The sequence below is a fragment of the Triticum urartu genome, chromosome 6A (assembly GCF_056163025.1).
Source record: "Triticum urartu cultivar PI428250 chromosome 6A, HENAU_Tu73, whole genome shotgun sequence".
In the NCBI taxonomy this organism is placed as follows: Eukaryota; Viridiplantae; Streptophyta; class Magnoliopsida; order Poales; family Poaceae; genus Triticum; species Triticum urartu.
The window spans coordinates 172,657,816-172,729,406 of NC_141878.1; the positions used below are offsets into that span (position 1 = coordinate 172,657,816).

Here is a 71,591-nt window from a genome sequence, read left to right on the forward strand (position 1 = left end):
GGTGCCAGCGTTGAGCATGAACATTATATCTGGATCTTGTTTAATGCGAGACGGTTATTCATTTAAATCAGAGAATAATGGTTTTTCTATTTATATGAGTAATATCTTTTATGGTCATGCACCCTTGAAGAGTGGTCTATTTTTATTGAATCTCGATAGTAGTATTACACATATTCATAATGTTGAAACCAAAAGATGCAGAGTTGATAATGAAAGTGCAACTTATTTGTGGCACTGTCGTTTAGGTCATATCGGTGTAAAGCGCATGAAGAAACTCCATACTGATGGACTTTTGGAACCACTTGATTATGAATCACTTGGTACTTGCGAAACGTGCCTCATGGGCAAGATGACTAAAACACCGTTCTCCGGTACTATGGAGAGAGCAACAGATTTGTTGGAAATCATACATACCGATGTATGTGGTCCGATGAATATTGAGGCTCGTGGCGGATATCGTTATTTTCTCACCTTCACAGATGATTTGAGAAGATATGGATATATCTACTTAATGAAACATAAGTCTGAAACATTTGAAAAGTTCAAAGAATTTCAGAGTGAAGTTGAAAATCATCGTAACAAGAAAATAAAGTTTATACGATCTGATCGTGGAGGAGAATATTTGAGTTACGAGTTTGGTGTACATTTGAAAAACTGTGGAATAGTTTCGCAACTCACGCCACCCGGAACACCACAGCGTAATGGTGTGTCCGAACGTCGTAATCGTACTTTACTAGATATGGTGCGATCTATGATGTCTCTTACTGATTTACCGCTATCGTTTTGGGGTTATGCTCTAGAGACGGCTGCATTAACGTTAAATAGGGCACCATCAAAATCCGTTGAGACGACGCCTTATGAACTATGGTTTGGCAAGAAACCAAAGTTGTCGTTTCTGAAAGTTTGGGGCTGCGATGCTTATGTGAAAAAACTTCAACCTGATAAGCTCGAACCCAAATCGGAGAAATGTGTCTTCATAGGATATCCAAAGGAAACTATTGGATACACCTTCTATCACAGATCCGAAGGCAAGACCTTTGTTGCTAAATTCGGAAACTTTCTTGAGAAGGAGTTTCTCTCGAAAGAAGTGAGTGGGAGAAAAGTAGAAATTGACGAGGTAACTGTACCTGCTCCCTTACTGGAAAGTAGTTCATCACAGAAAACTGTTTCAGTGACACCTACACTAGCTAGTGAGGAAGCCAATGATAATGATCATGAAACTTCAGATCAAGATACTACTGAACCTCGTAGATCAACCAGAGTAAGATCCGCGCCAGAGTGGTACGGTAATCCTGTTCTGGAAGTCATGCTACTAGATCATGATGAACCTACGAACTATGAAGAAGCGATGGTGAGCCCAGATTCCGCAAAGTGGCTTGAAGCCATGAAATCTGAGATGGGATCCATGTATGAGAACAAAGTATGGACTTTGGTTGACTTGCCCGTTGATCGGCAAGCAATTGAGAATAAATGGATCTTTAAGAAGAAGACTGACGATGATGGTAATGTTACTATCTACAAAGCTCGACTTGTCGCAAAAGGTTTTCGGCAAGTTCAAGGGATTGACTACGATGAGACCTTCTCACCCGTAGCGATGCTTAAGTCCGTCCGAATCATGTTAGCGATTGCCGCATTTTATGATTATGAAATTTGGCAAATGGATGTCAAAACTGCATTCCTGAATGGATTTCTGGAAGAAGAGTTGTATATGATGCAACCGGAAGGTTTTGTCGATCCAAAGGGAGCTAACAAAGTGTGCAAGCTCCAGCGATCCATTTATGGACTGGTGCAAGCCTCTCGGAGTTGGAATAAACGCTTTGATAGTGTGATCAAAGCATTTGGTTTTATACAGACTTTCGGAGAAGCCTGTATTTACAAGAAAGTGAGTGGGAGCTCTGTAGCATTTCTGATATTATATGTGGATGACATATTGCTGATTGGAAATGATATAGAATTTCTGGATAGCATAAAGGGATACTTGAATAAAAGTTTTTCAATGAAAGACCTCGGTGAAGCTGTTTACATATTAGGCATTAAGATCTATAGAGATAGATCAAGACGCTTAATTGGACTTTCACAAAGCACATACCTTGACAAACTTTTGAAGAAGTTCAAAATGGATCAAGCAAAGAAAGGGTTCTTGCCTGTGTTACAAGGTGTGAAGTTGAGTAAGACTCAGTTGGTGCAGTTCTAAACAAAGCGTCGTAGAGGGATCTACGTGTGAAGCGGAGTACATAGCTGCTTCGGAAGCGGCGAACGAAGGAGTCTGGATGAAGGAGTTCATATCCGATCTAGGTGTCATACCTAGTGCATCGGGTCCAATGAAAATCTTTTGTGATAATACTGGTGCAATTGCCTTGGCAAAGGAATCCAGATTTCACAAAAGGACCAAACACATCAAGAGACGCTTCAATTCCATCCGGGATCTAGTCCAGGTGGGAGACATAGAGATTTGCAAGATACATACGGATCTGAATGTTGCAGACCCATTGACTAAGCCTCTTCCACGAGCAAAACATGATCAGCACCAAGGCTCCATGGGTGTTAGTATCATTACAGTGTAATCTAGATTATTGACTCTAGTGCAAGTGGGAGACTGAAGGAAATATGCCCTAGAGGCAATAATAAAGTTATTATTTATTTCCTTATAATCATGATAAATGTTTATTATTCATGCTAGAATTGTATTAACCGGAAACATAATACATGTGTGAATACATAGACAAACAAATTGTCACTAGTATGCCTCTACTTGACTAGCTCGTCAATTAAAGATGGTTATGTTTCCTAACCATGAACAATGAGTTGTTATTTTATTAACGAGGTCACATCATTAGTTGAATGATCTGATTGACATGACCCATTCCATTAGCTTAGCACCAGATCGTTTAGTATGTTGCTACTGCTTTCTTCATGACTTATACATGTTCCTATGACTATGAGATTATGCAACTCCCATTTGCCGGAGGAACACTTTGGGTGCTACCAAACGTCACAACGTAACTGAGTGATTATAAAGGAGCATTACAGGTGTCTCCAAAGGTAGATGTTGGGTTGGCGTATTTCGAGATTAGGATTTGTCACTCTGATTGTCGGAGAGGTATCTCTGGGCCCTCTCGGTAATACACATCACATAAGCCTTGCAAGCATTTCAACTAATATGGTAGTTGTGAGATGATGTATTGCGGAACGAGTAAAGAGACTTGCCGGTAACGAGATTGAACTAGGTATTGGATACCGACGATCAAATCTCGGGCAAGTAACATACCGATGACAAAGGGAACAACGTATGTTGTTATGCGGTCTGACCGATAAAGATCTTCGTAGAATATGTAGGAGCCAATATGGGCATCTAGCTATTGGTTATTGACCGGAGACGTGTCTCGGTCATGTCTACATTGTTCTCGAACCCGTAGGGTCCGCACGCTTAAGGTTACGATGATAGTTACATTATGAGTTTATGCATTTTGATGTACCGAAGGTTGTTCGGAGTCCCGGATGTGATCACGGACATGACGAGGAGTCTCGAAATGGTCGAGATGTAAAGATTGATATATTGGAAGCCTATATTTGGATATCGAAAGTGTTCCGGGTGAAATCAGGATTTTACCGGAATACCGGGAGGGTTACCGGAACCCCCCGGGAGCTAAATGGGCCATAGTTGGCCTTAGTGGAAAAGAGAAGGGGCTGCCCTAGATGGGCTGCGCGCCTCCCCCCCTCCCCTAGTCCTATTAGGACTAGGAGAGGTGGCCGGCCCCCTCCTCCTCTTTTCCCCTCCGAGGAATCCTAGTTGGACTAGGATTGGAGGGGGAATCCTACTCCCAGAGGGAGTAGGACTCTCCTGCGCCTCCCTCTATGGCCGGCCAGCCTTCCCCCCTCTACTCCTTTATATACGGAGGCAGGGGACACCTCTAGACACAAGTTGATCCACGTGATCTATTCCTTAGCCGTGTGCGGTGCCCCCTGCCACCATATACCTCGATAATACTGTAGCGGAGTTTAGGCGAAGCCCTGCTGCTGTAGTTCATCAAGATCGTCACCACGCCGTCGTGCTGACGGAACTCTTCCCCGACACTTTGCTGGATCGGAGTCCGGGATCGTCATCGAGCTGAACGTGTGCTCGAACTCGGAGGTGCCGTAGTTTCGGTGCTTGATCGGTTGGATCGTGAAGACGTACGACTACTTCCTCTACGTCGTGTCATCGCTTCCGCAGTCGGTCTGCATTGGGTACATAGACAGCACTCTCCCTCTCGTTGCTATGCATCACATGATCTTGCGTGTGCGTAGGAAATTTTTTGAAATTACTACAAAACCCAACAATTGTGGCACCACGCCCAATGGAGCAGATGGTCACACCAATGAGGAAGCTCGGATTGAACCGCAGGGCCGACTGCCTATAGAAGGTTGCGCTGGCAGTGGGGACTCGCAGGCTACTGATGTGCTTCGTGGGGCCGCGGGCAGTGATGGAGACGGGATCACTTGTGCTGTTTCGGCTGAGGATCCACCGCTGTTGCTGCGTGGGGGGCCTAGCCACAGGGTCCCCACACCGGTCTCTACTGCATCGGATCCTGCGGGTGGTGGCATTTCGGTGGGAGTGGTGGGTTCTGCCGTGGGGCCCCTGGATGGGTCAGTAAGGCAGACCGTGCCGGAACTAGGGCCACCAATGATTGCTGAGATTGTGCGCCCAGCTGGAGATCCCTGGGATTGCGGACAAGTGGCGAGCATGGAGGAGGGCACTGGAGTTCGGGATGTTTCGCACGTTCAGTTGGCCATGCAAAGGGAGTTTCAGGCATGCACGAGCGGTATGAAACCCCAGGAGGCAGCAGCGTTCGGGAAGCTTCGGTGGTTTTGCAACGCGCTTGTGCGTAAGCTAGCACCCCCACTCCTCTTGGAGGTTCAATTCACGTTGAGGCCAGAGGCTGAGCCTTTCACCCCGCGGCGTACGACGAGGGGCTCCAAGCGCGCTCCGGCGAGCAAACCGTCCAACGCAACCCAGGCGGAGAATGTGCTTATGAGAGCACTTGGTATTGTGCCGGAGGATTTGGTGGGAAATGAGGATAACATCACGGAGCTGGCTGAGATCTTCGACTCGCCGTTAAAGGAGCAGCACATTAAGGTCATTGCTGCCCTTTTTGGAAAGGGTCATTAAGAGTGAGCTCATCAAACTCACCGAGTCTCATGCTCAACTTAAAGCTTCATATTCAAAAGAGCTTGCCAAGTTGTCTTCTCCTCTTGTTGCTTGTGCTACTAACTCTATCTCTTGTGAAGCATCCATATTAAAGGAGAATGTTGAGCTAAGGGCTCAACTTGAGTTGCTATCTAGCAACTATGGGATGTTGGAAGAAAATTATGTAAAGCTCACAAGCTCTCATGATGATCTTCTAGTATCCCATAATGTGCTAAAGATAGCTCATGAGGCCATGCTTGCTAAGGTAACATCTAGTGAGCCTCATGTGGATACTAGCACTACTTTCGGTCAAAATGCTATATTGTCTTGTGCTAGTCCTCACAATTCATTCGCATAACATTGGTACATCTTGTGATGAATTGCTTTCCTTGCCTTGTTGCTCTAATGATGAAGCTTATACTTCCTTTAGTACTTGTGTTGAGACTAACCATGTAGAGGAAATCAAAGAGCTCAAGGACCAAGTCACTTATTTGAAGAAAGACTTGGAAAAGAGTCATGAAGGGAAATTTACTCTCAACAACATCTTGAGCGTGCAAAAATCTCCCAATGACAAAGGTGGACTTGGATTCAACTCCAACAAGAAGAAGAAGTCCAAGGTGAACAAAAAGAAGGGCCAAGAACAAGTCAAGAATTCGGCCAAGATTGCTTGCTTCAAGTGCAAAGTAGAAGGGCATCATGTTAGATCTTGCCCATTGAAGAAGAAGCCCATTAGTGACAAGCAACAAGGGAAGCGGCCACAAGTTCACTGTCATTCTCAACCTCAAGTTGAAGAAAGGCCTCTTCCCAAGAAAACTCAAGCAAATGCTTCTCAAGTTGAGAAATCAAGTGAGAAGAAAGTAAAGAGTAGACGTTGCTACCTATGTCGTGAAAAAGGTCACGTCGCTTCTTCATGCACAAATGGTACCTTATCCAACCCTATTCTAATTGATGATATCTATTCTCTTGGGAAGGATAAAGTTGGCAATGTGTTTGCCAAATTTGTTGGTGCTCAAAGTGGTGTCAAGAAAAGAACCATTTGGATAGCCAAGCCTATTGTGACTAACCTCTTAGGACCCAACTTGGTTGGGGACCAACAAGCTCAAAATTGATCAATAGGTGATATTGGAGGTCATTGGAGACTTGGCTACATTATGAAGAATTAAGGGGACTTCATCATTCTTATTGTCTCAAGACAAGTCAATTGAATTATCAAGTTTATATCTTATATCCAATGTGCCTCCTTGCGGTAACTTGTACTTAAATTGCTTACATTGAAAGTTACTTGCCCCCTTGCATGTTGTGGTTTTGTACCTTGCATGTGCTTGTATATGTTGTGCTTCCAATTTGCTTATCTTGAGAAATCAAGTATGTGTATGTTGGTTTGCACATCATGTACGTGTGTGTTGTGTGTTGAGCCTTTTGCATCTTGTTTATTTCTTAGTAGGCTATTGTGAGAGATTAATGGAATATCCCATTATGGGGGAGTGATGTGCTTTGTGCACCTCACAATCCTATAAATGTGTGTACATGAGTAATACCATCTAGTATTGATATTTCAAGATTATCTAGTCACTATGTGGTATGTCTTCTCATGAGAAATTCAAATTCTAAATAGTCCATTAATGATCTCTTGTTGGATCCTTTAATTGCCTCTTGTCTATCTTTAATTGGTATCACATTATGGGGGAGTAATATGCTATGTGTATATTACTAGCCTAGAAAATGTGTACATTTGAGATATTGTCACCTAGAGTTGATATTGTTAATTATCTTGTTCCTAGGTGGCATGTTAGCTCTACAAGTTGCAATTTGCTTTTTGTTTGGTGTGAAGATGATGTCGGATATCCTTGCTATCTACCACCGGGAATTATTTCCAAATACTTCTTGTCTTTTGACAATTGGTACTCACTTGTGTGGTAGATATTATTGATCATCTTTACATTGGCCTTTGCTTTATCTCTTGCCTAGGATTGTGTCAACTCCCATTGTATTCCATACCATTTGTGGATCTTGTTATTTCCTTGAGCTTGTCTAGTGTTTGTATAGATATAGTGAAAGTGGTGATCCCATCTTGTGCTTTTTGTTTTCAAATGCAAATTCTCCATATTGCACAATGCTTGGGGGAGCTATCCTATTTTTCTTAGAACACTCACCTTGTGATCCTTTTCAAGTGTGTGTTGGTGGAATGCAAATCGTTTCTTTTGGTACTTGTGCCATCATGAAACTTTTTAGAGCACTTGGTTTGTTTGGAACCATTCTCTCTTTTGGGAGTTTGACATCTTTCTTTTTGTGTATCAATGGATATCTCATTCCTTGATGTATCGTTTAATGATATCCTCCAAGTGATGATTTATTCATTTGGTATCCTTTTCTTCGCTTGGTATTTCTTTGTCTTTTGGTCTCGGTTCTTGAAAGTCTTGAGCATGCATATTAACTTCGTGTAGTATCTTTGGCATGCTTTCTTTCTTTGACCCAATATATAGGGGGAACTCCACCAAGTCTCAAATTGGACGAGATGTGCATGAAATTCATTTTCATATCTATTTGCACATATTTATGTGGAGTTTGTCTTATGTGTTGTTGGTTCTCCAACTCTTTGGTCCCAATGAGTTTGGGTACCATTTTGTTTGTGTTGTTGTTCTAGGAACAAGTGGAGATGCATTGGATGCTCGGCTCACTCACAAGGAAGGAGTTGTCACCATGTGCTTATTGGAGTCAAGCTAGGATGATCAATGAAGTACTTTCTACCTTCAATTGGTATCTAGTACATCCTTCCAATGTTATCTCGGTAACAAGTATCTTCATATACTTCATGCACACATTTCTTGCATCAACCTTGTGTAGGTTGCATCTTAGCATGATTTTCATTCCATCTTGTGATACTTGTTTCCTTTCTCAAAGCATCTCAACGATGATCTCATGTTGCTAGTTGCGATGTCTTTGATGGTTGTGTAGTAGGAATTCATTTATATACAATAAGACCTTTTCTAGCCATGAGCTATGCTTCCAAGCAAATATCTTATTGGTATATGTATGACCTCCCTTTGAATATCTTGTTCCTCGTGTTGTAACTATTTCGGGTGTACATCCTTCTTTGTAGATATATATCATCATGATTTCGTCTACCTAGAATCTTATACACTTGAGAGAAGTTGCATATCTAGTTGATATCCTTTCTTTCACGGCCACCTTGTCTTTATTATGTTATTTCTTTGGTGGCTCCGTGAAAGCTTTTGCCTTGAGTGCGTGTCTTCTATCGTTGCATCTTGATGCACTCTTGTGTGTGGTGAAGATTATTTTCCTCATGCTTATCTTTACGAGGCTTTGGTATCCCTCGTCTTGATGAGGCTTTCATCTTCTATCTTAACCATGGGTTGTCACAAGCATAGGTTCTTAATATGCTTATTAGTAAGCTTGTGAACCCATTTGCTAGTTGTGTGTGGGAATGATAGGCCTTGCACCGTGTGCCTCGTTCTTTCAAGACTTTATTGATGCCTAATGCTCATCCATACATTAGTCTTCTCAAGTGCATTGCCTTGACTCACACACATCATTTTGGTTGAGCCCTTTCTTAAGTTGCCTCTTTTACTTGTTGCTCAACCATGTGTTTGTTGCAAGTACTAGGCTTAGATTCCTATATGCTCACTTGCACTTGTTGTAAGTTTCTATTGATTTTGGGGGAGCTATGATCCTATTTTGTGCACTTTGTATCCAAATACAAATATTCTTATGTGTGCACAAATCATGGGGAGCTTCTCTAGTTTCTTTAGAACACTCCTTTGCTCATTTCATAATATCCTTTATTCATGTGGCTCGTAGGATCTTTGGTCTAGTTGGTTCAATTGATATCCGTTGATTGCTTGCTTCAATTGGTACCTTTTGATTGCTTGATTGCTTGTGTCTCTCTTTGTTATGTCCTCGTGGCATATCATTCCTTTAGCAATCTTGGTGCCTCAATATAATCGGTCTTCCTCCAAGTATTTATCGTTGGATATGTGTATTGCATTCCTCTCTCTTGTTGAGAAATACAAAACTTCTGGAGGAACTCAATCTATATTGGCCTTCTAAGCTTTTCACCCATTTTAGCAATCGATGCCAATGGGGGAGAAGTTTCAGAGAGTTTTGTGGAGGTTTCGGAGAGTTTTGTGGAGAAGTCTTTAGAGTTTTCTCCTTGCTTTGGTTTTGTTCCTAAGCATTTGCATCTCATACGCATGCATTATTGGTTGTTGCATTGCATGGTGATGCATAATTCCTTGTATTAAACTCTCTTGAAAGTGATTGTCATCAATTACCAAAATGGGGGAGATTGAAAGAACATGCGGTGCCCCCATGTTTGGTTTTGGTAATTGATGACAATCTCTATGGACTAATGGTTTCCTTGAGTTATATTTGAAGGTTTTGTCCATAGGCTTTTCTTGGAGTGCATGTGTTGATTTCAAGGAGAGTTTGTGTCGACCAAGGTGTTATTCAAGGAATTATCCAAAGATTGGTCATGTGAGAGTTGAGCTTATTGCAAGCATGTCTTGAAGAATAAGATTGTGTGATCATTCATGTCTACCTTCAAGACATCATTCAAATGAAGAGAATTGGAAAGGTTCAAGGTTGATCAAGACTAAGTCAAGAGTGAATCAAGTTGATCAACTCACAAAGCACAGAAGATGTACCGAGAGGGATCAAGTGATCCCATGGTATGGTAAGAATTGTCAATTATGCTTTGTGTACTAACCCATGGTCTTCGTGAGAGTTCTTTGTGGGGTTAGGTTGCGGTGCGCAAGTTCAAGTGGAGCATCACGAAGAGATCAAATGCTTGAAGCTTGCCGTCCTTTGTGGTGATAATGGACTTGTGAAGATGTGCGGAAGAGTGGCTCACCCATAGTGGAGTATGGGGGAGCAATCAACTAGTCTTCATCGAGTCAACACAATCAAGAAAGGTGGTCCAACTTGAGGGAGTCAAGATTGTCATCATCTAGCTCAAGTGGACCATGTGCAAGGCAAAGGTTTGTCCTTGATAGGTTTTCTATTTTACCGGTCTCATGATGGTAGTTGGGAGACCGGGTTATAGGATCGATTGCCGTACTATCAAGGGGGGCTCTCGATGAGTAGCTTGATCGTATCGTTCGTAGAGAGCTCAAACCATTGCATCCTTGCATCATCTTTCTTGGTTCTTGTTTGGTTCTCTTTGAGAGTCTTAGAGCTTATGGTCATCTTGATGACAAGCTCGAGTTCATCGAAAACGGAGTTCACATGCATCTTCTATGATGTTTTCGATGTTGGAGATTTTGCCGGTTCTTCTCGGTTGGAGGTTTCACTTCTCTATTTGTTGGAATACCTCCCCTGACTCTTCTTACTATATCCAGTCGCAGTTTTGATGCTACTCGTCGTCTTATTTCCAACAAGCTTGAGTTTGCTCAATTCGGAGCTCATATGCAGAAGTTATGGCAGTTCTGGTTTTCTTGAGAGTGGTTTTTGTCTGGTCCCAGCGGTAGTACCGCGTGCCCCAGCGGTAGTATCGCTTGGAGCTCTCAGCCATTGTACTGCTGCTTCCGGGCGGTGGTACCGCCAACTTGCTCAGCAAAGTCTTGGGCGGTTGTTCCGGCCAGGCACCGCCCAAGTACCGGTCAGGCCTCTGTTTTGATGCGGTACTCGGGCGGTGGTGGCCCGGTTGGTCCGGTCGTACCGGTACCACCGGTGTCCGGAGCGGTTCTACCTCTCAGGACTTAGCCGCCCGAGCGCTCAAGGCCATGCGGTTGCACCGGCCCGGTACCGCTCGACTACCGCACTCAGGGGTGACTCCCTTCTGTTCCTATGCGGTGGTTGAGCGGTGGCTGGGCGGTTGGTCCGGTTGTTCTTCTCAACCGGTGCTACCGCCTGGTCGCCCGGTTGTACCGCCTGGTAGGGTTCTGCACGTATACTGTGAGTCCCGGTTGTACCGGGACCAGGAGCGGTAGTACCGCTCGTGTGCGGGCTGAGCACATAACGGTTGGATTTTCCCCCTCCTATAAAAGGGGGTCTTCTTCCCCATTGACCCTAACCCTTTGAGCTCGTGTTCTTCCCCCTTTGTTGACCTTCTTTGAGCTTGCTAACTATCAATCCCTCGATGGATTCTTGCTAGTTTTTGAGGGAAGAGAGAGAGGAGATCTAGATCCACATTTCCACCAATCACTTTCTCCTCTATGTGAGGGGAACCCCTTGGATCTAGATCTTGGAGTTCTTGGTGTTCTCCTTCTTGTTCTTCCTCTCATTTTCCTCCCTAGCATTAGTTGCTCCGGTGGGATTTGAGAGAGAAGGACTTGGGCACTCCGTGTGCCCTTGCCATTGCATTTGGTGCATCGGTTTGAGTTCTCCACGGTGATACGTGGAAGTGAAGTTTGAGAAGCTTATTACTCTTGGGTGTTTGGGCACCCTAGAGCTTGTTCCTCTTGGGTGCCTTGGCGCCCTAGATGGTTGGTGTTGTTCGGAGCTCAATCATTGTGGTGTAAAGCTCCGGGCAAGCGTCGGGGTCTCCAATTAGGTTGTGGAGATCGCCCCGAGCAATTTGACGGGTACCGGTGACCGCCCCCAAGGGTTGCCAAAGTGTACGGGTTCGGTGACCGCCCCCAAGGGTTGCCATTTGTACGGGTTCGGTGACCGCCCTCAAGGGTCCCTTAGTGGAATCACGGCATCTTGCATTGTGCGAGGGCGTGAGGAGATTACGGTGGCCCTAGTGGCTTCTTGGGGAGCATTGTGCCTCCACACCGCTCCAAACGGAGATTAGCATCCGCAAGGGTGTGAACTTCGGGATACATCGTCGTCTCCGCATGCCTCGGTTATCTCTTACCCGAGCTCTTTACTTATGCACTTTACTTTGTGATAGCCGTATTGTTTCTTGTCATATATCTTGCTATCGCATAGTTGCTTATCTTGCTTAGCATAAGTTGTTGGTGCACATAGGTGAGCCTAGTTGTTTTAGGTTTTGTGCTTGACAAATTAACCGCTAGGTTTATTCCGCATTTGTTCAAGCCTAAATCGTAATTATTTTAAAGCGCCTATTCATCCCCCCCTCTAGGCGACATCCACGATCTTTCAACGAGCGGCAAAGACAATTACATCCTCAGACGAATGAGTCAATTGAATCTGCCTGGCTGCACAATCAAGCTGAGCCTTGTGCTTAGAAAGCCAATCCATTCTGAGAATAAGATCAATATCCGAGTTTCCAAGAACCATTGGGGAAGAAAGAAACTTGTAGTCGCCCAAGGTGATAGTAACATCTGGCACCTCCAGACTTGCACTCAAACGTTTGCCAGGAGAAACGATATCCATTTGTTTACCCAAATGAGACGAAACGAACTCATGCTTGGTAAAAAAATGGCTTTGACATGAAACAATGCGATGCACCAATGTCAAAAGAACTCTTGCGGGAATATCGTTAACAGGAAGGTTACCCATGATGACATCTGACGAATCCTCTACCTGAGCTGCGTTCATCAAGTTGACCTTGGCGTGCTTGGGGTTATGCTTGACCACAGCTGTACTTGCCGATCTGACAGGAGGAGGAGGAAGACGCCTCTGGTTGAGACACTTCTGTTGGCACTTGTTGCACGTGACCTCTGAAAGCGGACGGTGGTACGGAGCACTCGATCTTGGAGCTTGAGACGAAGTCTTGTTCTGAAAGCCAGGGTTGGGTGGGTGGGAAGATCCACTGCCACCTTTGCTCTTCTGCTGATACGGCTGACGGAACGGAGGAGGAGGAAGCCAATACTTCTGTTGCTTGGCCACTTGAGTAGAGGAAGAAGGAGTAGCATCCCTGACTCGCTTCTTGAAAGCATCACACCTCAGTTGAGCGGCCTCTTGCTTCAGTGCCATGTTGTAGAACTCATCGTACCTCAAGGGCTCAAAGAGAACAAGAGCTAGCTGGATTTCTTCTCTGAGACCACCCCTGAACTGGTATATCATGCTCTTCTCATCAGGGACGTCCTGCTTAGCAAAGCGGACGAGCTTCTGAAACAACTTGTTGTAGTCATAGACAGACAAAGAGCCTTGCTTCAGGTTGCGGAATTCCTCACGCTTGCTTTCAACCACGCTTTGAGGGATATGGTGAGCTCTAAAATCTTGACGGAATTCATCCCAGGTAATTACACGTCCACCTCTGGAATCCTTGTACTGCTGGAACCATTCTGCAGCTTGATCTTTGAGTTGGAAGGAAGCGAACTTGACGAAGTCCTCAGACCTGACGTTACTGCACTCGAAATGCTTGCACAGATCCACAAGCCAATCGTCAGCATCGGTTGCCTCAACACAATTGCTGAAAGTCTTTGGCCCGTTAGCAAGGAACTGGTTGAGTGTAGCAAAGTGATTCTGATTGTTGCCTTGGTTCCCTTGGTTGCCTTGATTGCGCTCTTGGAGAATTTGCATGATCAACTGTGTGTTTGCATTGGTTGCGGCCATCACAGCTTGCCATGCCTCCGGAGGAGGTGGAGGTGGTGGCGGATCAGGATTCGGAGTCGTGCACGTTGGAGGAGCCATCCTGAAGAGGTTGACATCCATTAGCACATTGATAGACAAATATTGAAGCTGAATCCAACGGAATGAAAATTGCAACATATAGTTTTCACATTCGAACAAAATGAACGAATGCATTCCTCTTGAAATGGTCACATATCCATAAATTGAGAAGTCACTTAGAATTAAGGTAGAGAAATAAATCAACAAGGTACGGATCAAGAACGAATACTCGGTAAGAAATCCCAATCTCAAACCAACTATCCGTGGAAGAAGAACTAGAGCTACTAGAATTCCCACCTATGAAACTCCCGAACCTTTCTGGTTATGCAATCAGGTGTTGGGGATACAGGGGAAGCATAATATCTCACCCAAATCTAGCAAATCCTACATCCAGCTGTATCCATCCTTCAACACATAACCAAGAAAAACTTCGGAAACCATCTACCTCAACCTTCGAAAAGCATCCGTTATACAAGTTATGGCGATACTCCCGAACTCCCGCCCCAGTACTGGGTGGCGTCGAGGTTATCTCACCAACGAACTGCATAAAAGAGATTTTCGATGTCGGCGTACTAAACTCAGGTATTCCAGAACTGCAACAATAAAATTATGACGACAACACCTCAGAGCTCAACTCCCCGGGACACTTCCACAAAACCCCTGACAGGAGGCACCAAGACAATGTTCTCGTCATAAAACCATCGGAACGATTCCAAGATACCCGCGTGATCCTAAAAAAAATTAGTGAAATTTGAGAAGAGAAAAGTCAAAACTCTACATCAGGATGCCTTACCAGAGCGATGAGGAGACTGGGAAGTAAAAAGAATTCCTAAACTCTCCGATATATAATTCCTAAATGACTTAAAACATTTTTTCTAGACACAACTCGGCTGCTAAAAACGAACAAGCAATGGGGCTCCTAAGGTCGGGGAAGGCTCTGATACCAACTTGTAACACCCTCGATGCGACTATATCTCCCACGTGTCGAGGCACGACTTAGAGGCATAATCGCATTGAAGGCATATGTCGCAAGTTAGGCAATCTTCACAACATCCCATGTAATATAGATCATAAAAGGGGAGATAACATAGTTGGCTTACACTCGCCACGTCAATCAAGTACATAAACAACATTACATCATTCAAACACTCATGGCCCGACTACGGCGCCAAAATAAAAGATAACCCAACATGCGACACGGTACCTCGGTTAACCGTTGGAGCATCAAACAAAGTCCAAATGGTACGAAACTTGACAGGCGGTCTACCGGTAGTGAACCAAGGCCGCTTGGCAAGTCTCGGTATAATCCGGAAATGTTTAATCCCCACACACGAAAGAAAGGTAGAAATGACCACCGGAGGAGAACGAAGCGCCGGAATGCAAAACGGACAACGGGGAAAATGCTCGAATGCATGAGATGAACACGTATGCAAATGCAATGCACATGATGACATGATATGAGATGCATGACAACGACAACAACACACGGAGACAAAAACCCGAACCCGAGAAAATAAAATAACTTAACGCCGGAAACGGCAAGAGTTGGAGTACAAATTGGGTAAGTTACATCCGGGGTGTTACACCCTCTCCTCCAATATTTCTGATCATGCCCCCCTACATCTCACCACATCGGCTCCGTTCTGTTCCAAGAAAAGATTCCGCTTCGAGATGTACTGGACGAGACTAGAAGGCTTCGAGGAAGCAGTTAGGGAGGCTTGGGTGTGCGAAGATAGTATCGTTGACCCCTATAAGAGGCTGGACTCCCTCCTTCGTAACACCGCGGCAGCTTTACAAGCTTGGGGGCAAAGTAAGACAAGGCACATCAAGACCCAGATGGCGGTGGCCAATTATATTATTTTGAGGATGGATCGTGCTATGGAAGAGAGGGTGCTCACGACCGAGGAACGATGGCTTAGGAGAACTCTCAAGCATGTGTTGTTAGGACTGTCCTCCTTGCAACGCACCATTGATCGGCAGCGATCGAGGCTACGCTGGATCCGAGAAGGAGACGCCAACACCAAGCTCTTTCAAGCGGTGGCCAATGGTCGAAGATCTAAGAACTTTATCCCTCACATTAGGCATAACAACGAGCTGATTACAGACCAACAAAGGAAGGAGGAGGTGTTTACGGAAGCTTTCCAACAACTACTGGGCTGCGCTTCCACTAGAGAGGCCGACCTAAATCTGGATTTCCTAGAGCTTGACAGACATGACCTGTCCGAACTGGACGAAATCTTTACGGAGGAGGAAGTGTGGGAGACTATAAAGGAGCTGCCACCTGACCGTGCGCCCGGGCCTGATGGGTTTATTGCGGCCTTTTATTAGAGGGCGTGGCCCATTATCAAGAATGACCTGATGGCAGTGTTCATGAAGCTTTATGTGGAGGATGGAAGGGGTTTTGGCAAGTTGAATCGTGCTCATATTGTCCTCATCCCGAAAAACCTGATGCAGAGGTCGTGGGAGACTTTCGCCCTATCAGCTTGACCCACAGTGTGGGAAAATTATTTGCGAAGATGCTGGCAAACCGAGTTAGGCGCAGGATGTCTAAGACCGTGGCTGTTAACTAATCTGCCTTCATAAGGGGCCGACACCTGCATGACAATTTCCTCCTGGTCCGGCAAGTTGCGAGGAAACTACATGCGCGCAAGGAAGCTATAGTTTTTCTGAAACTTGACATTTCTAAAGCTTTCGACTCGATCGCTTGGCCTTTCCTCTTTGAGGTGATGAGGATGAAAGGATTTGGATCGAAATGGCTGGCCTGGATCTCCATCTTGCTAAGGACGGCATCTACTAAAGTGATTGTCAATGGGATCCCGGGTAAAAGCTTTCAGCATTTGAAAGGGCTACGGTAAGGAGACCCGGTCTCCCCCTACTCTTTGTCATTGCCATGGACGTCCTTTCTAAGATCATGACAAAAGCTGCTGAGCTGGGTGTGTCTAGCAGGTTAGCTAGGGTCTCTGCTACCCAGTTGATCTCGATTTATGCGGATGATGTGGCGATGTTTGTCAAGCCCTCTAAGGTGGATCTGAGATTTGTTAAAGATGCTCTCAAGATGTTCGGTGACGCGTCGGGCCTTCGAGTGAACTATCTTAAGTCTTCTGCGGTAATGATCCATGGGGATGCTGCTGACAGGGATAGGGTGGCGGCTTTGCTCCAATGCAATCTGGGAACTTTTCCTTGCAAGTATCTAGGGTTGCAGCTTGCAATTCACCAGCTCAGCCGTGCGGACTGGCAACCTATGGTCGATCAAGCGAAGCGATGCGCCCCGGCCTGGCAACGTGGGCTGCTCCAGAGATCGGGCTGTCTTGTACTCGTGAAGTCAGTAGTGGCAGCTAAACCCATTCACCATTTCATGATTGCTGATGCACCAGCCTGGGTGTTGGAGGATATCGACAAATGGATGCGGGCGTTTTCTTGGGCTGGGAAAGACAAGGTGAACGGTGGGCACTGCTTGGTGGCCCGGAACACGATCTGTAGACCCACGTTCCTTGGGGGTTTGGGAGTCAGAAACCTGGAGCTGCAGGGGATCGCTCTTAGAGTCAGATGGAAGTGGCTGAAACGGACGGATCCGCAAAGACCATGGCAAGGTTTAGCCATGACTGAGGACAGAGAAGCCCGTGATGTGTTTGACAACCTAGTCAAGATCGAGGTTGGAGAGGGCACCAAGGTGTTGTTTTGGAGAGACAGATGGATTCACGGTTTTGCGGCCGCGGACATTGCTCCTCTTATCCATGCCATGGTGGCCACTCGCACAAGGAACAGGCGCACTGTCAGCGAGGGCTTGGACAGTGGCAAATGGTTGCAGGATGTCACTGGTGATCTCACATTCGTGGGACATATGCAGCTTCTCCATCTCAACTTGGCTATTAGCACGATCGAGCGTGATCCGAACAGTCCGGACCGTTTCTCTTGGCCGGCAGACCCCTCGGGAAGTTACTCGGCAAGATCCACATATCATCGCCTTTGCCTCGGAATCCAGAGGGTGCCTTTCGCTTCTTACATCTGGAAGAGCTGGGCACTTCTTAAGTGCAAGATCTTTGCTTGGCTGGCCGTTCAGCACCACATTTGGACCTCGGACCGTCGTGCTAAGCATGGGCTTCAGGATAGTCCCTCAGCTTGCTACACGTGCCTGCAGGATAAGGACAACGCTGAGCACATTTTGATCCAGTGTGTGTACGCTAGGGAGGTTTGGCATGAGGGTCTCCAAGCCCTTAACCTGCCGATCACAAGGCCGACTGAGAACGACAATCTGCTGGATTGGTGGTTGGTAGCAAAAAAAGGGAGTGTAAAGGGTAACAGACGGGCTTTTGACACAGTTGTGATTGTGGTGGCTTGGACCCTATGGAAGTAAAGGAATGCTCGGGTCTTCAATAGAAGAAGCCAACAGAGATCCCCGATTGAATTGGTAGACACGATTCTCCGCGAGCTGCATGAGTGGATTGAGGCCGGAGTTGGAGGTGATAGGTTGTCTCGCTTAGAGTAGGCTTAGGATTTTAGGTGTGGGTTGTTTCGGGTGTTGCCTGAGTATGGATGGGTGCATCCATTCGTAAGGCATCTCTTGTAAATCATATTCCCTCTTCTATAAAATTATGATACGTTTTTGACGTACTCTCAAAAAATAAAAAAAATCAATCCTATGTTTTTCTTATTCCCATATTTTTACAATTCTGCGAATCAAAGAGGCCCTCAACACTGGCAACGGAACAAACAACTTTTATATCAGTGACATGTGCGACCAAAAACTCTGCTGTTGCGTAATAGCGAGGCAACTTTTATATCAGTGACATGTGCGACCAAAAACTCTGCTGTTGCGCAATAGCGAGGGAACGGCATGCGCGGTACAGGTCCTACGCGAGAGTAGCACGTACGTACGTGATTTTTCGGGCACCTGGCAGGACACAGGTTAGGGATCACGCATGGCCAGTAGCGATCATCAGTTCACCACCAGCACCAGGCGAGAGAAGTCAGCAGAAGCAGACGGGCATTGCTCTAGGCTCTAGGCTCTAGCATAGGTATCTACCGACCAGCTGTGCTGTGCCTGGATAGAAGTCCCTAAATAGCATGTCATGTTTCCCACAAAAATTGGCATGCCCCGTACGTGTGGCTGTCGTCATGTGTGCTCTCTTTAAAATAGTTTATTTACTATATTTTTGAGCGGAAAATAGTTTATTTACTAAAAAAAGGCTCATATAAACACCTGCATATAAGTTCTGTAATGGGCCGAGCCTAGGCTTTTTTTTAGTGGCCGGCCGGGCCTAGGCTGGTGGCCGGTGTAATCTGCCCGTTCCCCCGGTTGACGATGGGCCAGGCTGGTGGCAGAGTGAGAGCCAGGTGACGTTGGGCCCATTTCTGAAAGAAAAAAAAGTGACGTTGAGCCGGCGTCCCATGGTCGTCAAGTCACTGTCACGTGCATTGGCACATCCCATCAACAAAAATGTGCGACTGCGTTCACTGCCTCAAAGAAGGGGAATCGGTGTGCGATTGCGTGCGCGCTGGACCTGGGGTACCTATCTGAGATGCGTGGCGCACATAAAAGAAGAAAGAATAACGGCGAAGCATGAGACCTAAGAAAGGCCGCGAGGCATGAGGGGATGTGTGTTTGTGCAAACTTCTTGCCCGGATCGACCACGTACACGTCCGGGAGGGGGAACATGCCAAATGTGCAGTCACATGCACCGGGAAGTGACAAGCCCTGGGTCACCTTCTCCCTCTTGGTCTCCTACCCTAGTGATGTATACCTCGCGCGTGACCCCACTACCCTACATCCTACTGATGTATACATCGTGTCGCTGCCGGGTGTGGTGGAACGTGCTTCAAGCTTTCAATGATGCCCTCCTGCCCGTTCAACAAATTTTATGTGGTTTTCTCGAGCCCTTGTCGGTCGACTAGCCAACTTTCTACCACGTAAGAAAAACTTTCCAGCGACGCTTATTTTGAGATGGAGGGAGTATATATTCTTTAGGCTGCTGGAGCTGCCTACACAAAGATCAAATGTGGCGTACCCTCAAACTTTTCGTAGGAGAAAATATCTGATGCACCAGTCTCAATCATCATATTCAGGAATTCAATAAATTCTAAAAAGAAACAAAGAGCATGCAAACAATGAGTAACGACAATGGAAAGTATTCAAAATCTAACTGAAAGCACAATTGTGAAACAAAAATGATATCGATGGAATTTACAACCAAATCTAGATTAGCTTACTATTCAACACGCGATTCGTCTCTTCTTTTTTCACAAGCTATATTTGAAGTTCTGAACTTTTACAGTGGTTCAATTCTTTCCAGCACTTTTTTGTAAACTTCTAGACAAGTGCACCAAGGTCCGGTGCACGCCATATACCATAGGGCGTTATGTACACACCCTCTTCAAAGTTCAAATGGACTTTTTATTTCCAAGAAAAATAATTTGGTTAGATAGCCGGGTATGCAGCCAATCATCATGTTGCACGGCCCATCACGACTGACACACATACGCACGAGAAACACATCGCCGTGGAGCACCGCATCCAACAATATAAACTGGCACACATACTACCACGGACGCAGAGCACTTGCGAGAGCCGAGAGAGGGGCCTGCCCTCCTAGCTAGCTGACTGGCTAATCAGCAAAAGAACAGAAGGTAGAGGTCGAACCAGCTCGATCCATCGGCAGCAGCTAGCTAGCCCTGCCCGCGCCAGCCATGATCCATCTGAAGCAGCCGCTGGTGCTCTCCGCGCAGAGCAGCAATGTTGCCTCGCCGCCGCTCTTCGCCACGGCGGCGGCCGCGAGCGGCCAGCAGAGGCGGGCGTCCGGCGCCGGGAGGAGCGGCTCCGCGCGCCGGCTCACGGCGCGCAGGATAAGCTGCGCGTCGACCGAGGAGGCCGTCGGCGTCTCGACGTCCGTGACGACCAAGGAGAGGTCGCTGACGGTGACGGCCGTCGTGACCGCGCAGGCGCCGACCTCCGTGTACGTCGCCCGGGGCCTCGACGACATCCAGGACCTCTTCGGCAAGACGCTGCTGCTCGAGCTCGTCAGCTCCGAGCTTGACCCCAGTGAGCCTCTCTATCTTTTCTCGCTACAACGATGGCATGCACCATGCAGGACAGGAGAGAGCATGCATGCTACAGCGTTTGATTTGAATTTTTCACATGGCTGAGAAAAGTTGTTCTGCTGCGTAGAGACGGGAAGGGAGAGGGAGGGAGTGAAGGGGTTCGCGCACATGACGCTCAAGGAGGGGACGTACGAGGCCAAGATGTCGGTGCCGGCGTCGTTCGGGCCGGTGGGCGCGGTGCTGGTGGAGAACGAGCACCATAGGGAGATGTTCATCAAGGACATCAAGCTCATCACCGGCGGCGACGAGAGCACCGCCATCACCTTCGACGTCGCCTCCTGGGTGCACTCCAAGTTCGACGACCCCGAGCCGCGCGCCTTCTTCACCGTCAAGGTAGGCAATTAGCCAACAGCAGCTAGCCATGAGCCCACGCTCTCTCCGTGCTCGCATGGAACTGTGGGACTAACTAACCATGGCGTGCGTGCGTATGTTGTTGCAGTCATACCTGCCGTCGCAGACGCCGCCGGGAATCGAGGCGCTGAGGAAGAAGGAGCTGGAGAAGCTGCGCGGCGACGGGCACAGCGAGCGCAAGTTCCACGAGCGCGTCTACGACTACGACACGTACAACGACCTCGGCGACCCGGACAAGAACATCGACCACCAACGCCCCGTGCTGGGCACCAAGGAGCACCCCTACCCTCGCCGGTGCCGCACCGGCCGGCCCAAGACCCTCTACGGTACGTACGCACACCGACCTTGCTACCTGGCGGTTAGCAAAATAATCTTGTTCAAAATTCTAACGGTTGCCGGTGGTTGTGCTATAGACCCGGAGACGGAGAAGAGGAGCTCGCCGGTGTACGTGCCGCGCGACGAGCAGTTCTCGGACGTCAAGGGGCGGACGTTCAGCGCGACGACGCTGCGGTCGGGGCTGCACGCCATCCTGCCGGCGCTGGCGCCGCTGCTCAACAACTCGCAGTGTTTCTCGCACTTCCCGGCCATCGACGCCCTCTACAGCGACGGCATTCCGCTCCCCGTCGACGGGCACGGCGGCGCCTCCTTCAACGTCATCAACGACGTCATTCCCCGTGTCGTCCAGATGATCGAGGACACCACCGAGCACGTCCTCCGCTTCGAGGTCCCCGAGATGCTTGAGAGTGAGCGCCGCCGTCCATGCCTGATCCGCCAGAGCACGATCGAGCAACTAATTACTGAGACCACATACGTGACGTGACTTTGCGCTTCTGCAGGGGACCGATTTTCGTGGTTCAGAGACGAGGAGTTCGCGAGGCAGACGCTCGCCGGGCTCAACCCTATCTGCATCCGCCGCCTCACGGTAATTAATCAACCATTTTTTATTTTTCACAGCCTTTGATCAAGTTGCTTTTAATAAGTTCACTTAGTTAATTAACGAGAGTGCATGCATGCATGCATCCATGGTGCAGGAATTCCCCATCGTGAGCAAGCTGGACCCGGCGGTGTACGGGCCGGCGGAGTCGGCGCTGACCAAGGAGGTCCTGGAGAAGATGATGAACGGCCGCATGACGGTGGAGGAGGCGGTGGAGAAGAAGCGGCTGTTCCTGCTGGACTACCACGACGTGTTCCTGCCGTACGTGCACAGGGTGCGCGAGCTGCCGGACACGACGCTGTACGGCTCCCGCACCGTCTTCTTCCTGAGCGAGGAGGGCACGCTGATGCCGCTGGCCATCGAGCTGACGCGGCCGCAGTCGCCGACCAGGCCGCAGTGGAAGCGCGCCTTCACGCACGGCCCCGACGCCACCGAGTCGTGGCTGTGGAAGCTGGCCAAGGCGCACGTGCTGACCCACGACACCGGCTACCACCAGCTGGTCAGCCACTGGCTGCGCACGCACGCCTGCGTCGAGCCCTACATCATCGCCACCAACCGGCAGCTCAGCCGGATGCACCCGGTGCACCGCCTGCTGCACCCGCACTTCCGCTACACCATGGAGATCAACGCGCTGGCCCGGGAGGCGCTCATCAACGCCGACGGCATCATCGAGGAGGCCTTCTGGCCGGGGAGGTACTCCATCGAGCTCAGCTCCGTCGCCTACGGCGCGGCCTGGCAGTTCGACACGGAGGCGCTGCCGGAGGACCTCGTCAGCCGGGGGCTCGCCGAGCGCAGGGACGACGGCGAGCTCGAGCTCGCCATCAAGGACTACCCGTACGCCGACGACGGGCTGCTCATCTGGGGCTCCATCAAGGAGTGGGCGTCCGACTACGTGGACTTCTACTACAAGTCGGACGAGGACGTGGCCGGCGACGAGGAGCTGCGGGCGTGGTGGGAGGAGGTGCGCACCAAGGGGCACGCGGACAAGAAGGACGAGCCGTGGTGGCCCGTGTGCGACTCCAAGGAGAACCTCGTCCAGATCCTCACCATCATCATGTGGGTCACGTCCGGCCACCACGCCGCCGTCAACTTCGGGCAGTACCATTACGCCGGGTACTTCCCCAACCGTCCGACGGTGGTGCGGAGGAACATCCCGGTGGAGGAGAGCCGGGACGACGAGATGAAGAAGTTCATGGCAAGGCCAGAGGAGGTGCTGCTGCAGAGCCTCCCCTCGCAGATGCAAGCCATCAAGGTGATGGCGACGCTGGACATCCTCTCCTCACACTCCCCCGACGAGGAATACATGGGAGAGTACGCCGAGCCGGCGTGGCTGGCAGAGCCCATGGTGAAGGCGGCGTTCGAGAAGTTCAGCGGCAGGCTCAAGGAGGCGGAGGGCACCATCGACCAGCGAAACAACAACCCGGAGAACAAGAACAGGTGCGGCGCCGGCATCGTGCCGTACGAGCTGCTCAAGCCGTTCTCAGAACCAGGGGTCACTGGGAGGGGCATCCCCATCAGCATCTCCATCTGATAGGGTCCCCAGGATAAGAGATCATTGCATGTAGGATTATTTAGGAATAAGATGTACACCATGTACGCACCCAGCAGCGATTGCTCCCGTCCCGTGCATGACGGGGGGCGGGAGAGGCATCTACTAGCAGTACTAATAAGGTTATTTGAATTGTGACCTCGTCGAATCCTAATTAGGTAATTCGCAACCAAAAAAATCCTAATTAAGGTAAGAAAGAGTGGGCATCTAATTGCATTCCTGGACAGATCATACTGTACCGTATCATTTGGAGCATGCCATACAAAACAAAACAATCACATCAAGACATGTGAACCCAGCAGCATTGTAAGATCAGGACCAGCCCACATCAGATCCTGTGTTTGGGGCCAGTGTCGACTGGCTAACGAGATTCTTGTCCACACATTTACAAGACTTAAGGGTTATATGGACAGAACTACATAAGTGGAGAATGGGTATACGTGGATCTGCCCCTTGGAATCACTACTTACGAGAGCACTCCTAGCAGCATCCCATGTGAGCCAAACTGAGTCCAACCAAGCAATACATGAGACAAAACGCTAATAATACTGATTGCCATGCTTGCATGACTTTTCAACCAGAGTGAAGCAGGGGAGCAGAGTTTACTTTGCTTACTTCCCCCCGTAGTCGAGCATCACATAGTGTCTTCTGCAGTCAGCACGTCTCAGTGCAGCAGTTTTGGCTGTCGTCAATTGGCATCGACAGAAAATTGTAAAGAGATGTGACGCTTCATATACTCGGAGCTACCTCGACAACACAAAGTATAACAACATCTGGCAAAATTTGAGAAGAGCATGTCTTCGTCACTGGGAGATGCAGCTCTCAGTTGCACCCTGGCTGACTGATCACAGCAATCAAATTAAGACTACGATGTGAAGAGTATAAAAAAGAAGCTGCACTATCAAGTGAGTTACCGGTGGAGGATGGCTCAAAATATGGTCGGGTTGTTATGAAAGAGGGGTCCTGAGCATCAGCCTCCAACTTATTTACCGTGTTGCTCTGGACAAGCTTTACTAATTTGTCTGTTATGACTTTCATCAGCGGGCGGGAATCCGGTGACTGCTGCATTGAAGGAAGAAATAACATAAGTACTGATCGAAACATGGATGTGCGGGTGCGGTCAATTAATAGATCATGTAATACTCGAGCTGTCAGTTGTCCAGTCTACTATGTAATATCTTTTGTTTCTATTTCTTTTTTTCTTTTGGGGTGCCATTTGGCACATGCTTAGTGACTTTGTAAATATTTAAGGCTCTGTGCATCAATTTTTTATGAAGAGTCCAGGAGACAATAAAGCTCTTCCTTTAACTAAAGGAGGGAGTACTGCTCGTAGAAAATTGTCCTGAAATACAGTTGGTGAATGCAGTGAGCATTAGACATTGTAGTGGCTCTAGACATTTCAGCTATAATGCCTTTCTTTTCTATTAACATGTTCTAAGAATTTGCCATAGCAGCATGGGCAGTATTTGAGTTTTCACCTTGATAGCTGCCAGCAAGGATAAGAAACTACAGAACAGAGTGTACCAGAAAAGAGAATGGAAAACTACCTTGATGCAAAGCAAGATGATGTTGCCTAATGCAGAAATAGCTTTAGGTGGCATAGAGCCACGTATTCTTGGATCCGTTATTCTTCCCAGAGAATTAAGGTCATGGAGATGAGGAGATGCCCAATCAACTAGAAACTGATCATTCGGCCCTCTTGAACTGAAGAAGACAATAAACTTTCAGCAAACCAGACTGCTAGTAGCACAAGTGCAAGTGATAACATACCTATCAAAAGCCTTTTGCCCAGTCAAAAGCACAAGCAATATCACGCCAAAACTGTAAATATCAGCTTTGATTATATCTGTTCCTGAACCATTAGCCTCAGGAGCAGCATAGCCTTTAGCACCACTGAGGGCTTCTGAATCCTGCTTCCGGAATGAGGACATGTTAAATGGCCAACAAATCAATTTTATTTTATATAGTGCAGACTGTGCAGTATATCATTCAAACTGGATAAATCAGATGCTGCGGCCTATTGTGTATATTTGGATGGGAAGGACATGGGTAGATTAACGGGTTTCAATTGGTTAGAGGGGAATCTCTCCTATGCAAATATCACCCCAAAACTTCAGGATTACCACATGTTACATGTACGAGTGTTCGGTAGTCTAGCTTGACACTGAATGAGAAAATTCTAATCTGAGAGAAAGAGAGATAGAGCAGTTCTATGTTTTAGGTTCTAAAATGCATCCAGATCATTTAAGTGTCGTCAAAATGATCAGGCAAATTAACGGCATCAACATGCTTTCTTGAAAAGATCATAAAGTAGCAATACTATCTTTGGTTACTGAGCACTGACCATTCTTGTGGCGCTGACAAAATGGCTGAACTTCGCTAACCCACAGTGACTGAGGTAGGGCATGAGCTGAGCGTCAAGTAAAATATTTGTAGCTTTAATATTTCCATGGGCAAATGGAGGGGAGCACATCAAATGTATGTATCTGCAGAGAGCTAACATAGATATAAAAATCCAGAAATTCCAGTTCCAGTATAAAAGTCTAATAATTTTGCATGTGTGCAACTAAAGTACGAAAAATAATACTCCCTCCGTTCGAAAAAACTTGTCCCTCAAATGGATGTATCTAGCATCAAGTTAGTGCTAGATACATCCATTTGAGGGACAAGCTTGGGACAAGCTTTTTCGGACAGAGGGAGTACGAGGTAGGTGTAATTAATTACTCTGCAGCATAAAATAAAACTGATTAGACGATTTGGTGGGAACCCAATGAGACAGAATGTACTTACTCTAGAGCATAGGTAACCCCAAGAGCAATCTTCATCCGAGCTTTCCATGACAAAGCCCTCGACCTTGTGGCTGCTGAAAACAGAAGATCTTCAAGAGAACCATTTTCTGCATACTCATATAAAAGCACACAATGCCCAAACTCCACACAGTAGCCCACAAGCGAAGATATATTAGGGTGCTTTAATCTGGACATATTCCCGAGAATGTCCATGAGCTCATCTTGTTCTGACAATGATAAATCTATCATGTTGATCTTCTTGATAGCCAGCAGCTGTGCGTACAATGACAAATGCATGACGTAAAATATACATAACAAATGACTCGTACAAATTTGATACCTTCGCTACTTAGGAAATGACTATCTAATAAACCGCTGAAAGAAAATCACAGTTTTAAAAGTGACATGTGAGACTAAGAATGGTGTGCTCCTTGTACATTGACCTTATCAAGACAACAAGCATAAGCATAGCTACGGTCCTCAATACTGCATGATGAGATGTCTTGTCGATGAGGAAAGGAAACGGTTCAATTTAGTTTAGTCAATAAAACCAGATAAAGAAGTCAACTATTAGGAATCTAAAATACAAGCTACAGAAATTAGACTTGAGAGCTTATTCTAGAATAACACATTAATAATATGCTCCCTCTGTCCCAAAATAAGTGTCTCAACTTTGTACTAACTTCAGTACAAAGTTGTACTAAGGCTGAAATACTTATTTTGGGACAGAGGGAGTAGAAAGTTGATAATGATACGTTTCTTATGATAAGAGACGATACCTGGCCATCAGGAAAATCACCTCTGTAAACTCGGCCAGTGAAACCTTCACCGATAAGGCATTCTTCATTGAAGTTCCGGGTAGCCGCCATAATGTCAACTGCCAGAAACTGTTTTGCAGGTGCAAGATTTTTAGATGTCTTAGCACAACTTTTCCTTTTGGGAACTCTTCCAGGTATAATGCTATCATTATTGCTAGAGGAAGTATCATGGCCATTCATAAGAGAACTCCAAGAGTTCAGGACCTCATTTGCTTTAGGGACTGCAATTGACAAATGAATTCTAATTAAATGGAAGAATGCAAGTCTGGCTTAATAAAACATTACAATGCAGTATGCGAAGTTGAAAACGATATGTATGTGGATGAATTTGATATGCCATTTCATGAATAAGCATTCAAAAGTACAAGGGTTTAGGATCAATGATTACTGTCATATTTTACAGTAGATTAATGATAAGAATAACCAAAACAAACAAAAATATTTGTATGATCAATTGACAATCAACTACCACTGCATAAATTGGTTTGAAGAAACTAATAAAGTGCCAGTGTTACCTCCTTCCAAATTGGCTGGTAAAGACTTGATATTGTCAGCAGTGCTCTTTGGGCCACATGTACCACCTTTCCGGCTTTTCAGAACCAATCCAACAATGAAGAGTGCAAACATTGTGCAAACAACGCTAGCTATTGCAGCAGCTGTCACTCGAGAGTGTGACTTCCTATGGTGGCTAGGACTGTGCAGAGAAGCATAGCTCACAAAAGGTTGCAGAGGTTTTGGCCCGCGTTTTGAGTTCTGCTTGACTGCTGGTGAAGGTGGAGGTGGAGGTGGAGATGGAGGTCGAGGATGATGTGGGGGTGGAGGTGAATGAATGGTCCTAGAAAATGAGGACGATGAAGGTTTGAAACCTGGTTGAAAATGGTTCCCATCAATCCTGGAATATTAACCAGAAGGTTAATCACATATTGTACTAGATATGAAGTCAGACATACAGATACGCACAAGATCCTCAAGGGTGACAAGGTGGGCAATATATAACAGAGTTCAGTACCTCAACTCAGAAATGAACTCAAAAGTTCCAGGCACATAACCGCTGAAGTGATTATTCTCAATGTTGCTGCAAGAAGTTGATGATCATCAGCATTAATTGATAAGATGGCAAATAAAGTATAAGTGCAGCCCAATCAAATTTCTTACAGTGCTACCAATGGAAGGTCTGCTAACAAAATCACAGATCCGGTAAACTCATTATGCTGTAAATAACTGCAAAACCATGCAAGGAAACTTTTGATTAGACAATTCCTACAGCTGTGTGTGCATGAAATAGCACAGAAGGGACATCATTATTACAGATAGTGAAGGTTGTTCAATGAACTAAATGATCGTGGCAGGTCACCATCGAAAGAGTTGAATGACAAGTCCCTGAAAGAGTTGAGGGAACAAATATGAGTCTAAGTGACAGAAAGGTCAAAATACTAAAAGATCTGTGACTAAAATAATTTTGAGAAATAGTGGATCAGAGCAAGAAAGATGCAAAAAAAGTACTTTAGCTTCAAAATGTGTGTGTGCATGTGTTTGTTCCATTGCGATTAAAAATATGTGGTTTTATTAGCATAAAAAATGAGCTGAAAGATTGTTCTAGAACAGATATTTGGACAAAAAGAACTGCAAGAAGTTTATAACAACTTGATGCGCACGAAGCATTTCACCTGACAGTTGCATACTACTCCCTCCGTCCGAAAACACTTGTCATCAAAATGGACAAAAAGAGATGTATCTAGAACTAAAATACATCTAGATACATCCCCTTTTATTCATTTTGATGACAAGTATTTTCGGACGGAGGGAGTATATCTGATGATTCATTTAGTGGTATACTGAATGGAGATGTTCCAGGTTACAAATCTATGCACAATAGGCTGCAACCAGCATGTTGCAGGTCAAAGTGCAACGGAATAGCTCATTTATTTCACAAGAGATGTATGTTTCAGAAGTGATGAAGTAATCATTTATTAAGATATGGGAACCATACATTGTAACTAAGCTTTCCATGTTAACAAAAACATCACCAACTATTCCAGAGAGCTTATTATAGCTGAGATTCCTGCAATCGAAATTACAGATCAATCAGTTGATTCTGCAACCAAATTTTGAGAAGGAAGTGCTCCAATTGCCAAACAATCAACTCACAGATATTTCAGGGAGTGCAAATATGGTAGTGATGGTGGTATATTTCCCTCAAACTTGTTAGCTGCCAAATTTCTGCAATAGAACACCATACCATAGTCAGATCATATACATTCCATATTTAAATGTATTCGACCCAGCTTAAAGAGGGTAGGCAAAAAGGACAAGAAGAATATACAAGTATTCCACATTTGGAGGCAAAGTGGGTGGGATTTCACCAGCGATGTTGTTGAAGCTCACATCCCTACCAACATGAGGCATCAAAGCACCAGGAACCAAAAAAATTGTGTCAGAAATTGCAGAATCATGATCGGTTAACAGATAGCACAAATTTTGTATAAGGAAGCTTACAGCTCTTTTAAAGAGTGGAGTTTGAGCAGCTCTGGGCCAAGCCAGCCACCAACCCCAAGCCCACTAATATTTCTGCATGGAAGTAACATAAAAAAAAGCAAAAATAAAACAAACAGTCCTATAAATTTACAGGCAAAACTGATTGATAAATTAAGAATTGAACGGGGATTACATAGCCACGACACACGAGTCCTTGCAAAAGACCCCATGCCACGATCCACGTTCCCCGTCCCCACCGCAGGGGTCACCACCCATGGATGTCCACCCAGAAAGCTGCCATGGTGACTCCAGTGCGCGATATAGTGCCCAGATCCCGATTGCTGCACGGTAACCAAAGAACGGTAACAAAGCAGTAAACCTGTTAGAAAGCAGCAACATACAGACAGACAGCAGGATAGCATCACACACAGCCATTGCACAAAGGGAGGTGCTTACAAGCACAAAAACATGCCCACTCGTTTTTTGTACTGCATAAGTACATCATCGATGCGGTAAGACAAGCTATTTCCAAGCACTAACACACACATGTGCCCATCACGCAACCATATCCAATGACCCCAGATCTGAATGTTTGTGCGAGCGCGTACAGGCACGAGCAGAAGCGCGCGCAAGCCAGAGTTTGCACGCACACACGCGCATCAATCCACCAGCGCGCAAGGCTCCCGCGCTGCTATACAAACCAGACCACAGGTGTGCGCACGGCACAGAGAACCAGCGACCGCAATCACACGCGCGCGCAGAGTAGAGGCGTCGCGGGGTAAGAGGTCGATCGCCACGGGTGATGGGTGAGAAATCGTACCGTCGGAGGGATCAGTGAACGACGCGGCGGAGGAAAACACGGCCCACAGCACCACCGCGGCGAGGAGATGACGCGCCGCGGCCACTCCGACGCCACGCGCGCCCCGCATCCGCGCAGGTTCCAGCGAAGCCGGAGCTAGAGGATCCTACCGCACCGTAGCCACACGGCATAGGATGTTCTAGAAGCTTCAGGGGATCCGGGCGCGACGCCGCTCAATCGAACTCCTCGCCCAAATCCGCGACGATTCCCGCGGGATCGCGGCCGGACCGAGCAATGCGGGCGCGAATCGGAGAATCCGGGCGACCGGAGCGGGTAAGAATCGCCCGCAGAGGCCCGCGAAACTGCGGGGATTCGCTCGCTTCGGTGGCGAGGGTTTAGGGTTTTGAAATGGACCGGAGGCTTCTGTGCTTCGGGAGGGAAGAGGAAGGAAGAGAGAGAGAGAGAGAGAGAGAGAGGAGGAAGAGAACAGAGGCGGTCAGGTCACGTGACGGGCGCGTGAGTGGTAGGCCGTTACGGGGTGGGATGCGTGGAGGGGTTTGAGGCGGTGGAATTGGGCGGGAAGGAGAAGGGTGGAGAAATGAAAACAGCATGATGGGTGCCAGATATACCTGGCCAAACCTCGGGCCGGGCCTAGCCAGGCCCGAGGCAAAAAACCAAGGCCCGGGTCCGACCCGGCCATCGGACCTGTTTTTTGGGACCAAGTCCGGCCCAAACACGTAAAAGCCTGCCAGGCCTTGGGCCGGCCCCTTCAAAAAATGCAAAAACGATAGGCGCGGGCCCGGCCGTCGAGCTCAAAATCTAGGCCCGAGCCCAGCCCGGGAGCAACGTCGGGCCGGGTCGGGCATTTTCGGGTTGGGCTTCCCATGGCCAGGACTAGTCCCGGTCTACACAAGACCGTGGCTATCTTTCCGCATTCACCTAAGCAGTATAATAACAACTTTAGCAATGTCGTCATATGTTTTTCAAAATAGAAAAAACAGAATTGTCATATAACCAATAATACGATAAAATTGATTAAAAAGGTCATAGTAGAGTCGCCATTTCATCCTTGAAACTCTATATCTGACAATTGTGGGGGTGTATTTGGAGTGCACTCCATCTGAAAAACAGATTGGCACGAAAGACATTTCCCCTTCATGTTGCTTTTCCAACCCACATTGCCGCTTCCTCTTCTTCGTCGTAGCGTCATCGTTGAACGCTTCACGCCGTCCCCGGTCCCCGCCAATGACACCATGGCCGCCTCCTCGACCTGAGTGTCTAATCCCATCGTTTTGAAGTCGGATCCGGAGACTTCAACGGTCGTGTCTCCTACACCTCCTGCATTTTCCACGATCGACCTCGACCCTGTAGACGAATAGTACGGACCGGAGGTGCCTATGTGGCCACCTGGAGGCAGCAGCCTCCCTCCGTCAGGGCCACAATGGTCTCAGCGAAGGGGCCCACGGAAGAAGAAAGGGAAGGGAAACAATGGTGCCTTTGCCCCTCCTTGCTTCCTCCTTGCAGCTGGCGAAACAAGGGTGGATTCCCAGTCGCGCACCGGATCAGCAACGACTATGAGGTCAAAAGAGCAATCATTTACCTTGTATTTTTAGGTTTTCGTTCGATTGAGTGTGAGGTGATTATGCAAAATTGTTGGCAAATGTGTAATGTTTGTGATTTAGCGATGATTTTCTGAATTTGGGGGGATTGACCCTATAAGAGGAATCATTTATGAATAATATGATTGGTGATTCCGTGGCAAACGATCTTGAGGGTGCATCATTGCCACTTTTGGATCATGAGTCGGCCCACAATACGAAATTTGGTCAACTCGACGCCACCAACTCGTCAAAGAAGAAGACAATTCAAGGAAGCAGCTTTAAGCTCGATGAGGACGTTGCGGTTGTCTGGGCATGGCAAGATATCTCTCTTGATGTGATCATCGGGAAGGATTAATGGCAGAAAGTATTGGACGTGCATCGAGGAACATTTCATATTAAATATTGGGCAGAGAATGCAACGTAGCCTCAAATCTTTCACAAATCAATGGGGTACAGTTGAAGTGATGGCCGTTGAGCGGGCAGAGATCAGAAAGTTAAATTACGGGTATGCGAGAAGAAATATGTCAAGGTTCACGATGATTCAAAACCAGGATTTGCTCCTCCAACGATGGAGAGATACTCTCTAGGACCACTCGGTATTATCCATTAAGATATGGCCGGACACAGTGATAATGATCACAGTGATACAAGAATATGAAAAGGAGAAAAAAGAAACAAAATCGATGGCAAGGATAACAGGTACAGTGACCAATGTGTTGATCACGAAAATACTATTCCGCATCGGGCTTTGTAAATGTATCATGAAGCATCAGGAACTGTACACGGAAACAATAGGCTTTCTTGACAAAGATTTTTGTCTCTATGTGGGAACTAACATGGGTGGCTATATCCCGCTATTAATTATTGTCTGAAAGGTGTTTCAGGTCATGTCCACATATACCGAACATACACTACAAGAAAAGACACTTATGTGACATTTTGTCCCGATAAAAAATATTTGATGTCATGGAAGTGGCCTTCCATGACAAAAAATATTGACGAATACACGTATTTGATGGGGAGTGTTGCATGAAAATCAAAAAATTCCTACGAAACACCCAAGATCTAATCTAGAAGATGCATAACAACGAGAGGGGAGTGTGTCTACATACCCTTATAGACCGAGAGTGGAAGCATATATAACGCGGTTGATGTAGTCATAATCTTCGAGATCCAATCACAATCCAATCCAATATAGCGTCGAACGGATAACACCCCCGCGTTCAGCACACGTGTGGCTCGATGACGTCTCCTCCTTATTGATCCAGCAAGCAAGAGAGGAGAAGTAGATGGGATCTCAACCAGCATGATGGCATGGTGGAGATGGTGGTAGTGCAAGCCCAACAGGGCTTCACCAAACGCTGCTGGAACCAATCTAAGGAGAAAACAGAGTTTTGGGAGAGGTAGGGATGACGCCGGCCCGTGGGATTTTGTGTGTCCAGCACCTCCCTCCCTCCCCCCACTATTTATAGGAGGCAAGGGGAGGGCTGGGGCGTAGACTTGGCCCCTCCTCCAAGGGTGTGACGCCCCAAGACCGGAGCTTCAGTTGCCTTCCAGGGTTTCCAAGGTTTCGTCGTGTGTTTTGTTTGGTTCTTTGCATTCATCTTTGCATCATGTGCATTGCATCATGTCATCATGCAACCCGTTTTAAAACTCACTTAAATAAAATTGCATGGATCTTTGATCCATTTAAATCAAGGGAATTCACATGGTGATTCTCTTTATAACATATCCTCCCGATAGTAGGGAGATATATTCAATATTTCTTTAATTTTAAATTCACTATAACACACTTGCAAATCCTAATGGCTTTGTTATCACAACCCTTGGCCTCGAACTTAGTCCGTAAATTCTTTCGTCATTTTCGGAGCTTTCCCAAAAATCCGAACATTTTTGGACATCTTCATTTCCTAGCCCTTGTTCAAACCTTTTGGATTAAATTCAAATGATTTTGAATTTAGATCTTGCATTCTTGCCCACTCCATTTTTCTGGGTTTAAGCTCATTTTTATGAGACCGGGAGAAATTACCCCATGCATAAATCTTTTCCTAACCTCTTTTTTTTCTCTCTTTTCTTTTCTGCAAAAGGAAACATGAGAGAGAGAGAGAGCATGCACTGCTGGCCATTTGGGCCTCCCACCAAGCTGGCCCACCCAGGCCATCGTTCCCCACAAGCCCATTAGCTAGGCCGGCCCCTCCTGCTTCATGGCCTGCTAGGCCCAGCCGCCTCCCACTAGTGCCTGCAACCCTAGGCCCGACTGAACCCCACTCCCCTCGATTGCTCGTTCCCTCGTTCCCTCACCGCCGCCAGAAGCCATCTCCCTCGCTCGACCTCCTCCTTCCCTCGATCTCTCTCTCTCGTGCCCGACCCCATCTTTCCCTCGCAGTCCGATCCCCATCCCCGGCTGCTCGAACCCCCTCTCGATCTCCCTCCGGCTCCCCTCATCCTCCCTCCTCCTTCGATCCAGGGAACCAGGTCGGAGCCACGTCGGCCTCCTCGCCGCCGTTGCGCCCACGGGGCCATCAGCATGCGCGAGCCCGCACCCCCGCCTCCTTCTCCCACCAGTGTCGCCGCCTTCCCCACTCCGGTGAGGACGCCGCCCACCGACGTCAAGCACTGCCCATCCCGGCCTTCTCCTTGCTGCTCTCGGCGTAGGCCGCTGGCCCCAGTCGTCATGGCGCCGGCCACCAGAGCCTCCAAGCCAGAAAGCCCCTTCCTCATCGGGCCTCCTCTGCTTCTTCTCGTGCTCGAGCTGCACCGTGTCGTGCCACTCGGCGCCCTGCTCCGTACCTCGACCTCGTCCAGCGATCTTGCCTCCACCGCGTCGTCCCTCCTTCTCTTGCTCGTCTCTGTTTTGCTGCCAAGTACATGCTTCACCACCGAACCAGAACGCCAAGTACCACTACAAACTCGAAGAATTCGGATGCATCAAGTCCCCGAGGAGACCCGTTTTTCGTCAAGTTCGACTACCCGTATCATCAAGAACCACTACGGCCGGAGACCTCGGACCCGCCAAGTACCCCTTCGAGCTATCAATACCGCAAGCGCCAAGTTCCACGACGACCCAAGTACCGTGAGAACGTTTGTACCTCTACCGTCGCCTTCGGAATCGCGAAGACCGTCTAGCACCCCTTCGAGATGACGAGACCGACAAGTCCGAAGATGCAAGTACCACTCCGAACCATGTACGACGACCGTCGCCGAAGACCCGTGTAACGCAAACGTCAAGTTCAACTCCCGTCGCGTGAACCGCTACTTTCCACGACGACCTCATGAACGTCTACTTCCTCTTCGACTCGTGAACCTCTACTTCCACTACGATCCGCGAGTACCACTACTTCCACTACGAACTCAAACCGCCGCAATACCGCATGCTTCAAAGGTATAACCTCGAGGCGACGTCCGTGAACGTATGTTTGCGATGCTTGAGATGCTCGTGTTTTGCACCCTATTCAAATTGTCACTCGTTTCCTTGTCTCCAACTCGTGGGACACCCGGAATCCGGGAGCGCCCCACCATCTTTTGCACGCATCCGCACACTTCTCCTTTGCATCGGTATCTCAATCGAGTTACCGGGAACCGGAATGTTGTCGTGGCACCGTTTTCCGTTATCCCGTTTTCCGTTATCGTTGCCATGGCACCTCTTTTGTTTCCGCCATGATGACAAATGCTTCTTAATGCTCTTGTCAACTTTTAATAAAATTGCATAAACTTGAACATGCCATCCGCATCATGTTAACAACATTAATATGGTTTAAATTGTTGTTTGCATTAATTTACTAACGCATATGGGCATTTACCGGATTTGTTGTTTGTTATGTCCGGCCCCATTTAAATTGTTTAGATGATATAGTTTTGTTATGCTTCACCTCTTGCCATGTTTACACAACATTTAATATTGTTGAGTACCTAACGAGAGAGAACTAAACAATTGATGTGGTGTTCCGTCAACATGCAACTCGTTGCATATTGAGCTCCACTTAATTTGTAGGGTTGCTTGTGCACTTTGCCATGCCATGCATATTTAAACCGGACATGCATCATACTTGGTTGTGCATCATGCCATGCTTATGTGGTGGTTGTTTACTATGTTGTTTGCTTCTTTCCGGTGTTGCTTCTTCGGGTTGGTTCCGATAACATCGTGTTTGTGAGGACCCGTTCGACTACGTCCGTTTGTCTTCTTCATGGACTCGTTCCTCTTCCTTGCGGTATTTCAGGCAAGATGACCATACCCTCGAAATCACTTCTATCTTTGCTTGCTAGTTGCTCGCTCTTTTGCTATGCCTATGCTGCGATACCTACCACTTGCTTATCATGCCTCCTATATTGTTGAACCAAGCCTCTAACCCACCTTGTCCTAGCAAACCGTTGTTTGGCTATGTTACCGCTTTACTCAGCCCCTCTTATAGCGTTGTTAGTTGCAGGTGAAGATTGAAGTTTGTTCCTTGTTGGAACATGGAGATGTTGTTCCTTGTTGGAGCATGTTTACTTGTTGGGATATCACTATATATCTTATTTAATTAATGCATCTATATACTTGGTAAAGGGTGGAAGGCTCGGCCTTATGCCTGGTGTTTTGTTCCACTATTGCCGCCCTAGTTTCCGTCATATCGGTGTTATGTTCCCGGATTTTGCGTTCCTCACGCGGTTGGGTTATAATGGGAACCCCTTGACAGTTCGCTTTGAATAAAACTCCTCCAGCAAGGCCCAACCTTGGTTTTACCATTCGCCACCTAGCCTTTTTCCCTTGGGAGTCGCGCATCCCGAGGGTCATCTTTATTTTAACCCCCCCTCGGGCCAGTGCTTTTCTAAGTGTTGGTCCAAACTAGAGCCACTTGCGGCGCCACCTTGGGGAAACTTGAGGGCTGGTTTTAGCTGTACGTAGTGTTCATCCGGTGTTGCCCTGAAAACGAGATATGTGCAGGTCCTATCAGGATGTCGGCGCATCGGGCGGTCTTGCTAGTCTTGTTTTACCATTGTCGAGGATGTCTTGTTGTACCGGGATACTGAGTCTGATCGGAATGTCTCGGGAGGAGGTCTATTCCTTCGTTGACCGTGAGAGCTTGTCATGGGCTAAGTTGGGACACCCCTGCAGGGATTTGAACTTTCGAAAGCCATGCCCATGGTTATGGGCAGATGGGAATTTGTTAACGTCCGGTTGTAGAAAACCTGAAGTTAACCTTAATTTAAAATATATCAATAGCGTGTGTAACCGTGATGGTCTCTTTCCGGCGGAGTCCGGGAAGTGAACACGGTGTTGGAGTTATGCTCGACGTAGGTTGTTCTAGGATCACTTCTTGATCATAATTTTATCGATTGTGCTTTGCCTTCTCTTCTCGCTCCCTTTTGCGTATGTTAGCCACCATATATGCTAGTCGCTTGCTGCAGCTCCACCTCATACCTTTACCTTACCCATAAGCTTAAATAGTCTTGATCGCGAGGGTGCCAGATTGCTGAGTTCTTGTGGCTCACAGATACTTCCAAAACCAGCTTGCAGGTGCCGTTGAACAGAGCAGGTGACGCAACCAAGCTCAAGGAGGAGCTCGTTGAAGATCTTGTCCTTTGTGTTGCTTCGTTCTAGTTGATCAGTAGTGGAGCCCAGTTGGGGTCGATCGGGGACCTTTGTCGCATTTGGGGTTCTTCTTTAATTTTGGTTCCGTAGTCGGACCTTGAGTGTATTTGGATGATGTAATGCTTTATTCATGTAATTGTGTGAAGTGGTGATTGTAAGCCAACTATGTATCTTTTCCCCTATTGTATTACATGGGTTGTTTGCGAAGATTACCTCACTTGCGACATTGCTTTCAATGCGGTTATGCCTCTAAGTCGTGCTTCGACACGTGGGAGATATAGCCGCATCAAGGGCGTTACAAGTTGGTAATCAGAGCCCTTCCCCGACCTTAGGAGCCCCATTGCTTGATCGTTATTAGCGGCCGAGTTGTGTCTAGAAAAATATTTTGAGTCAATTAGGAATTATATATCGGAGAGTTTAGGAATCCTTTTTTACTTCCCAGTCTCCTCATCGCTCTGGTAAGGCATCCTGACGTAGAGTTTTGACTCTTCTCTTCTCAAATTTCACTAAATTTTTTTCAGGATCACGCGGGTATCTTGGAATCGTTCCGATGGTTTTGTGAAGAGAACATTGTCTTGGTGCCTCCTGTCAGGGGTTTTGTGGAAGTGTTCCGGGGAGTTGAGCTCCAAGGTGTTGTCATCATAATTTTATCGTTGCAGTTCTGGAATACCTAAGTTTAGTACGCCGACATCGAAAATCTCTTTTATGCAGTTTGTTGGTGAGATAACCTCGACGCCACCCAGTACTGGGGCGGGAGTTCGGGAGTATCGCCATAACTTGTATAACGGATGCTTTTCGAAGGTGGAGGTAGATGATTTCCGAAGGTTTCTTGGTTATGTGTTGAAGGATGGATACAGCTGGATGTAGGATTTGCTAGTTTGGGTGAGATATTATGCTTCCCCTGTATCCCCAACACCTGATTGCATAACCGGAAAGGTTCGGGAGTTTCATAGGTGGGAATTCAAGTAGCTCTTAGGATATCTTTCCGACAGATGTATGATATGAAATTGGGGTTCGACGTCTAGTGGTCCGCCTATTCACGGTCGATTTTACAGTGGTCTCGTTGTGTCTTAAAGAGTCCTTGGCTATGCCGACTCCGGGACGCTTCGTATGTCATGTGCACTGCCTTGTACATGATGGTGCTGTACGATCGAGCCCGTGTAGGCCCCACCACGAAAACTTCGGACGAAATCTCTATCATATGTTTGTTCCGGCTTATTCTGCAAGCCAACCCTTTGTTTTTGTTTTGAGTTGTGGTATTCGAGTTGCTTCAAAGTCAAGTGTTGATTCCATACCTTTCCCCAAATGGTGTTCTCATACTCCGATGTGAATACCAATCCTTCTTGATCATCGAGATTGTCTTGTCAATCCTTTTCAACCGATGTGTTTCTCTTCAAGTGAATCCGTTCGTTTCAACATCCGCTTGATCAAGTATCAGTTCTTCTCAAATGTGTTTGTTTCATCCGTCTCCAAGTTGTCTTTGTTTTCCCACCCACCCACCCTTTTTCTTCGAGGACTCAGTTTTCTTAATCAAGTATCCATCTTATTGATGTGAAGTCTTTCCATTCTTTTCCGTCAATGTTCTTATCCGGTGATTCTCACGAAGATGCTAAGGGAGCTTCAAGTTCATCTTTCTTCATTCTTGTCTTCTCTGATGGTTTCAAATCAAGCTTTTGGTGTTGATCATATTCGTTTTCCTCGTTTCAAATGCCTTCTCTTGCCGGTGCACCTCATAACCATTCATTTCTTGCTATTCATTTATTCCGGAGTGCTCAAGATATCTCGAAGATTCGTGCTTACATTCTGTTTTCGTTCAAACTCTTTTGAGGATGTTCCCTCATTCAAGTCATTTAATTCAACCGGTGCTTTCTCTCTTTTGAATCGTTCAACGGTGTTTCTTTTCAGTGGGCCCTAACCCACAGGTCTTTTCCAGGATCTTACCTGACTCTTCTTATTTTCCCGGAGCTATCCTAAATTCTTTTGAAGTTTGACGTAAGAATGAGTTATCATCAGTCATATGTATTTCTCCAAGATCTGTCAATTTTTTTTTCATTGTTGGCTCAACCTCTTCGTTTTGATTCTTCCGGAGTGTCTAAATAATTCTTGGTGGTGCTTCTCGTCGTCATTCTCAACATTTGAAGATCGAAGAAGAATTTTTCCTCCATATTCTATCCACTCTCTCAGAGATTCATGGTTCTAGCTACATGTCATCCCCTCATAATTGTTTTGAATGTGGCAATTCTTCTCACCTATCCGGAACAATTCGAGATTCTGCTAAGTTTGATTCTCCGAAGGCCATCATTTCGGGATTATTCATTCTCAGCTTTCAGCTCTCGTTCCCCAAATCTTACCTGTACATCATCCAAATATTCTTTATTAAGCTCGTGACCTATTCGTCCTCTTGTATCTAAATTCTCTCAAGCATCTTCGTTTAATTGATAATTCTTCCCGGTGTGTCTTCATGTTTTAATCGTTCTTTTCAATTCCTACGGTGGTTCGTTCAAGAGTTTTCTTCCTTCGTGTATCATATCTATGCATTCGTGCTTTTCAAATTCTACCGGTGGATCGTTGAAGACTTTCTCAAGTTTGCGCTACATCTATCTTAATCTTTCTACGAGGATAAGTAGTATGCCAAATCCGTTGCTTGTCAGCAATTAAATTGTTGAAGGATACGCATAACATAATTCTTATTCTTGTTTCATCCTAATGATTAATTCTTTATTCTAGAGGCCCTTCAAATTCTCGGTTTCATTTGTTTCATTTTATCTTTTTCCCGGAGTTCCAAGTTCTCTCAATTATATCTTCACGGAGATCCATCTAAATCATTACAAGGTTTTACCTTGTGTTTTCAACTTCCCTTTCTTCTCGTTATCCTTTGGTTACCGGAGTTCTTCATGGAGGTTCTACTTGTTGGTTCATAGAGGATTTATTTCCTTTTCGAAGTGTTCATCGAGATTCTTTTCACATGAGTTCAAGCATTCTTCATCTTGCAATCCGGAGTGTAATTCTTCCGTCCGTATCAATAAAGGTGGTATTATGTCATTCTCGATAATTTGAGTTCTTGTTTTCATGATTCACAAGTTATCAAGTATGAGATATTTTAAACCCATCACCTTCTTCCTTGGAGTTATCTTGGGTTATACTTCACCAAAAGCCTTCCCTAAGGATTGTTGTTTTATGGTTCTTATAATTGACCCAAGTTCTTCATCTACCCCCCCGGTGAAATAAGCTTCTCATCTCCTTGTTGTTATCAATCTAATATATCGTTTCCGTTAGTGGCACAATTTCACCTCATAGTTTGAGATGTTCTCCATAAGCCCACTACAACCTTGTTCTTTTCGTTGTTGGTTTTTCCAATAACTCCGTTCGACCCTTCTCCTAAGGATGCCTTCTCAAACTCTTTTTGTGACATAAGTTGGCATTTGCTTCTCCATTCTTTTATTTCAATTATTTATCGTCTATTCTTTTGTTCCGGAGGCATGGTGATGTTGCTCTCTTCAATCCATCATCTGGTGTGTCAAGATCATGTTCTTTTCATGCCTACCCATTTAACCGGAGTGTGGTGCCATTCTGCTCAAGTTCTTTTTGTCTTATCAAGCCTTGCATCTCTTTTCAACCGGAGTGCTGTCTGAGATTTTTCTTAGCCTTTGTTCCATTCATTCAATAGTTCCAGAGGCAGTGTGTTGTGATTTCATCTAGTATCTTCTCATCTTACCAAGTTCTTATTCAATTCCTTTTCTTTTCAGTCGAAGTGCTGCCCGAAGTTGTTCTTCCTTGTTCCTCTTTTCTAACAGAGTGTTTTCAACTTCGTTCATCTCCGTTGTATTCTTTTCTCGAAATGGCTTAACATTTTCAAGGTTCTTTGGTCTCACTCGTTTTTCAAAGAAGCAACTTAGTTTTACCTCTTCTCGTTCTCTTCCATTTTCCCTCCGGTGCCATTCTAGATCTCGGGACGAGATCCTCTTGTAGTGGTGGAGTGTTGTGATGCCCCAAGACCGGAGCTTCAGTTGCCTTCCAGGGTTTCCAGGGTTTCGTCGTGTGTTTTGTTTGGTTCTTTGCATTCATCTTTGCATCATGTGCATTGCATCATGTCATCATGCAACCCGTTTTAAAACTCACTTAAATAAAATTGCATGGATCTTTGATCCATTTAAACCGAGGGAATTCACATGGTGATTCTCTTTATAACATATCCTCCCGGTATTAGGGAGATATATTCAATATTTCTTTAATTTTAAATTCACTATAACACACTTGCAAATCCTAATGGCTTTGTTATCACAACCCTTGGCCTCGAACTTAGTCCGTAAATTCTTTCGTCACTTTCGGAGCTCTCCCAAAAATCCGAACATTTTTGGACACCTTCATTTCCTAGCCCTTGTTCAAACCTTTTGGATTAAATTCAAATGATTTTGAATTTAGATCTTGCATTCTTGCCCACTCCATTTTTCTGGGTTTAAGCTCGTTTTTATGAGACCGGGAGAAATTACCCCATGCATAAATCGTTTCCTAACCTCTTTTTTTTCTCTCTTTTCTTTTCTGCAAAAGGAAACATGAGGGAGAGAGAGAGCATGCACTGCTGGCCATTTGGGCCTCCCACCAAGCCGGCCCACCCAGGCAAACGTCAAGTTCAACTACCGTCGCGTGAACCGCTACTTTCCACGACGACCTCATGAACGTCTACTTCCTCTTCGACTCGTGAACCTCTACTTCCACTACGATCCGCGAGTACCACTACTTCCACTACGAACTCGAACTGCCGCAATACCGCACGCTTCAAAGGTATAACCTCGAGGCGACGTCCGTGAACGTATGTTTGCGATGCTTGAGATGCTCGTGTTTTGCACCCTATTCAAATTGTCACTCGTTTCCTTGTCTCCAACTCATGGGACACCCGGAATCCGGGAGTGCCCCACCATCTTTTGCACGCATCCGCACACTTCTCCTTTGCATCGGTATCTCAATCGAGTTACCGGGAACCGGAATGTTGTCGTGGCACCGTTTTCCGTTATCGTTGCCGTGGCACCGTTTTCCGTTATCGTTGCCATGGCACCTCTTTTGTTTCCGCCATGATGACAAATGCTTCTTAATGCTCTTGTCAACTTTTAATAAAATTGCATAAACTTGAACATGCCATCCGCATCATGTTAACAACATTAATATGGTTTAAATTGTTGTTTGCATTAATTTACTAACGCATATGGGCATTTACCGGATTTGTTGTTTGTTATGTCCGGCCCCATTTAAATTGTTTAGATGATATAGTTTTGTTATGCTTCACCTCTTGCCATGTTTACACAACATTTAATATTGTTGAGTACCTAACGAGAGAGAACTAAACAATTGATGTGGTGTTCCGTCAACATGCAACTCGTTGCATATTGAGCTCCACTTAATTTGTAGGGTTGCTTGTGCACTTTGCCATGCCATGCATATTTAAACCGGACATGCATCATACTTGGTTGTGCATCATGCCATGCTTATGTGGTGGTTGTTTACTATGTTGTTTGCTTCTTTCCGGTGTTGCTTCTTCGGGTTGGTTCCGATAACATCGTGTTTGTGAGGACCCGTTCGACTACGTCCGTTTGTCTTCTTCATGGACTCGTTCCTCTTCCTTGCGGTATTTCAGGCAAGATGACCATACCCTCGAAATCACTTCTATCTTTGCTTGCTAGTTGCTCGCTCTTTTGCTATGCCTATGCTGCGATACCTACCACTTGCTTATCATGCCTCCTATATTGTTGAACCAAGCCTCTAACCCACCTTGTCCTAGCAAACCGTTGTTTGGCTATGTTACCGCTTTACTCAGCCCCTCTTATAGCGTTGTTAGTTGCAGGTGAAGATTGAAGTTTGTTCCTTGTTGGAACATGGAGATGTTGTTCCTTGTTGGAGCATGTTTACTTGTTGGGATATCACTATATATCTTATTTAATTAATGCATCTATATACTTGGTAAAGGGTGGAAGGCTCGGCCTTATGCCTGGTGTTTTGTTCCACTATTGCCGCCCTAGTTTCCGTCATATCGGTGTTATGTTCCCGGATTTTGCGTTCCTCACGCGGTTGGGTTATAATGGGAACCCCTTGACAGTTCGCTTTGAATAAAACTCCTCCAGCAAGGCCCAACCTTGGTTTTACCATTCGCCACCTAGCCTTTTTCCCTTGGGAGTCGCGCATCCCGAGGGTCATCTTTATTTTAACCCCCCCCCTCGGGCCAGTGCTTTTCTAAGTGTTGGTCCAAACTAGAGCCACTTGCGGCGCCACCTTGGGGAAACTTGAGGGCTGGTTTTAGCTGTACGTAGTGTTCATCCGGTGTTGCCCTGAAAACGAGATATGTGCAGGTCCTATCAGGATGTCGGCGCATCGGGCGGTCTTGCTAGTCTTGTTTTACCATTGTCGAGGATGTCTTGTTGTACCGGGATACTGAGTCTGATCGGAATGTCTCGGGAGGAGGTCTATTCCTTCGTTGACCGTGAGAGCTTGTCATGGGCTAAGTTGGGACACCCCTGCAGGGATTTGAACTTTCGAAAGCCATGCCCATGGTTATGGGCAGATGGGAATTTGTTAACGTCCGGTTGTAGAAAACCTGAAGTTAACCTTAATTTAAAATATATCAATAGCGTGTGTAACCGTGATGGTCTCTTTCCGGCGGAGTCCGGGAAGTGAACACGGTGTTGGAGTTATGCTCGACGTAGGTTGTTCTAGGATCACTTCTTGATCATACTTTTATCGATTGTGCTTTGCCTTCTCTTCTCGCTCCCTTTTGCGTATGTTAGCCACCATATATGCTAGTCGCTTGCTGCAGCTCCACCTCATACCTTTACCTTACCCATAAGCTTAAATAGTCTTGATCGCGAGGGTGCCAGATTGCTGAGTTCCTGTGGCTCACAGATACTTCCAAAACCAGCTTGCAGGTGCCGTTGAACAGAGCAGGTGACGCAACCAAGCTCAAGGAGGAGCTCGTTGAAGATCTTGTCCTTTGTGTTGCTTCGTTCTAGTTGATCAGTAGTGGAGCCCAGTTGGGGTCGATCGGGGACCTTTGTCGCATTTGGGGTTCTTCTTTAGTTTTGGTTCCGTAGTCGGACCTTGAGTGTATTTGGATGATGTAATGCTTTATTCATGTAATTGTGTGAAGTGGTGATTGTAAGCCAACTATGTATCTTTTCCCCTATTGTATTACATGGGTTGTTTGCGAAGATTACCTCACTTGCGACATTGCTTTCAATGCGGTTATGCCTCTAAGTCGTGCTTCGACACGTGGGAGATATAGCCGCATCAAGGGCGTTACAAGTTGGTAATCAGAGCCCTTCCCCGACCTTAGGAGCCCCATTGCTTGATCGTTATTAGCGGCCGAGTTGTGTCTAGAAAAATATTTTGAGTCAATTAGGAATTATATATCGGAGAGTTTAGGAATTCTTTTTTACTTCCCAGTCTCCTCATCGCTCTGGTAAGGCATCCTGACGTAGAGTTTTGACTCTTCTCTTCTCAAATTTCACTAAATTTTTTTTAGGATCACGCGGGTATCTTGGAATCGTTCCGATGGTTTTGTGAAGAGAACATTGTCTTGGTGCCTCCTGTCAGGGGTTTTGTGGAAGTGTTCCGGGGAGTTGAGCTCCAAGGTGTTGTCATCATAATTTTATCGTTGCAGTTCTGGAATACCTGAGTTTAGTACGCCGACATCGAAAATCTCTTTTATGCAGTTCGTTGGTGAGATAACCTCGACGCCACCCAGTACTGGGGCGGGAGTTCGGGAGTATCGCCATAACTTGTATAACGGATGCTTTTCGAAGGTGGAGGTAGATGATTTCCGAAGGTTTCTTGGTTATGTGTTGAAGGATGGATACAGCTGGATGTAGGATTTGCTAGTTTGGGTGAGATATTATGCTTCCCCTGTATCCCCAACACCCGATTGCATAACCGGAAAGGTTCGGGAGTTTCATAGGTGGGAATTCAAGTAGCTCTTAGGATATCTTTCCGACAGATGTATGATTTGAAATTGGGGTTCGACGTCTAGTGGTCCGCCTATTCACGGTCGATTTTACAGTGGTCTCGTTGTGTCTTAAAGAGTCCTTGGCTATGCCGACTCGGGGACGCTTCGTATGTCATGTGCACTGCCTTGTACATGATGGTGTTGTACGATCGAGCCCGTGTAGGCCCCACCACAAAAACTTCGGACGAAATCTCTATCATATGTTTGTTCCGGCTTATTCTGCAAGCCAACCCTTTGTTTTTGTTTTGAGTTGTGGTATTCGAGTTGCTTCAAAGTCAAGTGTTGATTCCATACCTTTCCCCAAATGGTGTTCTCATACTCCGATGTGAATACCAATCCTTCTTGATCATCGAGATTGTCTTGTCAATCCTTTTCAACCGGTGTGTTTCTCTTCAAGTGAATCCGTTCGTTTCAACATCCGCTTGATCAAGTATCAGTTCTTCTCAACTGTGTTTGTTTCATCCGTCTCCAAGTTGTCTTTGTTTTCCCACCCACCCACCCTTTTCCTTCGAGGACTCAGTTTTCTTAATCAAGTATCCATCTTATTGATGTGAAGTCTTTCCATTCTTTTCCGTCAATGTTCTTATCCGGTGATTCTCACGAAGATGCTAAGGGAGCTTCAAGTTCATCTTTCTTCATTCTTGTCTTCTCTGATGGTTTCAAATCAAGCTTTTGGTGTTGATCATATCCGTTTTCCTCGTTTCAAATGCCTTCTCTTGCCGGTGCACCTCATAACCATTCATTTCTCGCTATTCATTTATTCCAGAGTGCTCAAGATATCTCGAAGATTCGTTCTTACATTCTGTTTTCGTTCAAACTCTTTTGAGGATGTTCCCTCATTCAAGTCATTTAATTCAACCGGTGCTTTCTCTCTTTTGAATCGTTCAACGGTGTTTCTTTTCAGTGGGCCCTAACCCACAGGTCTTTTCCAGGATCTTACCTGACTCTTCTTATTTTCCCGGAGCTATCCTAAATTCTTTTGAAGTTTGACGTAAGAATGAGTTATCATCAATCATATGTATTTCTCCAAGATCTGTCAATTTTTTTTTCATTGTTGGCTCAACCTCTTCGTTTTGATTCTTCCGGAGTGTCTAAATAATTCTTGGTGGTGCTTCTCGTCGTCATTCTCAACATTTGAAGACCGAAGAAGAATTTTTCCTCCATATTCTATCCACTCTCTCAGAGATTCATGGTTCTAGCTACATGTCATCCCCTCATAATTGTTTTGAATGTGGCAATTCTTCTCACCTATCCGGAACAATTCAAGATTCTGCTAAGTTTGATTCTCCGAAGGCCATCATTTCGGGATTATTCATTCTCAGCTTTCAGCTCTCGTTCCCCAAATCTTACCTGTACATCATCCAAATATTCTTTATTAAGCTCGTGACCTATTCGTCCTCTTGTATCTAAATTCTCTCAAGCATCTTCGTTTAATTGATAATTCTTCCCGGTGTGTCTTCATGTTTTAATCGTTCTTTTCAATTCTTACGGTGGTTCGTTCAAGAGTTTTCTTCCTTCGTGTATCATATCTATGCATTCGTGCTTTTCAAATTCTACCGGTGGATCGTTGAAGACTTTCTCAAGTTTGCGCTACATCTATCTTAATCTTTCTACGAGGATAAGTAGTATGCCAAATCCGTTGCTTGTCAGCAATTAAATTGTTGAAGGATACGCATAACATAATTCTTATTCTTGTTTCATCCTAATGATTAATTCTTTATTCTAGAGGCCCTTCAAATTCTCGGTCCCGGAGTTCCAAGTTCTCTCAATTATATCTTCACGGAGATCCATCTAAATCATTACAAGGTTTTACCTTGTGTTTTCAACTTCCCTTTCTTCTCGTTATCCTTTGGTTACCGGAGTTCTTCATGGAGGTTCTACTTGTTGGTTCATAGAGGATTTATTTCCTTTTCGAAGTGTTCATCGAGATTCTTTTCACATGAGTTCAAGCATTCTTCATCTTGCAATCCGGAGTGTAATTCTTCCGTCCGTATCAATAGAGGTGGTATTATGTCATTATCGATAATTTGAGTTTTGTTTTCATGATTCACAAGTTATCAAGTATGAGATATTTTAAACCCATCACCTTCTTCCTTGGAGTTATCTTGGGTTATACTTCACCAAAAGCCTTCCCTAAGGATTGTTGTTTTATGGTGCTTATAATTGACCCAAGTTCTTCATCTACCCCCCCGGTGAAATAAGCTTCTCATCTCCTTGTTGTTATCAATCTAATATATCGTTTCCGTTAGTGGCACAATTTCACCTCATAGTTTGAGATGTTCTCCATAAGCCCACTACAACCTTGTTCTTTTCGTTGTTGGTTTTTCCAATAACTCCGTTCGACCCTTCTCCTAAGGATGCCTTCTCAAACTCTTTTTGTGACAGAAGTTGGCATTTGCTTCTCCATTCTTTTATTTCAATTATTTATCGTCTATTCTTTTGTTCCGGAGGCATGGTGATGTTGCTCTCTTCAATCCATCATCTGGTGTGTCAAGATCATGTTCTTTTCATGCCTACCCATTTAACCGAAGTGTGGTGCCAGTCTGCTCAAGTTCTTTTTGTCTTATCAAGCCTTGCATCTCTTTTCAACCGGAGTGCTGTCTGAGATTTTTCTTAGCCTTTGTTCCATTCATTCAATAGTTCCAGAGGCAGTGTGTTGTGATTTCATCTAGTATCTTCTCATCTTACCAAGTTCTTATTCAATTCCTTTTCTTTTCAGTCGAAGTGCTGCCCGAAGTTGTTCTTCCTTGTTCCTCTTTTCTAACGGAGTGTTTTCAACTTCGTTCATCTCCGTTGTATTCTTTTCTCGAAATGGCCTAACCTTTTCAAGGTTCTTTGGTCTCACTCGTTTTTCAAAGAAGCAACTTAGTTTTACCTCTTCTCGTTCTCTTCCATTTTCCCTCCGGTGCCATTCTAGATCTCGGGACGAGATCCTCTCGTAGTGGTGGAGTGTTGTGACGCCCCAAGACCGGAGCTTCAGTTGCCTTCCAGGGTTTCCAGGGTTTCGTCGTGTGTTTTGTTTGGTTCTTTGCATTCATCTTTGCATCATGTGCATTGCATCATGTCATCATGCAACCCGTTTTAAAACTCACTTAAATAAAATTGCATGGATCTTTGATCCATTTAAATCGAGGGAATTCACATGGTGATTCTCTTTATAACATATCCTCCCGATAGTAGGGAGATATATTCAATATTTCTTTAATTTTAAATTCACTATAACACACTTGCAAATCCTAATGGCTTTGTTATCACAACCCTTGGCCTCGAACTTAGTCCGTAAATTCTTTCGTCATTTTCGGAGCTCTCCCAAAAATCCGAACATTTTTGGACACCTTCATTTCCTAGCCCTTGTTCAAACCTTTTGGATTAAATTCAAATGATTTTGAATTTAGATCTTGCATTCTTGCCCACTCCATTTTTCTAGGTTTAAGCTCGTTTTTATGAGACCGGGAGAAATTACCCCATGCATAAATCTTTTCCTAACCTCTTTTTTTTCTCTCTTTTCTTTTCTGCAAAAGGAAATATGAGGGAGAGAGAGAGCATGCACTGCTGGCCATTTGGGCCTCCCACCAAGCTGGCCCACCCAGGCCATCGTTCCCCACAAGCCCATTAGCCAGGCCGGCCCCTCCTGCTTCATGGCCTGCTAGGCCCAGCCGCCTCCCACTAGTGCCTGCAACCCTAGGCCCGACTGAACCCCACTCCCCTCGATTGCTCGTTCCCTCGTTCCCTCACCGCCGCCAGAAGCCATCTCCCTCGCTCGACCTCCTCCTTCCCTCGATCTCTCTCTCTCGTGCCCGACCCCATCTTTCCCTCGCAGTCCGATCCCCATCCCCGGCTGCTCGAACCCCCTCTCGATCTCCCTCCGGCTCCCCTCATCCTCCTTCCTCCGTCGATCCAGGGAACCAGGTCGGAGCCACGTCGGCCTCCTCGCCGCCGTTGCGCCCACGGGGCCATCAGCATGCGCGAGCCCGCACCCCCGCCTCCTTCTCCCACCAGTGTCGCCGCCTTCCCCACTCCGGTGAGGCCGCCGCCCGCCGATGTCAAGCACTGCCCATCCCGGCCTTCTCCTTGCTGCTATCGGCGTAGGCCGCTGGCCCCAGTCGTCATGGCGCCGGCCACCAGAGTCTCCAAGCCAGCAAGCCCCTTCCTCATCGGGCCACCTTTGCTTCTTCTCGTGCTCGAGCTGCACCGTGTCGTGCCACTCGGCGCCCTGCTCCGTACCTCGACCTCGTCCAGCGATCTTGCCTCCACCGCGTCGTCCCTCCTTCTCTTGCTCGTCTCTGTTTTGCTGCCAAGTACATGCTTCACCACCAAACCAGAACGCCAAGTACCACTACAAACTCGAAGAATTCGGATGCATCAAGTCCCCGAGGAGACCCGTTTTTCGTCAAGTTCGACTACCTGTATCATCAAGAACCACTACGGCCGGAGACCTCGGACCCGCCAAGTACCCCTTCGAGCTATCAATACCGCAAGCGCCAAGTTCCACGACGACCCAAGTACCGCGAGAACGTTTGTACCTCTACCGTCGCCTTCGGAATCGCAAAGACCGTCTAGCACCCCTTCGAGATGACGAGACCGACAAGTCCGAAGATGCAAGTACCACTCCGAACCATGTACGACGACCGTCGCCGAAGACCCGTGTAACGCAAACGTCAAGTTCAACTACCGTCGCGTGAACCGCTACTTTCCACGACGACCTCATGAACGTCTACTTCCTCTTCGACTCGTGAACCTCTACTTCCACTACGATCCGCGAGTACCACTACTTCCACTACGAACTTGAACCGCCGCAATACCGCACGCTTCAAAGGTATAACCTCGAGGCGACGTCCGTGAACGTATGTTTGCGATGCTTGAGATGCTCGTGTTTTGCACCCTATTCAAATTGTCACTCATTTCCTTGTCTCCAACTCATGGGACACCCGGAATCCGGGAGCGCCCCACCATCTTTTGCACGCATCCGCACACTTCTCCTTTGCATCGGTATCTCAATCGAGTTACCGGGAACCGGAATGTTGTCGTGGCACCGTTTTCCGTTATCATTGCCGTGGCACCTCTTTTGTTTCCGCCACGATGACAAATGCTTCTTAATGCTCTTGTCAACTTTTAATAAAATTGCATAAACTTGAACATGCCATCCGCATCATGTTAACAACATTAATATGGTTTAAATTGTTGTTTGCATTAATTTACTAATGCATATGGGGATTTACCGGATTTGTTGTTTGTTATGTCCGGCCCCATTTAAATTGTTTAGATGATATAGTTTTGTTATGCTTCACCTCTTTCCATGTTTACACAACATTTAATATTGTTGAGTACCTAACGAGAGAGAACTAAACAATTGATGTGGTGTTCCGTCAACATGCAACTCGTTGCATATTGAGCTCCACTTAATTTGTAGGGTTGCTTGTGCACTTTGCCATGCCATGCATATTTAAACCGGACATGCATCATACTTGGTTGTGCATCATGCCATGCTTATGTGGTGGTTGTTTACTATGTTGTTTGCTTCTTTCCGGTGTTGCTTCTTCGGGTTGGTTCCGATAACATCGTGTTTGTGAGGACCCGTTCGACTACGTCCGTTTGTCTTCTTCATGGACTCGTTCCTCTTCCTTGCGGTATTTCAGGCAAGATGACCATACCCTCGAAATCACTTCTATCTTTGCTTGCTAGTTGCTCGCTCTTTTACTATGCCTATGCTGCGATACCTACCACTTGCTTATCATGCCTCCTATATTGTTGAACCAAGACTCTAACCCACCTTGTCCTAGCAAACCGTTGTTTGGCTATGTTACCGCTTTGCTCAGCCCCTCTTATAGCGTTGTTAGTTGCAGGTGAAGATTGAAGTTTGTTCCTTGTTGGAACATGGAGATGTTGTTCCTTGTTGGAACATGTTTACTTGTTGGGATATCACTATATATCTTATTTAATTAATGCATCTATATACTTGGTAAAGGGTGGAAGGCTCAGCCTTATGCCTGGTGTTTTGTTCCACTCTTGCCGCCCTAGTTTTCGTCATATCGGTGTTATGTTCCCGGATTTTGCGTTCCTCATGCGGTTGGGTTATAATGGGAACCCCTTGACAGTTCGCTTTGAATAAAACTCCTCCAGCAAGGCCCAACCTTGGTTTTACCATTCGCCACCTAGCCTTTTTCCCTTGGGAGTCACGCATCCCGAGGGTCATCTTTATTTTAACCCCCCCGAGCCAGTGCTTGTCTAAGTGTTGGTCCAAACTAGAGCCACTTGCGGCGCCACCTCGGGGAAACTTGAGGGCTGGTTTTAGCTGTATGTAGTGTTCATCCGGTGTTGCCCTGAGAACGAGATATGTGCAGCTCCTATCAGGATGTCGGCGCATCGGGCGGTCTTGCTGGTCTTGTTTTACCATTGTCGAGGATGTCTTGTTGTACCGGGATACCGAGTCTGATCGGAATGTCTCGGGAGGAGGTCTATTCCTTTGTTGACCGTGAGAGCTTGTCATGGGCTAAGTTGGGACACCCCTGCAGGGATTTGAACTTTCGAAAGCCGTGCCTGCGGTTATGGGCAGATGGGAATTTGTTAACGTCTGGTTGTAGAAAACCTGAAGTTAACCTTAATTTAAAATATATCAACAGCGTGTGTAACCGTGATGGTCTCTTTTCGGCGGAGTCCGGGAAGTGAACACGGTGTTGGAGTTATGCTCGACGTAGGTTGTTCTAGGATCACTTCTTGATCATACTTTTATCGATCGTGCTTTGCCTTCTCTTCTCGCTCCCTTTTGCATATGTTAGCCACCATATATGCTAGTCGCTTGCTGCAGCTCCACGTCATACCTTTACCTTACCCATAAGCTTAAATAGTCTTGATCGCGAGGGTGCGAGATTGCTGAGTCCCTGTGGCTCACAGATACTTCCAAAACCAGCTTGCAGGTGCCGTTGAACAGAGCAGGTGACGCAACCAAGCTCAAGGAGGAGCTCGTTGAAGATCTTGTCCTTTGTGTTGCTTCGTTCTAGTTGATCAGTAGTGGAGCCCAGTTGGGGTCGATCGGGGACCTTTGTCGCATTTGGGGTTCTTCTTTTATTTTGGTTCCGTAGTCGGACCTTGAGTGTATTTGGATGATGTAATGCTTTATTCATGTAATTGTGTGAAGTGGCGATTGTAAGCCAACTATGTATCTTTTCCCCTATTGTATTACATGGGTTGTTTGCGAAGATTACCTCACTTGCGACATTGCTTTCAATGCGGTTATGCCTCTAAGTCGTGCTTCGACACGTGGGAGATATAGCCGCATCGAGGGCGTTACAAAGGGAGGGGGCGCCGGCCTAGGGAGGAGTCCTCCCTCCGAAGGCTCCTAGGGGGTGCCTTCCCCCCTTAGGACTCTTCCACCTCTTCATGTTCTAGGCGCATGGGCCTCTTCAGACTAGTGCCCCTGGCCCATGTAGGCCAGGGCGCACTCCCTACAGCCCATGTGGGCCCCCGGGGTAGGTGTACCCCCCGATGGACCACCAGACCCCTTTCAGCACTCCTTGTACAATACCGGCAGTGCCCGAAACTTTCCCACGACCAAAACAGGACTTCCTATATATGAATATTTACCTCCAGACCATTCTGGGGCTCCTCGTGATGTCCGGGATCTCATCCGGGACTCCAAACAACATTCGGTTACCAATGCACATATCCCAATACTACTCTAGCATCATGGAACGTTAAGCATGCGGACCCTATAGGTTCGAGAATCATGTAGACATGACTAAGACACCTCTCCGGTCAATAACCAATAGCGGGACCTAGATGCCCATATTGGTTCCTACATATTCCACAAAGATGTTTATCGGTTGAACCACGATGTCAAGGAATTAGTCAATCCCGTATGCAATTCCCTTTGTTCGGCAATATGTTACTTGCCCAAGATTCGATCGTCGGTATCTCCATACCTAGTTCAATCTCGTTACCCACAAGTATCTTTACTCGTTCCATAATACAAGATCCCGTGACTAAACTCATTAGTCACATGAAACCTCTTATGATGTTGTATTACCGAGAGGGCCCAAAGATATCTCTCCATCACATGGAGCGACAAATCCCAGTCTCGATTCATGCAACCCGACAAAGACCTTCGGAGATACATGTAGAGCACCTTTATAATCACCCACTTATGAAGTGACGTTTGATAGCATGCAAGGCATTCCTCCGGTGTCGGGGAGTGCATGATCTCATGGTCTAAGGAACTGATACTTGGCATGAAGAAAGCTATAGCAAATAACTAAACGATATGATGCTAAGCTTACGGTTGGGTCTGTCCATCACATCATTCTCCTAATGATGTGATCCCGTTATCAAATGACAACTCATGTCCATGGTTAGGAAACCATAACCATCTTTTATCAATGAGCTAGTCTGGTAGAGGCTTACTAGGGACACGGTGTAGTTTATGTATTCACACATGTATTTAAGTTTCTGGTCAATACAATTCTAGCATGAATACTAAAAATTTATCATGAATGGGAAATATGATAGTAACCATTTTATTATTGCCTCTAGGGCATATTTCCAACCGTCTCCCACTTGCACTAGAGTCAATAATCTAGATTACATTATAATGAATCTAACACCCATGGAGTCTTGGTGTTGATCATGTTTTGCTCGTGGAAGAGAATTAGTCGACGGGTCTGCCACATTCAGATCCATATGTACTTTGAAAGTTCTATTTCTCCCTCCTCGGTGTAATCGCGGATGGAGTTGAAGCGGCGTTTGATGTGCTTGGTCTTCTTGTGAAACCTGGCTCCTTGGCAATGGCAATTGCACCAGTGTTGTCACAAAAGATAGTCATTGGATACGATGCACTAGGCACAACTCCTAGATCGGATATGAACTCCTTCATTCGCCGCTTCCGAAGCAACTATGTACTCCGCGTCACATGTAGATCCCGCTACAACACTTTGCTTGGAACTGCACCAACTGGCTGCTCCACCATTCAAAATAAATATGTATCCGGTTTGTGGCTTTGAGTCATCTGGATCAGTGTCAAAGCTAGCATCGACGTAACCCTTTACGACGAGCTCTTCGTCACCTCCATAAACGAGAAACATGTCCTTAGTCCTCTTTAGGTACTTAAGGATATTTTTGACCGCTGTCTAGTGATCCACTCATGGATTACTTTGGTACCTCCCTGCCAGACTTATGGCAAGGCACACATCAGGTCTAGTAGATAGCATGGCATACATTATAGAGCCTATGGCTCAGGCATAGGGGATGACCTTCCTCATTTCTCTTTCTTCTGTCATGGTCGGGCTTTGAGTCTGACTCAACTGCACACCTTGCAACACAGGCAAGAACCCCTTCCTTGACTGGCCCATTTTGAACTTCTTCAAAATCTTGTCAAGGTATGTGCTTTATGGAAGTCCTATCAAGCGTCTCGATCTATCTCTATAGATCTTGATGCCCAATATGTAAGCAGCTTCACCTAGGTCTTTCATTGAAAAACTCTTGTTCAAATAACCCTTTATGCTTTCCAAAATTTCTATATCATTTCCAATCAATAATATGTCATCCACATATAGTATTAGAAATTCTACAGAGCTCCCACTCATTTTCTTGTAAATACAAGCTTCTCTGTAAGTTTGTATAAAATCAAAAGCCTTGATCACCTTATCAAAGCATAGATTCCAACTCTAAGATGCTTGCACCAGTCCATAGATGGATCGCTGGAGCTTGCTACCTTGTTAGCATCCTTAGGATCGACAAAACCTTCCGGTTGCATCATATACAACTCTTCCTTAAGGAACTCATTAAGGAACGCTGTTTTGACGTCCATCTGCCAGATTTCATAGTCATAATATGCGGCAAATGCTAATATAATTCTAACAGCCTTAGGCATCGCTACGGGTGAGGAAGTCTCATCATAGTCAACTCCATGAATTTTTCGAAAACATTTTGCGACAAGTCGAGCTTTATAGACGATGACATTACCACCGACGTCTGTCTTCTTAAAGACCCATTTATTCTCAATGGCCTACCGATATCGGGCAAGTCTACCAAAGTCCATACTTTGTTCTCATACATGGACCATATCTTAGATTTCATGGCTTCAAGCCATTTGTCGGAATCCGGGCTCATCAATGCTTCTTCGTAGTTTGTAGGTTCGTCGTTGTCTAACAACATGACTTCCAGGATGTGATTACCGTACCACTCTGGTGCAGAACGTGTCCTGGTCGACCTACGAAGTTCGGTAGTAACTTTATCTGAAGTTTCATGATCATCATCATTAGCTTCCTCTCTGGTTGGTGTAGGCATCACGGGAACTGCTTTCTGTGATGTGTGATAACCCACAAGTATAGGGGATCACAACAGTTTTCGAGGGTAGAGTATTCAACCCAAATTTATTGATTAGACACAAGAGGAGCCAAAGAATATTCACGAGTATTAGCAGTTGAGTTGTCAATTCAACCACACCTGGAAGACTTAATATCTGCAGCAAAGTATTTAGTAGCAAAGTAGTATGGAAGTAACGTAACAGTGGCAAAAGTAATGGTAGCAATTTGTAGTGATTGTAACAACAGTAGCAACGAAAGTAACTAAGCAAAGATCAATATGTGAAAAGCTCGTAGGCATTGGATCGACAATGATAATTGTGTTGGATGATATTCATCATGTAGAGGTTATAACCTAGGGTGACACAAAACTAGCTCCAATTCATCAATATAATGTAGGCATGTATTCTGTATATAGTCATACGTGCTTATGGAAAAGAACTTGCATGACATCTTTTGTCCTACCCTCCCGTGGCAGCGGCTGATACGTCCATTTTGCATCATGTTTTCCTACTATTATTTACAATGTTTTTATGCATAATAATGCTTTATAGAGTAATTCTAATGCCCTTTCTCTCATAATATGCAAGGTTTACACAAAGAGGGAGAATGCCGACAACTGGAATTCTGGACCTGAAAAAGCTACGTTAGAGTTACCTATTATGCACATTTCCAAATGAACTGAAAATTTACGGAGAATTGTTTTGGAATATATAAAAAACACTGGAGCAAATAACTACTGGAGGGGGGCCACCTGGTGAGCACAAGACACCAGGGTGCGCCAGGCCCCCCAAGCACGCCCTGGTGGGTTGTGCTCAGCCCAGCCCACCTCCGGTGCCCATCTTCTGGTATATAGGTCATTTTGACCTAGAAAAAATTAGGAGAGGACTTTCGGGATGGAGCACCACCATCTTGAGGCAGAACTTGGGCAGGGGCACTTTTGCCCTCTGGCGGAGCGATTCTGCTGGGGGAACTTCCCTCCCAGAGGGGGAAATTGAAGCCATTGTCATCACTAACAACCCTCTCATCTTTGGGAGGCCAATCCCCATCAACATATTCAACAACACCGTCTCTTCTCACACCCTAGTTCATCTCTTGTGTTCAATCTTTGTACCGGAACCTCAAATTGGTACCTGTGGGTGACTAGTAGTGTTGATTACATCTTGTAGTTGATTACTATATGGTTTATTTGGTGGAAGATTATATATTCAGATCCATTGTGCTATTTAATACCACTCTGATCTTGAGCATGATCATCATTTGTGAGTAGTTACTTTTGTTCTTGAGGTGACGGGAGAAGTCATGTTGCAAGTAATCATGTGAACTTGATATTTGTTCGATATTTTGATGATATGTATGTTGTAATTCCCTTAGTGGTGTCATATGAACGTCAACTACATGGCACTTCACCATATTTGGGCCTAAGGGAATGCATTGTGGAGTAGTTATTAGATGATGGGTTGCTAGAGTGACAGAAGCTTAAACCCTAGTTTATGTGCTACGTTGTAGGGGACCGATTTGGATCCAAATGTTTAATGCTATGGTTAGATTTTATCATAATACTTTTCTCATAGTTGCGGATGCTTGCGAGGGGGTTAATCATAAGTGGGAGGTTTGTTCAAGTAAGAACAACACCGAAGCACCGGTCCACCCACATATCAAATTATCAAAGTAGCGAACACAAATCAAACCAACATGATGAAAGTGACTAGATGAAATTCCCGTGTACCCTCAAGAATGCTTTGCTTATTATAAGAGACCATTTTGACCTGTCCTTTGCCACAAAAGGATTGGGCTACCTTGCTGCACTTTATTTACCATTACCTTTACTTGCTCGTTACAAATTACCTTGTTATCAAACTACTCGTTACCGACAATTTCAGTGCTTGCAGAGATTACCTTGCTGAAAACCACGTGTCATTTCCTTTTGCTCCTCATTGGGTTCGACACTCTTACTTATTGAAAGGACTACGATTGATCCCCTATACTTGTGGGTCATCAAGACTCTTTTCTGGCGCCATTGCCAGGGAGTGAAGCGCTCTTGGTAAGGAAAAATTTTGACTATGTGCTGAAATTTATTGTCACTTGTTACTATGGAGAACCATCCTTTGAGGGGTTTGTTCGGGGTATCTTCACCTCGACAAAAACCACAATTAGTTGCCCCTCAACCTACTGCACCTACTGAAAATATTGGTTATGAAATTCCTTTGGGTATGATAGAACAACTGCTAGCTAATCCTTATGCAGGAGATGGAACCGAATTACATCCTGATATGCACTTGATCTATGTGGATGAAATTTGTGGATTATTTAAGCTTGCAGGTTTATCCGAAGATGAAACTAACAAGAAGGTTTTCCATTTATCTTTGAAGGGAAAGGCATTGACATGGTATAGGCTATGTGATGATATTGGATCTTGGAACTCGAATCGATTGAAATTGGAATTTCACCAAAAAAATTGTCCTATGCATCTAGTTCATCGTGATTGGAATTACATATATAATTTTTTGCCTCATGAAGGAGAAAGCATCACTCTAGCTTGGGGGAGGCTTAAGTCATTGTTATATTCATGCCCTAATCATGAGCTCTCGAGAGAAATTATTATTCCAAATTTTTATGCTCAACTTTCTCGTGATGATCAATCCATGCTCGATACTTCTTGTACTGGTTCTTTTATTAAGAAGACTATTGAATTCATGTGGGATATTTTAGAAAGAATTAAACACAACTCTGAAGATTGGGAACTCGACAAAGGTAAAGAGTCAGGTATTAAGATTGAGTTTGATTGTGTTAAATCTTTTATGACTACCGATGCTTTTCACAAGTTTAGCACTAAATATGGACTTGACTCTGAGATAGTAGCCTCTTTTTGCGAATCATTTGCGAATCATGTTGATCTCCCTAAGGAGAAGTGGTTTAAATATCATCCCCCTATTAAAGAAGAAATTAAATAACCAGTAATATCTAAAGATGAAACTATCATTTACAATGTTGATCCAGTTGTGCCTACTGCTTATATTGAAAAACCACCTTTCCATGTTAGGATAAAGGAACATGCTAAGGTTTCAACTGTGGTTCACAAAAGTAATATTAAAGCACCTAAACCCACAGAACAAATCAATGTAGGACCTAGTGTTGCCCTGGTTAAAGATCTCCTAGTGGAAAATATTGATGGGCATGTTATTTACTTCTGTGTTGAAGCTGCTAGAATTGCCAAATCCAATGAAAAAGATAAACATAGACATGTTGTTGGCATGCCCGTTGTCGGTGTCAAAACCGGCGGATCTTGGGTAGGGGGTCCCGAACTGTGCGTCTAAGGCGGATGGTAACAGGAGGCAGGGAACATGATGTTTTACCCAGGTTCAGGGCCTCTTGATGGAGGTAAAACCTTACGTCCTGCTTGATTTATTCTTGATGATATGAGTATTACAAGAGTTGATCTACCACGAGATCGGAGAGGCTAAACCATAGAAGCTAGCCTATGGTATGATTGTATGTTGTCCTACAGACTAAAACCCTTCGGTTTATATAGACACTGGAGGGGGCTAGGGTTAACAAGGTCGGTTACAAAGGTGGAGATATACATATCCGTATTGCCTAGCTTGCCTTCCACGCCAAGTAGAGTCCTATCCGGACATGAGACGAAGTCTTCAATCTTGTATCTTCATAGTCCAACAGTCCGGCCAAAGGATATAGTCCGGCTATCCGGAGACCCCCTAATCTAGGACTCCCTCAGTAGCCCCTGAACCAGGCTTCAATGACGATGAGTCCGGCGCGCAGTGTTGTATTCGGAATTGCAAGGCGGGTTCCTGCTCCAAATACACCACGGAAGAATTTGAATACAAGGATAGTGTCCGACCCTGCAAAATAAGTTCCACATACCACCGTAGAGAGAATAATATTGCCACAAATCTAATCTACTGACACATTTTGGCAACATGACATTATGCCATGGCCCGGTGATTATTCAAACCGTTTCCTTTAACTAGCCCCGCGCATAACGCGAGGCAGTTTCTTGACACGTCTTGTCAAAGCAGAGATCGTGTCCCCCTTATTACGGGATTCTCATCAATACGGTCGTGGGTAACCCAACCACGCCTAGGACTCCTAGTTTTTAGGCAAGTCCCAAACGGCCACGAGGAGGACGCTTGATATTCACCCTCTTTATAAAGGGTCAAGGCTTTTACTTTTTTCCTCCCGTGCTCAATCGAATCCCTCCCCCGCCTCGAGTTATAACACCCAAAGCCCAGGTCAGGTGCTTCGGACCTTCAATCATGTCCGGATCCAGCCTCCAGGGCCGGTGGATGCCCTCCTCCCTCCTCCGTCATGGAAGAGGATATCAAGAAGTTGAGGAGGCAAGATACTTGACCGCCGAAGTCTCGCATCGGCTGCCCGCCCGAGGGCAGGTCGTCCCTACTCCAGAACCCAACGAAGACATCATGTTCGTCTCCCACTTCCTCCGAGGACTAGGCCTCACTCTGGATCCCTTCGTTAGGGGTTTGATGTTCTATTACGGGCTTGATTTCCACGACCTAGCCCCGGATTCCTTTCTCCACATCTCAGCATTTATTGTCGTATGTGAGGCCTTCCTCTGCATTACCCCTCACTTCGGCATGTGGCTCAAGATCTTTGATGTGAAGGCGAAGATGGTCGAAGGGCAGTATGCAGCATGCGGGGGTGCATTAATAAGCAAGATTGCTGGAGCTCCGTGGCCAAAAGGTTCCTTTCCAGAGGTGTTCGGATTATGGCAACGGGAGTGGTTCTACATCACCGCTCCCAGAAGTGCCAAGTGGGTAGCTTCCCCCGCCTTTCGCTCGGGCCCTCTACCACAACTGATGTCATGGATCAGTAAGGGGCTGAGCTGGGGTCCAGCCAAGGATGTGCCCATACTGTAGAGCCGCATCCGGGATCTCTTCGAGGGAGATTTTAGTTTGGTTATGGTAGTGCAAGTCATGCTGGTTCGTCAAGTCCAGCCTTGCAAACACCGGCCCCTCCGTTTATGGGAATTCAACCCAGAAGGGCCGCACACTATTCAGAATTTCCTCGGCCTGACGCACGAGGAGATGTACAAGTTGTTTTTCGGACCCCAAATAGAGTGTCCGGACACCTCCGAGGACGTGGGCCTGAGCAGCAACCGCACCGCGGCCCAAGTAAGTAATCCTCTAGCCGAACACACTGTCTTTCTTTTATCATGACATCATTCTGAAGGATCGCTCTTTGACCAGGACTGGATAACAAAGGCGAAGATGATCCAGTGTTCGACTCCCCTTCCCAAAGGCTTGGACAATCCGGTGCTTGAAAAGATGCTCGAGACAGCACCTTGCCCGGTGCCCTCAAAGGAAGATGAAGGGGGAATAGAGAGGGCCAAAGCAGGCCTCCACCGCTACCTGTTTCAACCAAGGGAACGAGCGCCTCCATGAGGGAGGATAGCCAGGGGAAGGAATCTGACATTCGCTCGCCCCGGGGGAGGAAGAGGACTACCTCTGATGATCTGGAAACCAAGATTTCCAAATGGGAGAAGAAAACTCCACCAGAGGGTCCCGCCTCGGAGGGTGCTCTTGCCGCACAAAGTCCGTGCGGGGATCAGCCCTCTAACGAGCTGTAAGTAATCAAAAAGTACTTAATAGTGAAGATATTTTACCTTACTTCTGAGGAAAATAACCGAAGCCTCTATGTTGCAGTTCAGATCTGAGCCCTTCTCAGCAGAGCTCGTCTTCGGGGGATCTTCTTCCGGAGATGATGGAGAGCGAAACGCCTCCCCCGGACTCCCCGGCTCAAGAAGCGGGCGACCTTGAAGTGTCATCACGGAGAGTTTCTCTGGATCCGGCAAGGCCAAAAGGTAATCCCATGGTCATCCGAAGCCCTCAGTATCCGGCTCTTGAAGAGAGCAACCAAAAGAATCCGGCACCGTCTGGTATTTGGTCGGACGCACTGAGGGATCTGCCAGGGCGAGCCACTATCTCAGAAGAGCACCATACATTGATGGGTACGGTGATGGAAAGGATTTCGTCCACCGAAAGCGGGTTGCATGAAGCCTTTATGAGTCTACTGACGGGCTTTGAGGTACGTGAAATGATATGCATCCGCACATTTTTAGGTGCGCCCTGTGTAGATAGTAGCCCCTGAGACTCTGGTTGTCGTAGAGAACGGCGGCGAACAGAGGATCGTAGTCCCAGGTAATAACCAGATAGTCGTTATGTGCAGGTGTCTGAAGCTCCGGTGGCTAGCCGGACTGATGGGGTTGCCGAACTAGAACGGCGACGGGATGCGGCGGATGCCGACATCGAGCTTGTTAACAAGCGGCTTGACGAGGCACAGGGTAGGTGATATTTATAGTGAATGTCACGTAGTAAGAGCAGTGTAATGCCAGTATCTTTAATATGTTGTGACTGCAGATGGAGCTGCCACCATGGAGGCCCTGTGGGCGGAGCTTGCCCGAGCCAAGGAGCAAGCAAGGAGTAGTAATGCGGCTGCTTTGAAGGCGGCCGAAGAGTTGAAAGCCGAGAAGGCCGCTCATAGCGAGAGCAAAGAGAAAATGGCCAAACTGGCTGAGAAGTTAAAAGACACTGCCGACCGCTGCCAGTTTCTTGAAGAAGAAAACCGGGCGAAGGCTACGGACCTTGAAAAGGCCACAATGGCGATCAAGGACACCCGCTCTGCAATGAGAGCGAAGAAGGAGGAATTGCGTGAAGCCGGGGACATTGTGGCTGGGAAGCCCTTTATGCTGCGGAGGAAGTTTGGCGATCCGTGGTATGCCCCTCTGGATCAGCTGTGGAGTTCGGCCGACGCATATCTGGACTTAGCGACGAGCGCTGTCGATGCAGCCGAATACTTCCGAGATCAAACAGACCGTGAAGTGGACAAGATGTTCTGGTCGCAATTTAACGTTCCAGAGCATCCGCTTCCATTGACTGATCAGCTTGCCGAATGGGCCGAACTCAATAGATTGTCCGGACTTGCCATGAGGTCTGTCGTGGATCATCTGTGGCCGGAAAGGCTGAAGCCGAACAACTATTTTAGCTTGGTGCAGCAGTTCCTTGGTGCGGTGCCACGCATTAATACGATGAAGAGGTCAGCGTGCATAGAAGGCTCGCGGATGGCCCTTGCCCGTGTCAAAACATACTGGGCGGAGATGGATGCCACCACTGTCGCGGCGCAGGGTTCGACCATAGGCCGAGTGGCTGCCGAGCACTATTTTGAAGAAGTTCTTGAGGGCGCTCGTACGATAGAGGCCCAGTGCTCGAAGAATGTTATGTTTGAGTGACATGTATTCCCATTGTAAAAACAACGTTGTATTGATTTTATCAAGGCTGTATTTATATTTTTGCCCGAAAGTATTGTGATGCCTCCTGTGCGGCCGTTTATGTACATATGTATATAACCTGAAAGATTGCAGTCGTCGGCTTCAGCCCCCACGCATATAATGCGGGGGTGTTCGCAGAAGACGCGTATTCATACTTAATCCAATCTCTTGGTCCTAATAAGGAGGTGATAGCGCAGCGAACTAGGCAACCGGACTATAATGCTTTAACACTTTCACTTAGCCATAGGAGTTTGACAGTGGGGCTACTATATAGCCCCTGGTGGCTCCGCACTCATCCGGATTCGGGGTGCGTACATGCCTGGCTGGGAAATGGCCCTTCGTTAATGCGGAGGAATCCCGAAGATTCCAATAGGTCATCGAGTGGTTGACCAGTCTCACGCTATATCATGACAGTCAGTTTTCGGCTTTCTCTACTGAGGTGCTCGTCCGGATGAACCAGGGCACAATCACAGTAGTTCTCCTGGTGCCGCCTTAGCCGATAGAGTGGAACGTAAGGCAGCAAAACACAGGAGCCGGGAAAACCCAACATTTGACCAAAGACATGATTCAGAGCTGATGCATATAAGGCCAAACTCGCGACGCCGAACACTCCCTGATGTATTCGGTCTTTATGGTGTAAACCGGGTGTAAACAGTACCCTTTGTAATAAGCCCCTGGTGTCCAGGTACGTGCACTATTCTGGCGTGGCCACATGCCAAGACGCCAGCATCCTTCTCGGTTGTACTGAGAATCCGAGGGATGTAAATCAACAAGAGACAATAAAAAAGGTTTACGCAGGGTCTTAATCTACAAAGAATCCTTGGAACGGATCCCTGCTGCACGTCTGCGCCTGTGTCTCCGTTGTGCCGTATCCTGGACGGGTGTAGCACGATGGTCATCTGAAAAAGAGAGGAACTTCATTGAAAAGTTGCCGTGCAAAAGTTAAGTTATACTAAATAAACAATATATAGTTGAAAATGAGTAAAGGTGAGCCTTATTGCCACTTTTGCGCGTGCGTTGAGCCCCTTGTATTGTAGTAGGGGTATAGCCATCAAACCTGTATTAACTACATATAGCTGAGCCGGACTCGTCTAGCCATGTCTGTGGTCTGAACGACCTGTCAAATGCTTGAGTTGGTGAGGCCGTTTAGTGTGCTGCGGCCAAGGCGGCCGCACCGTCTTCGGCGCGCAAAGAGCGCTCAATATTTCCATTTACTGCAATGATGCTGCGTCGACCGGGCATCTTGATCTTGAGGGAAGTGTAATGTGGTATCGCGTTAAAGCGAGCGAAAGCTTCGCGTCCGAGTAGTGCTTGATAGCCACTTTGGAACGGAGCGACGTGGAAAGTTAAATTTTCGCTGCGGAAGTTATCGGGGAAGCCGAATATAACCTCTAGTAGCAGGGAGCCCCTGCAGTGAGCCTCCGGGCCTGGCGTTACTCCTTTAAAGGTAGCATTGCTGCGGCAAATTTTTGTTGGGTCTATCCTCATTCTGCGGACTGTGTCCTGATATATCAGATTTAAACTGCTGCCGCCGTCCATCAGGACTCGGGCCATCCTGCACGCCGGATACTTGCCGAGTAATCCCGATGGTCGAAGGTGATCGGTTGGGACGACCAGTGGCGGAGCTCCGTGGTGATAGGCCCTGGGGCATGTTCCTCTAAAGGTGCCGCTTTGTTTCTCCCTTTTATGACGTGTAACACGTTGACTGTTTTGACTTCTGGTGGGAATTTCTTCTGCTCCCCTATGCTTTGCTTGCGAGGTTCGTCCTCGTCTTCACTTGGTGTATCTTGCCCCTTGTGTTCGGTGTTGAGCTTGCCGGACTATTTGAAGACCCAACATTCTTTGTGGGTATGATTTGCAGGTTTATCGTGGGTGCTATGGATCTGACATATTTGGTCCGAAATTTTGTTTAGGCTGGACAACTCGTCTCTGTTGCCTTTGGAGGGAGGCTTCTGCTGCCCTGGCCGAGAGCTTGTAAATCCGGCGTTTACCGCCGTGCTCTTCGGGCTGTCTTCTTTATTCCGGCGCTTACTATTTTTGCTACGTCATGATTTCCCGTTTCCATCTCTAACTTCGGATGTACTTGGGTCGCTGGTGCTACATCGGACTAGCCAGCTGTCCTCGCCCACGCAAAAGCGGGTCATGAGGCTTGTTAATGCTGCCATTGTTCTCGGCTTTTCTTGGTCGAGGTGTCTAGCAAGCCATTCGTCTCGGACGCTGTGCTTAAAAGCTGCCAAGGCTTCGGCGTCCGGACAGTCGAGTATTTGGTTCTTTTTAGTAAGAAACCTGTTCCAAAGCTTTCGGGCTGACTCTCCAGGCTGTTGAGTTATATGACTCAAATCGTCCGCATCCGGAGGTCGGACATAAGTCCCTTGAAAATTTGCCCGAAAAGCGTCTTCGAGCTCTTCCCAGCTTCCAATGAAGCTTTCGGGGAGGCTTTTAAGCCAGTGCCGAGCTGGCCCTTTGAGCTTGAGGGGTAAGTACTTGATGGCATGGAGATCATCTCCTCGAGCCATATGGATATGGAGGATGTAGTCCTCAATCCAGACCCCAGGGTCTGTTGTTCCGTCGTACGCCTCTATGTTTACGGGTTTGAATCCCTCTGGAAATTCATGATCCAGCACCTCGTCGGTGAAACATTGAGGGTGTGCGGCACCCCTGTATTTGGGTGTACCGTAGTATTCGGATGTTTGTTGTGTTGCATTGTATGTTGCAGCGCGCCTGCGTGGTCCATAGATGGATCTGGTTGCGCCGTCCTTTTGATGCGAGCCCTTACGCGGATCGCATACTGGTTTATGTGCGGCATCGATTGCCGCTTTATGTTGGCTATGAGGTCGTCTATCCGATCGGATGGCCGTTTTATTTTTTATTTGTGGGGGATCTAAGGCCTCCTCATCAAATTCAGGTAGCAACTTTCTCTTCGGATAGCTCTTGGTGTGGTGATTACTGCCGTATTTTGCTGCCGTGTTGAGTACTTCACTCCATTTGATTTTGAGTGTGTCTTGTGCAGCCTTGAGCCTTTGCTTCTGTGTTTTCAGACTCCTCGCCATGGCAACAAGCCTTTGGTGGGCATTATGTTGCTCCTGGCGCCTGTCCGGTGTGATGTCGCCTGGACCGTTATCTTCGACGGGGTTGGGTTGTTCGACTTGATTTTCCGTGTTGCCGTGGTCGGGCAATGGTTCACCCTGCTCTAACACTGGGTCTATGTGATCGTTATTTCTGCCGAGGCGGGATTTGGAGTGGCTTTTACGCTGCCGCTTTGACTACTGCTCGAGGGAACCACCCTTCGCTACATCCTTTCGTTCCTCGTCGTTATTTTCTTTGGGTGTGTCCACCATGTATACGTCATGTGATGAAGTGGGCGTCCAGTGCCCTGTGGGCAGTGGTTCCTCTTCGCCTCCCGCATCGTCGTCCATACCGTCGATGTCTTCGGAGTCGAAGTCGAGCATGTCGGTTAAGTCATCGATAGTGGCTACTAAGTGGGTGGTGGGTGGGCGGCGAATTTCTTTGTCATCCGCATCCCAATCCTTCCGGACGTAGTTCTGCCAGGACTCTCCTGACAAGGAGAGAGACCTTAATGAGTTCAGTATGTCGCCAAAGGGCGAGTGCTGAAAAATATTCACGGAGGTAAACTCCATGATCGGCGCCCAATCGGATTCGATGGGCGTAGGCGGTTCAGAGCCCGTGGCTAGAGAAGGATCCGACAGTTTGGCAACGCAGCTCTCGTGAAGGGTAAGGTCGATATTCGGCTCGATCGCCGCTGAGGATACGACCTACGTGATGGGGTCTATCCATCCGTCCATGGATGGCGCAACTGGCTCCGAATTGAGGCTCGGAGCGGCTACCGGTGCGATCTCCTGAATATGGTTCGATGGTAGAGCTAAATCGTATTCATCATGACCGCGTGGCGCACAAGGCAGGGGCTCGAATCCGTCGAAGATTAAGTCTCCGCGGATATCAGCCATGTAGTTTAAACTTCCAAACCTGACCTGGTGACCAGGGGCGTAACTTTCGATCTACTCTAGATGGCCAAGCGAGTTGGCCCGCAGTGTGAAGCCGCCGAACACAAAGATCTGTCCGGGGAGAAAAGTCTCACCCTGGACTACATCGCTATCGATGATCGTATGAGCCATCAAGCCTAACGGCGACGTCACAGAGGAACTCTCAATGAAAGCACCAATGTCGGTGTCAAAACCGGCGGATCTCGGGTAGGGGGTCCCGAACTGTGCGTCTAAGGCGGATGGTAACAGGAGGCAGGGAACATGATGTTTTACCCAGGTCCGGGCCCTCTTGATGGAGGCAAAACCCTACGTCCTGCTTGATTTATTCTTGATGATATGAGTATTACAAGAGTTGATCTACCACGAGATCGGAGAGGCTAAACCCTAGAAGCTAGCCTATGGTATGATTGTATGTTGTCCTACGGACTAAAACCCTCCGGTTTATATAGACACCGGAGGGGGCTAGGGTTACACAAGGTCGGTTACAAAGGTGGAGATATACATATCCGTATTGCCTAGCTTGCCTTCCACACCAAGTAGAGTCCTATCCGGACACGAGACGAAGTCTTCAATCTTGTATCTTCATAGTCCAACAGTCCGGCCAAAGGATATAGTCCGGCTATCCGGAGACCCCCTAATCCAGGACTCCCTCACCTGTTGTCTCAATTAAAATAGGAGATCATTGTTATCATGGTTTATGTGACTTAGGTGCTAGTGTGAGTGCTATTCCTTTTACATTGTACCAAGTTATGAATGATATAGCACCCGTTGAAATAGAAGACATAGATGTTACTATTAAACTTGTTAATAGAGACACCATCACACCACTTGGGATTGTTAGAGATGTTGAAGTCTTGTGTGGGAAAATAAAATATCCTACTGATTTTCTACTTCTTGGTTCCCCACAAGATGACTTTTGTCCCATTATCTTTGGTAGACCTTTCTTGAACACTGTCAATGCTACTATAGATTGGCATAAACAAACTGTCATTGTTAGGTTTGGTGATGAGTCTCATGAATTTAATATCTCTAAGTTTAGTAGACAACCTCATGATAAATAATTACCTAGCAAGGATGAAAAGTGGTCTTGTTTATATTTCTATGCCTCCTACTGATCTTTTAGAACAATATTTGCTCAACCATGAAAATGATATGCACTTACATGAAAGAATTGAAATAGATAAAATATTCTTTGAACAACAGCCTCTGCTTAAACACAATTTGCCTATTAAAACTCTAGGAGGTCCCCCTCCACCTAAAGGTGATCTTGTGTTTGAATTCAAACAATTGCCTAACACTCTGAAATATGCTTATCTCGACGAGAAAAATATATATCCTCTTATTATTAGTGTTAACCTTTCAGAACATGAAGAAGAAAGATTATTGAAAATTCTGAAGAAGCACTGAGCTGCTATTGGATATATTGTTGATGATCTTAAGGGCATTAGTCCCACTCTCTGTCACCACAAGATTAATATGGGACCTGATGCTAAACCCATTGTTGATCACCAATGACGTTTGAATCCTAAAATGAAAGAGGTGGTAAGAACTGAAACATTAAAGTTTCTGGAAGCATGTATAATCTATCTCATAGCTGATAGTACATGGGTAAGTCCCGTTCATTGTGTCCCTAAGAAGGGAGGTATTACTGTTGTTCCTAATGATAAAAATGAACTTATCCCACAAAGAATTATTACTAGCTATAGAATGGTAATTGATTTCAGAAAGTTAAGTAAAGCTACTAGAAAATATCATTACCCTCTGCCTCTTATTGATCAAATGCTAGAAAGACTATCTAAGCACACACACTTTTGTTTTCTTGATGGATATTTTGGTTTTTCTCAAATACTTGTTTCACAACCTGATCAAGAGAAAACCACCTTTACTTGTCTTTTTGGAACTTATGCTTATAGACATATGCCTTTTGGTTTATGCAATGCACCTGCTACCTTTCAAAGATGTATTACTGCTATATTCTGTGATTTTTGTGAAAATATTATTGAGGTTTTCATGGATGACTTTTTTTGTTTACAGAACTTCTTTTGATGATTGCTTAAGCAACCTTGATCGAGTTCTGTAGAGATGTGAGCAAACTAATCTTGTCTTGAATTGGGAGAAGTGCCACTTTATGGTTAATGAAGGTATTGTCTTGGAACATAAAATTTCTGAACGAGGTATTGAGGTGGATAAAGCTAAAGTTGATGCAATTGAGAAAATGCCATGTCCTAAAGATATTAAAGGTATTCGTAGTCAAGGGTGGAGCCAGCGCCCGGCGAGCCTGGGCACTTGCCCGAGCTCGCTAGCTAGGCACCAACTACGATAGCCGCATTATAGCGGGGAAAAACGTCACCGCGTCATGATTTACCCGGGTACACTACAAAAAAATACACATCCATGACATTTTGGGACGAACGATTTTATTTTTGTCTTGCTTATGACATTTCTATGACGATAATTGTGACAAAACTAAGGATGGCAATGGATCGGGTTCAGCTCGGGTTGAATAATACCAAATCCATATCTAGATCCATGAAGGTGTTCTTTGCCCATCCACGAAAAAATCCATGGGTAGAAAATTGTATCCATGTCCAAAACCGATGGATATCCGTTGGGTACTCTCAACAATGTATATAATATCTTATAAAAGAAAATAAAAAAAGCATACTAATTATAAGATTAGCACTTCAGATAAGAACAAGTGCATAATACATTTATTATCTATCTAAGTTCTCACAAAATGGCATAGCTACATCAAAAACCCCCAAAATTCTCATAATAGCATACCACAAAATCACATAATCACAAGTACATAACTTTCAATCCCAATGACAAAACGGTAGCACAACATCATATTCCGGTCTTACTTTCTTACAAAACGAGATAGCACAACATCAAATAAGCCAAGTACATCTGTGGGAGATAAGTCCATCACATTCAAATTTATTTAAATATAAGGTAGACTTCTAGGCATCATCTTTCATTCTTCAGCTCTTGGTAGACTATGCTCCAGTCATGATAGATTCAGACTCATCCTTGAAGTGAACAGATCAAAAGCACAATAATTAAATTCATGGAAATAAAAGGACGAGACATTGCAATATGTACATTGACTACAAGGAGTGAGATATGTTACCACTGCACTGACCAAAAAAATTCTTCAATTTCGGTTCATTTGAACCAATGTACAGGAACTAGCAACTAATTGACCACAGTTTGGCCAAACATGCAATAGTATAATGCTAACTGGAAAAATTAGATATATCAAATAATTTATGAAATTCAAATATACCAATAATGGATTCCATGAAATATTTTGCACAAAGCCACAAACAATCATATATTTTAGTTTTTATTATCATAACATCGAACATGTATAATGCATCAACTCTTGCACAAATAGACATAGTCAACTGGGGATTTGCACAGGCTCATAGAGGAACAACAAAGAGAGAGAAACAACAAAGAGCTGCACTGCTGACCTGCTGCTGCAAACATGTGCTCCGCAAATCCCAGGAATACTTTGAACAAAAGAATTTCCATGTACAAGAACACTATAGTACTAGACATACATGAGAAGCAGGAAGAAGAAGATTACCCGAACGCCGCATGTTTGACATGGCCGTCGTCTCGTCGGTGCGGTCCCGCTCCTCGCCTTGGTCCGCGTCCTCGTCTGCAACGCTCTTGCGTGCCCCGGAGCTGAACGTCGAACTGCTCCGCCTCCCAGGACACAGCCTTGTACCGCCCCGGCACCGCACCCATGTTCTGCAGGACGCGAGCAATCCAAGGAGACGAGATGGTGAAACTTTTAATGAGGAGAATGTGAAGGGGCGGATGAGTCAACTAATCTTTTAATGAGGAGAATGAGAAGGGGTGCACACTGATTGTCGAGTAAATTATGGTTTTTCTTTGCTTTTTTATATTCATCAATTAAAGAAACTATGATAGTGAAGGGTAAGTCGGGGTAGGCACAATATTGCCCCATAAGCAAGAATATCGGGCCGGGTTCAGGTATGCCTGCGGGTACAAAAATATGTCCATGCCCTATCCATGACTAATCAGGTCGGATTCGGGCACTGCCCATGGACACAAAAATGTATCCAAACCCTGCCCATTCGGGTCGGGTATCCACGGGTATCCATGTCCATGGATAAAATTACCATCCTTAGACAAAACCCGGTATCATCATAGATGTGGTGGGCTCCTACTTCTATGATAAAAAAATCATGACAGAAAATGGGCTTTTCGTCCTAGGCGGGCCGGAGACGCAGCTGCATGACATTCTTTGGGCCGTCCGTGATAGTAAAAACCGCGGTAGAAGTGAGGGCGAGGAAAATATCGGGGAGTTACCGGTTATGGTGGGTGGATGAGGGCCAA

The 71,591-nt window shown here is 46.1% G+C and overlaps 2 protein-coding genes across 5 annotated transcripts; one reads left to right on the forward strand and one right to left on the reverse strand.

Annotated features, from left to right (window-relative positions):
• The first annotated feature begins 20,179 nt into the window (after window positions 1-20,179).
• On the forward strand, window positions 20,180-23,715 carry LOC125517581 (lipoxygenase 2.3, chloroplastic). The gene is made up of 6 exons (XM_048682788.2): window positions 20,180-20,684; window positions 20,811-21,076; window positions 21,183-21,420; window positions 21,508-21,837; window positions 21,931-22,016; window positions 22,126-23,715. Exons 1-6 carry the CDS (start codon window positions 20,333-20,335, stop codon window positions 23,557-23,559), a joined length of 2,706 nt encoding a protein of 901 aa, XP_048538745.1. The 5' UTR covers window positions 20,180-20,332; the 3' UTR covers window positions 23,560-23,715.
• Window positions 23,716-23,888: 173 nt separating this feature from the next.
• On the reverse strand, window positions 23,889-30,950 carry LOC125517582 (protein STRUBBELIG-RECEPTOR FAMILY 8-like). 4 transcript variants are annotated; one of them, XM_048682789.2, is made up of 17 exons: window positions 30,480-30,949; window positions 29,853-30,000; window positions 29,681-29,752; window positions 29,508-29,573; window positions 29,333-29,404; window positions 29,175-29,246; window positions 28,493-28,564; window positions 28,340-28,405; window positions 28,194-28,259; window positions 27,700-28,076; window positions 27,146-27,405; window positions 26,368-26,639; window positions 25,922-26,063; window positions 25,348-25,487; window positions 25,125-25,281; window positions 24,492-24,639; window positions 23,889-24,414 (listed from the first exon to the last, which is right to left on the reverse strand). In XM_048682789.2, the coding sequence occupies exons 1-17, from the start codon at window positions 30,586-30,588 to the stop codon at window positions 24,266-24,268; spliced, it is 2,388 nt and encodes a 795-aa protein (XP_048538746.2). In that variant the 5' UTR covers window positions 30,589-30,949; the 3' UTR covers window positions 23,889-24,265. The 4 variants fall into 4 exon arrangements, with proteins under 4 accessions (XP_048538746.2, XP_048538748.2, XP_087383418.1 ...); XM_048682791.2 differs by having other exon boundaries at window positions 23,889-24,418; window positions 30,480-30,947; XM_087527292.1 differs by having other exon boundaries at window positions 24,262-24,636; window positions 30,480-30,950.
• Between the last annotated feature and the right edge of the window lie 40,641 nt (window positions 30,951-71,591).

What these genes read in the sequence shown, in the direction of transcription:
- LOC125517582 (XM_048682789.2), bottom strand. Translation starts at nt 30,588, where the DNA reads ATGCGGGGCGCGCGTGGCGTCGGAGTGGCCGCGGCGCGTCATCTCCTC. An exon ending in CCTCCAAATGTGGAATACTT is followed by an intron (nt 29,405 to 29,507) that starts GTATATTCTTCT and finishes GTTCTATTGCAG; the next exon opens with AAATTTGGCAGCTAACAAGT. An exon ending in TTGTCAGCGCCACAAGAATG is followed by an intron (nt 25,488 to 25,921) that starts GTCAGTGCTCAG and finishes TTCCGGAAGCAG; the next exon opens with GATTCAGAAGCCCTCAGTGG.
- LOC125517581 (XM_048682788.2), top strand. Translation starts at nt 20,333, where the DNA reads ATGATCCATCTGAAGCAGCCGCTGGTGCTCTCCGCGCAGAGCAGCAAT. An exon ending in CAGCTCCGAGCTTGACCCCA is followed by an intron (nt 20,685 to 20,810) that starts GTGAGCCTCTCT and finishes TCTGCTGCGTAG; the next exon opens with AGACGGGAAGGGAGAGGGAG. An exon ending in GGTCCCCGAGATGCTTGAGA is followed by an intron (nt 21,838 to 21,930) that starts GTGAGCGCCGCC and finishes GCGCTTCTGCAG; the next exon opens with GGGACCGATTTTCGTGGTTC.